Here is a 71,855-nt window from a genome sequence, read left to right as displayed (position 1 = left end):
TCCCCAGCACAGAGTCCTCTGTAGCTATCCCATCACGGCCCGTGACAAATAGAGTTTGTCTAATGATTCTAGTTTTCCAGCGTGATAGTTAAGGAGATTATTTAATGAGGCTGAAGCCAATGTTACTTAACATAACATTACAGCATTATTTAATAAAACAAATTTTAAAGCGATGCCGGGGAATTAGATGCATAACTCTCATTATTGTGATGGCTGTTGCATACCTAATTCCCCTGCTCGGCGCACTAAAATCACGGCCGCAGCGGCTCCTCCCCCTACGGAAACGAGCTTCCAAGCATCTGCGCAAAGCATGCCGGCCACAGGTATAAATAACCACGGTGTTGTTGCTTTGTGTATGCAGAAATTAGCCCTGACCCTGATAGAGGTAATGTCTGCATATAGATTCAATTTGACAATTAGTGGCATGTAAGGGTCATTACCAAGGAAATGAGGTAAACATCTAATTAGTTTTTATTGACTTTCACACCCTGAATGTAAATCTTGGGAATAGGTAGGACTCATCGCCCGCTAGGGTCTCCACACTGGCATTTATGTGCATTCAGTGGGATGGTTTATGTGTCCAGTGGCAACTGCTGAGTGCGCAGGCTCGCAGAGGATTCGCTATGTCTGGAACACAGGTGGTGAGTGATGCTCTAACAAGCCTCGGGCTGTGTGCTTTACGCTTTACTTCGGTGAGAAGAACTGAAGAATCTGGGGTTTAGAGATTGGGGGAAGTCTGGCTGGAGCAGAGGCAGCCTCCGATGTTCTCTCAGTGGCCATCCGAACACGTAAGGCTGGTCTTTAAAGGTACAAGTAAGCATGTCGGACCTTTTTCGGTTAAGCCTTGGCAGAGACCTAAGAAAACTTGGGTTGATCAAGAGTAAAGAGAACACATTAGCCTATATACAACGGAGAAGTCATCGACGTAAGTGAAGTGTGCCCACTCCGGGGCACCTGACACTCATCTTCTGCCTGTGGTAGGGAGTACCCCTGGGGCTGTTCAGCACGGCTCAGGACACTTCGAGCAGTCAGCGCCGATCTGAGACAGAATGGGTAAATGGCTTCACGGGAGACACACTCACATGAGCTGTTTCCAGAACATGTTAAGAGGATGCGTATCGGGCCAAGAAGGCATCGAAAGGAGGAAGAAGAGTTCGTTTTCCAAATCCCAATCCTCAAGTCTGGAAGGCGTTCCATACAGTGTAAAGAAAATCAACTCAGACTAAATAAAGGAAGTGTGACTTCATGCTGCTGGTATTAGGCACATGGAAATCATTAGTTGAAGCTTCCCAAATACATATGCTCAGAAGGGGCTCCAATACCATTACTTACATGAATACTTTACTCTGTGCGTGTCCCAGTGTGGCTGGCCCAGGGGATGCAGGAGCTCATTCAGGTGAGTAGGGAGAATGCCACCCACCTGCATTTACACATCAGCAGTCACAATTCCTGCTGGTTCCCAAAGGGACTTTCCTTAGACTGTGCAGTGTGGTGGCAGCTGGATCTGGGGTGAGTTGGACAAGATTTAAGTCTGTATCTTTGTGGTAGAAGGATCTTGGGTGTGTGTTCAGGACTTAGTTACACATAGTCATTCTGGAAGGCCATGAATGTTCAGTTCTTCTTTCTGTCTGTCAGCTTAGCACCTTGCCTTTAAGACTGCTGAGGCTCAGCTGTGGCACAAAAAAGGCAGAAAAGCACGGAGAAGCCTTCTTGAGTCTCTCAGCCACGGAGTCCAGCATGATGGTTTGGCTTAACCTCTTTAGAGATATCATGGCCAGCTCAGCAGGTGCTAAGGCGTTTCAGTAGCATGGGAGTTCCCTCAGCTAGAAGGTAGTGTGGCCAAGGAACATACATGAAGTCTCATGCATTGTAGCATGGAGTTCTAACAGGAAGTTAGGCAACTGTGGGGATGAGAGCTGGTATTGGTGCAGTCAGAGGGAGGGGGAGAGGGCAGTGTACACTCCGGATACTTCTGGGTCAAGCTGGGTGGATTTAATGACTCGACAGAGATAGGTGTCAGAGAAGGAAGGTGGTGTGTAAAGCTTGAGAGGCCAAGTGCTGGATTGGGAACCACTTTCCCCCTCTCAGACACTGGGATGAACGGAGTCACTCTAGAACAGGAAGCCAGAAGGAGCTTGTTACAGTGCCAGGGGAAGGTCGTACAGGAGTGAGATCCATCCTCCTCAAAAGAGGCCCAAACTCAGCCGGATGCAGGAGAGGGACTGTGGGATGCAGCCATCCAAGTCAGGGGAAGAATGGTGTAAACACGGCCAATGCGTTGGCTGACACTGGCTATGAAGCTGTCAGACGCCCAGGAGATCCCCTAACTGCACGGCGAGGGCAGGACCCAGAAGGCAACAGGGCAGATCATGTGACCACCAAGTTGGGAAGCGAGGGCAGGACCCAGAAGGCATCAGGGCAGATCATGTGACCACCATGTTGGGAATGCTGGGAACAGAGGAAGGGCAGTAGAAGGGCAGAGCTGTCTGGATGAGACTCCAGCAACCCAGGCTCTGAGCAATCAATGTCAGCATGGGGAGAAAGGTGAGAACTCATCAAAGAAGGGAATGGAAAGCCACGTGCATATCCACATTCAGCCTGCCAGCCAACTAACTTCACAACAACCAAATAAACAGGAGTTTGAACGCAGGCACATGAAAAACAAACTATTTTTTTAAGTGTAGAATTATCGGCCCCTGAAGGAGCGGGATGAAATGAGTCTTCCCAGCCCCAGTGCCACAGTGATCAGAACTGATTGAGGCAGGGACATCAATGAATGCTCACAGCACGGGCTGAAGGAGCCTGCTGGAGAGGTTGTCCGTACCACTGAGAAGTCCAGTGTCATGGTTACTTATTAATTACTGAGGGCAAAGGAGGATTTAATAAGCAGGGAGGCCGACAGACTCTCCAGTGTGGCGATCAAGCTTGAGAGACTGAACAAAGGACTTGGTGACTTCACAAACCCCAGCGGACCAGCGCAGTAAGGGGACATTGCCTCCTGAACACGATTCTCCACACACTTATGTGATCAGATCACATAAGTACAATTGAGGGGTCGTCTGCAAATTCATTACCCGGATGTAGCAGGAGATCAGTGCCTTAGCAGAAAATCTAGATGAAGTCTGGAGAGCTATTCCAGATTCAAGGGGATTAAAGGAATCTTGCAACCCAAAGAATTTCTGATCCTTAATTACCCTGGATTTTTTTCCTGGATTAAAAATTAAAGCAGATATAAAAAGAATTATTGAGACAATTGGAAAAAAATTGACTATGGAAATAATTTCAGATGATAAGATCAGGCGGTGTAACTGTCACCAGGGTAGGGGGCACAGTGCATGATACCGTGATGCAACGAGCAGGAGGAGGCTTGCTTGTTTTTGCCCCCTGCTTTTCATGTGTGTGTGTGTGTGTGTGTGTCTGTGCGCGTGTCTGTTTATGCATATATGTGTATATATATATGTGTGTGTGTTTGTATGTATGTGTATATATATGTATATGTGTGTGCATGAGTGTGTATGTATATGCATATATATGTATGTACATATGTGTGTACTGTGTATGTGTGTGTCTGTATGCATGCGTATATATGTATGTGCGTATTGTGTATGTGTGTCCGTATGTGTAAATACATATGTATGTGTTTATATATATGTATATGTATGTGTGTGTACGTGTGTATATGTGTATGTGTATATGTATATGTGTGTATGTATGTGTATGTGTATATAGGTGTATATGTGTGTGTATATATGGCTGTATGCATGTATGTATATGTATGTACATATAGTGTATATGTGTGTATGTATGTATGTGTGTTGTGTATGTAAGAGTGTGCATGTGTGTATGTATTGCATGTGTGTATTGTGTATGTATATGTATATATATGTGTGCATGCATATATATGTGTATGCCTATGTATACATATGTTTATGTACACATTGTATATATTTGTGTGTATATATGTGTGTACATATGTGTGTATATAGGCATGTGTAGGTGTGTATTTATATGTGTGTGTATTGTATATATGTGTGTATATATGTATACATGTGTTTATGTACATGTGTGTATGTATTTGTATGTATATGTGTGTACATATGTGTGTATGTGTTTATATATGTGTGTATATGTGTGTGTGTTTATATATGTGTGTGTATATGTATATATGTGTGTGTATGTGTGTGTGTGTGTGTGTGTGTGTGTGTGTGTGCACCTGAGGTTGATATCAGCGATCACTGCTGATTGCTTTTCCATCTTATTCATCACTTATGGTCTCTCAATCAAGGGGATCCCAGCCTCCTCCTTCTGAGGCCAGGATTGCAGCCAAGTAAGCACAGCTGTCCAGGATTATACAGGTTTCTGAGGGGGTGTGGCAAGGGATCCGAACTCTGTTCCTTGTGCTTATATAGCAAGTACTTTAACAAAGTAGCCACCCCACTCATGGTGTCTGCTTTTAAGGATATGATCATTGATTTGCTTAATAATAAAGTGACCAATATCTGTGAGTCTAACAGCTCAGTGAGGTGGTATGCAAAACTGTACAAGTGCGTGTGCATGTGTGTTACTGTGTGTGCATGAATATACATTTGTGTGTGTTCATGCACGTATATCCATGCATATGTGTTTGGTGTGCTTATGTGTGTACATGTGGGTGTATATATGTATTTACATGTGTGTGTGTGTGATTATGCATGTACATGTGTGTGGATGTGCACTGTACCTGTCTCCTTGGACACTCAGGGGTGTATTACACCCATCTTGCCACTAGTGTGTAGGTATAAGAGTTTAGAAGTAACAAGTTGGGGAAAGGGGAGATCTATCTGGAGGCTGTCAATGTCTTCCCAAAACACATGTGTGGGTGTGGATGTGAATCAGAGGCAGACACTCTGATGTGGGGACTGATCCTTCAGAAAGGAGAGCACAGGCTCATGAATATGCGTGCCAGAGATTCTTTTGGTAACCAAAACAAACAGAGCAGTCCAGAAACAAACTGACTATCCGTCCATCAAAGATTAAAATTTGGGACATTTATAATGTGGAATTTTATGCAGCTATAAGAAAGGATGCCTCTGGCAGAGTGATGGGTGAGATGTGACAAACTGTACCGAAATCTGCCCCAGATGCTGATGAGAAAAACACCCCTTTAAAATGCATGGCTCCCGGAGAGAAAGTGAGTTCTCCTTGAAGGACTGCAATGATGGCTGCTGGGAACCCAGCGCAGCAGCCGGGATAGGCAAGAGGGGGCTGGAGCTCAGTACATCTCAGTGATGGTAAACCCAGCCATTTCTGTCCTGAAACAGAAGCCCAAATACTGGCCACCTCTAGTGTTTACTGGTGACGTGCTGAGTCTCCCCTCAGGGCACGGCACAGTGCAGACACAGGTCCACTTAGATCTACAGGAGGTTCTGAGAGGGAAAACTTGCCCCGAAACCCATGACCCTAGACTTCTGTGCTGTGTGGGCTGAGCTTGCATGGCTGCCCACCAGCCTCACATGTGGTTTTGGGTGAAAAAAAAATCTGTGCCGGTTAGTCTTGTCAACTTGATAAGAATGGAGTTGCCTGGGAAGAGGAAAGCCTCAACTAAGGAGTTTCCTCCCTCAGACTGCCATCGGGCTTGCTTGTCTGGTGTTTTCTTGACTGATGATTGATGTGGGGGGTGTCCGGCCCCACTATGAGTGGCACCAACCCTGGATTGCTGGTCCTGGGTTTTACAAGAAAGCAAGCTGAGCAAGCCATGAGGGACAAGTCAGTACACATCCTTCCTCAGTGGTCTCTGCTTAGTTCCGGTCTCAGGTTCCTGCCCTTGCTTTACATGATGGTCTGTTACCTGGAAGTGCAAGGGGAAAACGCCTTCCTCCTCCAAGTTTGTCATGTCCAGTGTTGTGTCACAACATTAGAAAGCAGAGAGGCTCGCTTTTAGATAACGTTCCGAGTGGGCACAAAGGAAGCTAGTCACCATGAGCAGTGGGGAGCAAAGTGACAGCTGTGTGGTGATCTGGGTGTGCACTCACTCACCCTGGTTTCGTCTTCATTTCTGTGACAAAATATCCTGGAAAAGGGAACTGAGTGGAGAAAGGGCTCATCTGAGCTCACATTTTCAGCCCCTAAGTTCAGGGAAGCCACCACAGAGGCAGGGCCTTTAGGTAGAGCAGTCACACCCAGAATGAGTGAATGCTTGCTAGCACTCACCGACAGGGCCCAGGGCCCCAAACCTCAATGAACTCACACTTTCAAGTGTGAGATCTTCCCACATCAATGAACTCAAGTCACGACCTTAGGTCAACTTCATCTAGACCATCCCTGTGGTAGTTTGAGTACTAGATAGTTTTGTGTTCCTCTTTAAAACTTGAATAAATTTAAAATAAATTTTCTGAAACATAATGATGTCACTGGGAGACTGGTGTCTCCTTTTACGTTTTATAGTTGGGATGGCAAATCCTGTGGATTCACCGCAGAGCTCAGTACGAGACCAGCTTTTGCTTCCTCGTACCAGCATGTCTTCCTGAATACTTTGCTCAGCACCTCATGCATCACTAACTCCTCCAAGATGGCCAGAGTGGGTGCTTCTACTCCTGGCCCAGGGCCAGCACCCATCACTGTTCCCTCCGAGCTTTCTGGGTTGCTCCTTCAGGGGTGTGGAATGGCCAGTCCTCGGGCAAACCATTCTAGGTTGTAGCTCAGCACCAGCTACTCACTCCACAGCCTCTGTCTCAAAAGAAGGTTCTATTTGAAGCCCAGGGTGCACAAATACCTGGCCAAGAGCTTCGGAAACTGCAATACAGTCGGTTCACTCTGTTCCTTGAGCCGAATCCCATCATCTTCCTGGTTTCCTGACCTTCCCATGAATTCAAGACTTAGCTGTCAAGAGTTCTGTTGTTACCACAGAGTAATATTGAGATAGATGAGTGAAGCAAGGACCACGTTAGCCTGCTCATTAAAGAGGCCGCTAATAAAACTATGGCACAAGGCACTTCTAATTAGTTAATTAAAATCCCCATCTGAGATCGGGATGAGTTGTACAGAAATTTGGCCAATTAAACTTATTAATTGCTTCTTTAATTTGTTTGGTTGCTGTTGCTGCTAAACTAGAACATATGTTCTATAAAAATAAATAAATAAATAAATAAATAAATAAATAAATAAATAAATAATAAGCTGACTCCTCTGCTCTGCTGACCCCATGGTGTTGATGGTGCTGTTTCTGAACCCAGAGGCCTGTGAGGAGCTGAGGGAACCGGGGTTAGCATGAGCTGCACTTCCATTTTCACGGCTGATCACTGTGGTCTCCATCCTCAGCAGAGAAGATTGGAATTATCTAGAAATGACTAAGCCACCTGTCTGCTGTATTCACTCACTGACTGGAGCAGCCCACGGCCAGCTCCAGATATCAACACAGCTGGTCCCACTCCAGATATCAGCCCAGCCCCCACTCCAGATATCCACTCAGCCTCCACTCCAGATATCAGCCAAACCCCCCACTCCAGAGATCAGCACAGCCCCCACTCCATATCACCCAGCCTCCACTCCAGCCTGACATTGACACTGCATCCACTGGAGATAGCAGCACAGTCCCCACTCCAGGTATCAACATAGGGCATCCTTCATATCTGTTTTCTAGCATCTTTGAGGTTTGGTTCGCTACCCACTCACCTTGTACAGTTCATTTGGGGCTCTGATCCAACATTACGGTCAATTTTGAATGCTTTTATTACTCCAAGAAACTGCCTTCTCCTCAATTTCTGAAGCCCCAATGCCTAGTCCACAGCAGCCATAACTCTAGTTTCTATCTTTGTAAAAGATGAGTTTTACTTTTAAAGTGTGTGTGTGTGTGTGTGTGTGTGTGTGTTTGTGTGTGTGTGTGTGTGTCCCCGTGAACATGCATACACATCTGAGTGCCATGCCCACAGAGACCAGAAGAGGGTGTTGGTTGCCCTGGAGCTACAGTTACAGGAGGCTTTTAGCCTCTCACACGATGCTGGGAACTGGACTTGTGTCCTCTGCTAGATCAGCACATCATCCTAATAGCTTGGCTACCTCTCTGTTTCCCCCTTTTCTATTTCTATAGGCTGGCCTTTTCTGAAGATTTCATGCATGTGGTTACACAGTACATTGGCATAGTCCATGTGCATGCTGACAGACACCATTTACTCTTTATCAAGGTCTACCCTAGGCTATCATGTGACTTATTCTTTCACTTTCTTGCTCCTACTTTGGCCAGACAAGAGTAGCCCTGCTCTGAACACAAGACATTTAAATCATACTACTCTAAATGCTTTCATTTCCCTATCTGCATAAGGTATCTACCTATGAGTGGTGTGAACGGCTGGTTCATATGGTAAGTCTACGGATGACCATTTGAGGAGCCAAATGGGCTGTTCTCTGCATAGTGTGTTGTTTTAAATCCCCACCAGTATTGGGTGAGGGTCCCTGTCCCCACCGTCTTCTGCTCTGGGAGTACCTGGTGTCTCTCTGACAGGTCGATTGACATTTCTCTGGTGGCTGATGACACTGAGCGTCTTTTCATGGGCGGTTGCCCGTTTATGTGTCTTCTCTGGAGAGTCTGTCAATTCGTATCTTTTGCCGGTTTCTAAATTGAACCATTTGCCTTTTTATTATTGAATTATAATAGCTCTCTGTAGCACCTAGATGCAAGTTCTAACTTATACATGATTTCTCCCTTTTTTTTGTGGAACCTTTCCAATTTCCTGGTAGGCATTTGGGGCATAATTTGGGGGTGTTTTTGACGTGGGGGTTCACCTATATGTCCTTGTTATTTTTTTCTTGCATCAAATCTAACAAATCACTGCTTAGAGTAAGTTATGAAAATTTTAACTTTTTCCCCTCAGAGTTTTGCAGTTTCAACTTGTGTTTCTACTTTGAGTTAATTTTGTTATACATTGTATCCAATCCAGATGTATCGTTCTGCACAGGTGTCCAGCTGTCTTAGCTCAGTTTGCTGCAAAGCATGTGCTGTCCTTATTGAATTCTCTGGTGTGTCTGTCTGGGAGTGAGCTGGCTGTTGTGGAAAGGCTTGTGTCACTAGCAAATGGGTCTGATGCCAGAGCTGACTATCCTGATGACTGCAGCTCAGGAGGAGGTTGTGACAGGGGAACTTGTGAGTCTCTCATGCCTGTTTTCTTCCTGCCAGCTCATCTTGGGATGACTGTTAGTTATACTGAGCCCACTATAAAGCATGGGACACAGCCTACTTCTTGCCACACTGTGATGCTTGCTAAGGACACCCCTTCTCCCCTCTCCTTCCAATAAGACTTTCCTGGGCTCTGCTAAGCACAGTCAGCCTTTGAATTGTGTGTGTGCTTGTGCGCACATTTGCGTGCATACATGCATGCATGTGTGTGTGTGAGAGAGAGAGAGACAAAGAAACAGAGAGAGACAGAGAGACAGAGAGAGACACAAACGGAGAGAGGCAGAGTCAGAAAGTGACAGAGAGACAGAGGCAGAAAGGAGAGAAAGACAGAAAGGGAGGGAGAAAGAGAGAAGCAGTGACTGAGACAGAGAGACAGACAGAGAGACAGAGAGAGTGAGGCTGGGAAGGTCAGAAGACAGATTTGGAAGTGAGTTCTCATCCCTCACTCAGTTTCTGCTTTGTGCGTCCTGCCTGCTAGCTGGTCCATTACTTCCAGGTGGGTCACCTGTACGGAGGCCACGGGTTTGCACTGAGTCACCTCAAGGATGGTTCCTGGAATGAAGCCCAGGTTGTCAGGTTTGTCTGGCAAGTACTTTTACCTGTTGAGCACTCAGCTTTCCTGTCTCAGAAACAACAGTTCTTGTCAGCTCTGGCTACTTCAAAATTACACGTGCTTTACCATCAATTTCTGAAGAAAAAAAGAATTAGGGCTTGGTCATAGGTGTGCTAGAAACAGCGGTGTCCTAGCAGAGGTGAGTCTGGGAGTCTAGGACGGCAGGACCCTCTCATTGGGGTCTTCTTGGTTTCTCCGATCATGTTCTTTTTTGTACCCAGAATGTTTATAACACAACCATTTTGCTAAAAAATATTTTTGTGTCTTTTATTAGTCCAGTGCTATTAAGAATGGAGACATTTTCCCACTTTTATGTTGGTATGCTCATTGCCACTGCATAAAAATGCAATATATTTCCTGCGCCGAGTTTATATTTTGTATACTAGACAGAACCATTTATTATTTCTATGACTTTTGGTTTCTTAGCATTTGCATATCCAAATTATGCTATCCGCAAGAAGGGATGGTCTTAGCTCTTCCTCCCCAATCTGGAAGTCACGCATTTGATTTTATTGTTTGATTGCCTCGCTATCATCTTCCAGTGCATGGCGGTGGGAGGCAGAACAGAGGAGATGCCCTCAGTCCTGCACACGATTCCTGATGAGCCTCCATGGCTGGACAAGTCTTTGATGAAGCCAAAGTGTCTCCCAGTTCCCACTCCCTAACATCTCACACCATGGAAACCCAACCTTGGTGGAAGCTATTCCCGTGTTCACCGAGATGACTTTATAGGCATATGGTTTTCTCCCGACTGATTTTACGTGTTCCATTAGTTGAGTCTCAGAAATGAAACCAGCTGCGGAGTCCAGGGATGGTCTCAGCTGATCTCAGTGTATAGTTCCTTCCATGTAGCCCTCCATTGAGTTTGCTAGCTCTTGGTGGGGTCTTGTTCAAAAGTTTCAAAGCCCTTCCTGAGAGGGTTTCAGGTTGAGCTTTTTTGTTGTGCTGTGGTCAGGCGTTGGTGCCACCCACGCTGGTCTTAGGGTGAGCCAGAAAGTGTCACCTCTGCCATTTGAAGCTCTTTCCCCCACCCGTGTTCTCAGGTCACCTGTGGCTTTTCTCTGAGAGGATGCTCACATGAAAACTTGAGGTCCCTGAGGCTCTTCCTGGTCTTGCGCTCTAAAATCCAAAACTCTGGGCAGACAGCAGGCCTGGGAAGAAAACTAAACACCTGGTGACCTCCCTGGAGGCTGGCGAGGTGAGGATAGGCAGAAGGTGATCCATCCCGGGAAGAAAGAGTCACTGCTGGGTGCTGGGGAAATGGCCTCATCTTCTGTTTCATGGATGAGTCACTCAGCAGGTCAAGCCACAAGAATAGAGGGAACATGCTGGAGCCTGGACAGAGAGCATGCTGGGGCCCAGAGAGCATGCTGGGGTCCAGAGAGCATGCTGGGGCCCAGAGAGCATGCTGGGGTCCAGAGAGCATGCTGGGGTCCAGAGTGTAGAGGACCCAGCATTTGCTGCGACACTAGTTCTGGTCACAGGGTATAGTCTTTTCTGTATATCATTCCATTGAATTTATGTGGCTGCTGAAGTAGAGATGGCGTGAGGGGCCACTACCAAATTTCTGAGGTCACAGGACACAGCCAGAGCCAGAGCATGGGAGCAGAGAGGGGCTTAGACCACGGGGTGGGGGAGGCCCTTGTAAACAGCATGGGTGGGTTTTCTCAGCAGTGTGATGTCTCAGCTATGGGTGGCCTAGAGGCCCTCACCCTCATGGTGTCTTTGTACATATGTCGCTGTCACCACAGGACTGAGTAGACATTAGACAGGCGGAGACACGATTCCTCAAGTTGGAAGGGACAGAACCTGGGGATCTGGGATGTTGGCCAGGGTTCTCACCAACCATGCCTGTTTTGCAAATGCATGCCTCTGAAGGTGAGTGCCCGGAAAGTCAATGCCTGGGGAGGTGGTCTTCATCCACTGTTGCCACAAACACATGACCTCAAAGATGTCAGCTGCACAGGAAAATTAACTCACGGGTTCTGAGGGAGCGGCTCTGTCACCAAGTGCTTGCTGTGTAGACATCTGAATTCAACGCCTTAGAACTCTGGTAAAGATAAAGCAAAGCCAGGTGTGGTAGTGTGAACTTATAATCCTGACTCCAGGGAGGTTGAGAGAGGGTTCTAGGGGTTTCCTCCACAGCCAGGTCAGCCAGGATTGTGCAGTCCCAGGTCCAGTGAGGAACTTTTCTTTAAAAGAGAGGGCAGGGAAGGAAGCAACCAACAAAGATACCCAATGTTGATTTCTGCACTCTATACACGTGCACACACATGCTAATGCACCTGCCTATACATGTGCTCATACACATGAATAGGTGCACAACACACATGCACCCATGCACTCACATGTACACCCTGGTTTCCCATGGGACTGTGTATGGATTGGGGGGTGGTTTGATGGTCTCCTCTGGGCTCCGCCTGACCGTTTTTAAACTACTCTCCCAGGCTAAGCACTGGCACACCATCCCATCCACGACACCTTCCACTGCCCAAATCAAATGTGCGACCAAGCCCCAAACCTAGGAGCTCTAGTGAACCTGATGTTTATTAGAAGGAGCTGAAAAGCTGTGAGCAAGGGTACAGCTTGGGGAGTGGAAAATAAAGAAGGTAAATTAGTCTATGGAGGAAAGATTAAGGAAGAAATTGGGAGGAGAGAAAACAGGGGGGGATGGAGAGGGTGAGAGGGAAGGGGGAGGGAAGAGGGGGGGAAGGAGGGGAGGGGAAGGGAGGAGGGTAAGGATGGGCAGAGAGAGGGGAAGAGGGGGAGGGTAAGGATGGGCAGAGGAAGTGGGAGAGGGAGAGGGGGAGGGAGAAGGATACAGGAACATCTTCCAGCAACAATCTGTGGTAGCGGCCAAGGCTGCTGAGTGGCAGTGAGTTTGGTGGCTGCCATTGTTGTCTGGGCATCCACTCTGTAGACCCAACGGCAGTTTATAGCTGTCTGTTGGGATGAATGAAAACAACTGCTTGATCTCCGAGCGAGTATAATTTCTAAGAGCCCAGAAGGTATTATCAGTTAAACAGAATAAAGACGTAGTAAATTTCCAGCAGGAAACCGAAGGGAAAAAAAAAGCATACTTATCTTTCCTATGGAAAATAGATGCTAAGTTCTAAGTGGTGTTTTTGGAAGTGTCCATTGAGCAGCAAAGGCCTCTCCACTGCACCTCTCATGCGCGGTTGATGGACAACTGCCACGTTCCTGCGCTCAGAGGGGAGCTTTGCCACTCATGGGGTTGCCTACTCAGTATAAGGGAGTCTCGGTGTGTTGGTATGTGGCTGGAAACATTCACACGCATGTCCCATGGGTGCACAAAGGCTACGGCATGATGGGTATCATTGGATGTCAGGTGGCTCTGGGATCCACTGAGATGTGCCTCCGAGCGTGTCTAGTGAGAGTATTTCTAGAAGGAGGGAGAAGCTCTCCCCCACCCCTCAAGGAAGATTCGCTGCTTTGCCTGCCCACCTTTCCCCATTGCCAGTGAGCACATCTACTCTGTTGCTGCCATGACTGCCTCCCTTCAAATGGCATCAGACTTTCTAACATGGACTGAAGAATGAGTCTCCAGGACTCCTCCAGTCCTTCCATACCAGATAGAGACTTCTGATGCAACCAGTGTCATGGACTTAGCAGCTACCAGGTCAGACCTCTCTGGTGCACAGTCAGCCATTGACGGACTGATCAGTCCCAATCAGGAAAGCCAAGCTAATTAGTCCCCTCTTTCAGTTCTGTTCCTCTAGAGACTCTGAGTGGAGCACAGCTGTGGGAAGATCCTGTGTGGAATATTTCAGCGACGGCTCTCTGCCCCCTTTAGGCAGGCTCCTCATTGCATATCTGGACAGAGTTTGGATGTTGAAGAAGTAACAAGAGATCCTCTCCCTCTGATACATTCATTTTGTTCAGATATCGAATGCCATGACGCCCATCGATGAGCTCAGTGAAGTCTATCGGTGTTCACTTTGATGGCTCGGGGTTGGTGGGGGAGGGTTACTGGGGATCGTTTGATTACCTTGAACTTGATGGGGATTCTTTTTTTTTTTCCAGAGCTGGGGACCGAACCCAGGGCCTTGTGCTTGCTAGGCAAGCACTCTACCACTGAGTTAAATCCCCAACCCCTTGATGGAGATTCTTATACCACTTTCTGTGTGTCCACGGTGAGACTCGCAGGGCCGGCTGCTCCCCAGCACTCACACCTCCTCACTGGGATGGGAGGAGCCACCAACCTTCCCCTACTATGTAGATTTAGATTTCTGTAAAACCCAGCAAATTGTCTGTAGTCTTAGAACCTGGGGCCTACAAAACTCCTGCCTTTAGTGCTCCCAGATGCCTCTCACAGCTTCATGGGGGATTTCTTGTCATCCCTGGCACTTTGGACCTGTGGCTTCACTGGCTCACTCCAGTTCCAATCAGCATAATATCCACTCTTGGTGCAATTCCTAAAGCATTTAGAGAGAGTTCTGGGGGCAAGATGTTCCAGATCCATCTGCACTTCTCTCTCTTTGTCTCTCTCTTTCTGTCTCTGTCTCTGTCTCTCTGTCTCTCTCCCCTCTCTCTCCTCTCTCTCTCTCCTCTCTCTTTCTTTCTCTCTCTCTGTCTCTGCCTCTGTCTCTGTCTCTCTCTCTGTCTCTCTCTCTGCCTCTGTCTCTGTCTCTCTCTTCCCTCCTCTCTCTGTCTCCTTCTGTCTCTGTCTCTCTCCTCTCTGTCTCTCTCCTCTCTCTGTCTTTCTCCTCTCTCTCTGTCTCCCTCTGTCTCTCTCCTCTCTCTGTCTCTCTCTGTCTCTCTCCTCTATCTCTCTGTCTCTCTGTCTCTCTCCTCTCTCTGTCTCCCTCTGTCTCTCTCCTCTCTCTCTGTCTCTCTCCTCTCTCTCTCTGTCTCTCTCCTCTCTCTCTGTCTCTGTCTCTCTCTGTCTCTGTCTCTGTCTTTGTCTCTGTCTCTGTCTCTGTCTCTCTCCTCTCTCTGTCTCCCTCTGTCTCTCTCCTCTCTCTGTCTCTCTCTGTCTCTCTCCTCTATCTCTCTGTCTCTCTCTGTCTCTCCCTCTGTCTCTCTCCTCTCTCTGTCTCTGTCTCTGTCTCTGTCTCTGTCTCTGTCTCTCTCTCTCTCTCTCTCTCTCTCTGCAGATATCGGGCCAAGCTACGAGAATTCTCTAGGGCATTTTTATGCAGGAAGGATCCCAGGCTGTGGGGGAGCACTGAGCATCTTATCGGAGGCTCGGTGGGTCCTTCACTAGTGGAGAAGAAGAGATTTGCTGCTGAGATTTCACAATTGGACCGCTGCAGGACTGGGCCAATTAAACTCATATTATCCCTGCGTTAGGAAGGCAGTTTCTCTGTGACACTGGCCTAACTGTTTAACTGCATCTGTAAGCGTGATCCTTACACGTGCCCTTGAGCACACCTGGGGTCCCTGGCTGAGCTGGTCTGCTCCTTCCTCAGCTCATACACGCCTCCTCCTCCCCCAGGAAACCACTTCTTGCAAGGTCCTTAGTCAAGTCCCAGATATCAGGCAAGCAGGATGGACCAGTGTCATTTTCTGTGGTCTCAGAACGTAGAGCAGGCCACGGAGGCACTGATAACAATGGTGAATGAGGGTCCATCGGTCGTGTGAGCTAGACCTGGTGGCTTCTGAGTGGGCCTAGGGCAGCGAGGAGACCCAGCCCTGCCTATGTGCTCTAGGTTACCCCTCTTCCCTCAGTGCATCATTCTCTCTTCTCCAGTTGGCCTCTGTGCTGCAGTCTATTACCCAAGCTGGGAAGAGGGCTCAGTGCAAGGTGATTGATGAGGGTTCAGTACAAGGCAAGCAGTTCCTTTAAGGTAAGCTGGGGCCAATGGCTTGGATCCCCAAGCCAGCAGCATGGAGCTGCAGAGTCAGGATAGTCAGGAGGACTAACAGCGTGTCCCTATCAGGTCTCCCTGGTACACGGGTCCAGCTCCAGCCCCAGCCCCAGCCCCAGTGTGTGGCCCACTGCAGGCCAGGGTCTGCTTCCTGGGACCTACTCTTTAGCCATCTTGCAGGGATGACTTAGAAGCCAGAGTCCCAGAGGGAAGACTCAGAGGCCACTGTGATTTGGGTGTCACCCGTGGCCTGCATCCCTGGACGCGCTAAGAACAGTGGCCAATTTCCAGTGTCCCCTTGTGAGATCTAATTCTTCGAGAGGGTTCTGTGTGTTGACGCCAGGATTGCTCAGTGATGGGCACTGAGATAGGCCAGCATCTCTACTGTCAGCAGATGGGATCTCGCCAAACTATCAAGATGTTCTTGTCAGTTTTTTAATTTTTAAAATATTTAATTTTACAATGGAAACTTCTACTCTGCCTTAGCCACACAACAAGGAAGGCAAAAGAAAAAGAAAGAGGAAGGAAGGAAATCTCTCTTTCTCTCTCTTGAAACTGGAGCATTCCGTCTCCAAATCTAAAGAAGAGGCCTCACGAAGGCACAATGACGGCGGGAAGCGAACCGGCGATCGCCTCGCCAGCCTGTGGATGTTACGGCGGTTCAATACCACAGCTGCACAGACCGGGAAAATAAGACGGTCGTCAGGAACAATTACCCGTCAAGCAGCTTGATTCTGGAGGATTTACTCAGAAAAGAGTCAATCATGAAGAAAACAGCTGCTTCGAGTGGGGCTTGTTGGGGAGTTGGCCTCTGGAATCGCTTCTGTTGCTAGGAGAGGATTCGAGCACAGCATGCCAGGGGATATGCGTGTGCTGGACACAGTGGCTGTTGCTGGACCTTGCCATTTGCACACAGGCCATGTGTCTGGGAAGGGCCTCAGAACTGTCTCACGAGGGCCAGTCCTCAGCCCATCCTACTGGATCATCCTCTCTGGCTGATGCAGGAAGATTCATGCTCCACAGGTGACCACTTCCATTTTTAGAGCTCTTGTCTTGGGTACCAGAGTCCTGATTCGATGGTCCTGAAAGGAATAGGTTCTCAGTCACAGCTCAGACAAGGCTCTCTCTCTCTCTCTCTCTCTCTCTCTCTCTCTCTCTCTCTCTCTCTCTGTCTGTGTGTGTGTTTGAATGTGTGTGTGCGAGAGAGAGAGCACTATAGAGAGACAGACACAGAGAGAAAGACACAGACATACACACACACAGACAGGGATGGAGAGAGTCAGAGAGACAGACAGAGGTGTGATGTAGTATGTGTGTTTTAGGTGTGAATGTGTATGTGTGTGAGTATATGTTATGTGTGTGAGTATGTGTTATGTGTGTGAGGTGTATGTCTGAGTATGTATGTATGTGTGCATGTGTGTGAGTGTGTATATGTGTGAGTGTGTGTATGTGTGAATGTGTATGTATATGTGTGTGTATGTGTGAGCGTGTGTATGTATATGTGTGTGTGTATGTGTGTATGTGTGTGAATGTTTGTATGTGTGTGTGTGTGTGCATGCGCGCATGCTATGCTTTATGTATGTGTCTGTGTGTATGTTCAAGCATATGCATGTGTAGAGGCCAGAGGTTGTTACCCTATATTTTTGAGACAGATGCTTTTACAGAACTTGGAGCACACTCATCTAGTCCTGAGTCCAAGGTTCTCTTGTTTCTCTCTGCCTCCCAAATGCTGGAATAAACACATGATTCCACATTCAACTTCTTAGTGCTTTCTAGGGATTGAACTTAGTTTCTCCTGCTTTAAGAACTGCTTGTCCTGAGGTAACACATTCAGCTGCAGGTTGCAGTATCTCCTTCAGCCTACTGGGCCTCGAGGATCATTACATCACCGTCGTTGTCATCGTCGTCGTCGTCATCATCATTCATCATCACCACCAGCACCAGCACCACCACCACCACCGCCACCGCCATCTAGATTCAGTTTGGAGGAAGAGAACCCACCGTGTGTCGACCAGTGTCCTCCAATTCCCACGTCCATCCTAGCTGCATCCCACTTCCCTCCGGGAGACTTGCGTTTAATTCTACTCGATGGCTGTTTCCTAAAATTTCCTTGCTTGATAAATTACATGTTTCTTTGGGTTGCACACTTGCCAAATCTCCATATTAATTGGCAATGGTTCCTCCTCAGGCCACAGGGTAATGCTATCTGTTTAGAATTTATCACCATTGTCTCAACAGAGTGTTATCATTGTCTCAAGCTCTGTGTTTTGCCTCGAGCATAAAGAAGCTAAACAATGGATTCCAAAATGCTGGTGAAAAGCATCTCTACAACGTACTGTAGGAGATGTGCCCTCCTGGGGTGTCCTGGCATGTTTGCTTTTCTTCTCACCGAACGTGAGGGGATACGTTTATTGTCTGAAGAGTCCTTTGACTGGAAGTGGATAAAAGCCAACATACCCATCCCATTCTCTGTATCTTGTCTCATTCTTGTGACAGACCCAGGTTTAGGACACAGAGCCCAGGAGCCAGGTAGATCCAGGGTTCTTGGCTATGAGAAGACAAGGAGGAACATGGAGGACTTGAGTCTGTGGAAGAGGCAGCCCTTTGAGGTCCACTGGGAGCAGAAGAAAGTGGATCCCCTTCCTACTGCTTGATTGCATAACTCGACTTTCCAAAAACGGTCGCCTTGTGGCAGAAAGGATTCTGGAAGTGCCAAGGTCCGGGGAAAGCTGGGCTGACTTGGAAGCCTTCCAAAGAGGCAATTATCAGGTCACTATGGAAACACATCCTCAGCTCTGCTCAGAACAGTGTGGAATGGCAGTTTGAGGGGAGGCTGATGTACGTGCTATCCAAATCAGAGTTGTGTGGCTTCATGGCACTGTGGTCTGAGGAGGACCCTGGGATCCTGTAATATGATGTAAGGTCACAGCAGATTCAGGGAGGCTGGGGGCCGTCCTACGCTCCCGATTGTGGCTATGCTAAGACTAGCTCAAGTCCCAACTCCCCTGCTATGACTGCAGCCTGGATCGTGAGCTGAAGTAAACCCTTCCTACCCCAAGCTGCTCTTGTCAGGGTGTTCACCATGGCAAGAGGATGAAACTAGGACCATGGAACACAGTTCAGAGCCAAGTTTCATTGCGGAGGTATGCTCTACGGGCACTCAGCGTGAAGACCCTGTACTGTGGGTATTCTCTCCCCCAGCTCTGAGGTGTTCTTTCTTTGCTCTGGGACTTCAGTTCTTGTGTGTGTGTGTGTGTGTGTGTGTGTGTGTGTGTGTGTTTGTGTGTGTGTGTTCAGTTGGTGTGTGTGTGTGTGTGTGTGTGTGTGTGTGTGTGTATGTATGTTTGTGTGTGTTTCAGTTGTCTGTAGCCTGTTTGACTCTTTATTTGTGGAAATGGAGAGACACAGTCCAGGAGCCTACTGCTGAGGCAGAACCTAACTCTGTCTGTCTCAGCCTACAGCTGCTCCATTACAGTAAGTGTGCTCTTACTTGGCTATCTGACTGGCCCATCTTCTAATTCATGGTACGGCAGCTGCCAAAGCTCTGAGCACCCAAGAGCCCTCTCTTTTAGTCTGCATAGATGAGTTCTCAGGAAACCTTCAAGCTGCCCTCGGACTGGCAAAGGCATCCCAGCGTTTGGGCTCCTTGTTTCCACTTGACTTCCTGTTCCCACCTCTGCAGAATGGACCCAGTCACAGTGTGTGGTCATGAATATCCCTTTCCCTGTACCTGGCACCCATTCAGCCTCCGTCCTTTTGTTGAGCTTTGCAGTTACTCCTTACAGATAATGACTGATTGAATAACTCAGTGGGAGCCTTAAGAACAAGATTCCCAGCTTCCTTCCTGTAGGCCCCTACTGTCATCATAAATGCGCTCTCAAAGCTCTTCTTCTTCACAGTTCTGGGCAGAGCTCTTCTTAGCCAGGTCCTGCTTCCCACAGGTCAAGCCTTTGCTGGCCTCAATGCATCAAGACCTTCGCCTGTGGAGACCCATGATGTTTTCCCACAGACTCTGTAACATTTGCTCAAACATGGTCTTTTAAGTAAGGACTCATCTCTGAGACAGATTCAGGATGGTGCCACTCAGAAAGGCTCTCTCCACTTGACCGTCTTTAAATTTTGTAAGGGTCTGGCTGGGAGATCAATAAGTGCTCTGAAATATTCTTAATCTCAAGAAAGTATCTTACGTAGGACACGTGTGAAGGGTAAAACAATACGGTTATTTTAATACTTACGATAGACTTTGAGGGTCACCTGACCACATTTTTTTCTACTTTATAAAGACAGCAGTGACAGTGTGTGTGTGTGTGTGTGTGTGTGTGTGTGTGTGTGTGTGTGTGTGTGTAGCTTGCCTCCATAAGATCACCAGGAAGGTGGACACAGCCTTCATTGACATATGATCTGACAGACAGGTGCTCAGGACAGGGGAACAAACAGACCACCAAGTCAAATCTTGGGTGGATGACAGAGCTCTTGCCCAGGCTACATCTGAGACAGACTCAAAGGTTACAATGTGAACATTTTTAGCATTTTAATTTAGTATTTTAGTATACTATTTTAGTATTTTTTGTCTTTTTTGTAGCTTAAGATTTGGATCTATATCCATTTGCATGCCGTGCCAGAATTAAATCAATAAGATACATTATTTTTTTCTTTTTACTTTTTGTTTTGAAAAGTTAGTCAGGCTGGCCTTGAACTTTCTGTAGTCCAGTTTGGCTTTTAACTTGCCCTCTTCCTGCCTTAGTCTCCCAGGTGGCGGGGATCACAGGTCTGTGTCCCCAAGCTCTGCTAGTTTTTAAATGCATAAAAGTAACAAACACAGAGAAAAACGTCTGAAAACTCCAATAAAAATCAAGCCTTGGTTGCACCTTCTGAAGACAATCATGGCCGAGGGTCGATGTGAACACTACTATTACACTGGTATCTTCCCTGGCACGGGTGCAGGCCCGCTCGCCTGATAAATGACAAAGTACCAGTGTGTCATTAGCATTTTCCAGATACACATTTGAAAGTTACTTTTTTTCTTACTCTTTCTCCCTTAGCTTGATTCAACCACCCCCTCATCACGTGCATATTTCAAAAACACCGTGTTTTACATGATAAATATATATACTTTTTTTGTCAATTAAAAATAATTAACTGTTGATTAAGATGTAATTAATTAGCAAAAAAATATGTCCTTGATACTTCAAAACACAACCCCTTCAGACTAAAATAGTATGAGTGCTCATACCAGGGCGGGGAGGTAAAAGGGGGAACCATTTTGAAAATCAGTCTAGGAGTTTTGTTAGAAATCTCTTTTTGCTCTAGAACTTGGAGGAGAGACCCTATTGCTGATGACACCATGCACACTGGTCACGGGACGTGGAGAAGTCAAGTTGGTACCGAGCCAGAAGCTTCCTCCGTACTGACTGAAGGAGGCTGCCAAGGGAGAGTTCACCAACACCCTTACCCAGGTGTGAATCTGTGAGCTGTAATAACAATTACTGTGGCAAGACACACTATGGAAGCTACAGTGGCACGGATGCCACAGGAAGTAACCAGCCACTTTCCAGTTGGATTTAAGGCCTACTCCTCAGGGAGAAATGCATGCATGGTAATATATATCTGGACAAGAATCTCTCTGGGGAGTTCATAGGGGCCCTGCTAACACTATTTCAGTAAGTGGACCTGGTATAAAACTGCCTTCTAAATTCATGGTATATCCATACAAGGAAAACTTACTCAGCCATAAAAAGGGTGAGCAATTCATGCACACGGTGTGGTTGGGTCTCAGCGTAAACAAGCCAAATCCATCACACGAAACTGAGAAAGCTGAGCTGACTCCATGACAGGCTCCAAATGGGCAGGTCAGGTGACCAGGCCTGAATTTCTGCTTCCAAGAACAGAGCAAGTCCAGGCCTCAGAAACTGCCTGGCCTGAGACAAGGACAATGGATCAGCGGCAGTTTCCAGACTTCCCCAGTAACCGTTTCCAGCCCCACAGACCCTCAAAGTGGTTCTGGAATGTCCCCCAGAGACATTAAGATTAAGACATTAAGAGAGATTAAGATAGAGGTCAGTCACTCTGCCTGGAATTCCCCCAATGTATTTTAAATCGGGCCTGCAAGCTCACATCGGGGGGGGGGTCTCTCCATCTTTGTAGATGGTAGACCCCAGCATGCTGGACTTCTGCAGAATAAAAACCCTCCTTTATGTTTATGTACCATTCGAGTCCAGGGCATCATTCTTTGGCGGATTATGGACCATTGCAAAACCTTGTTTGTGTAAAACTAGAAAGTGGTGATCCACGGAGATAGTTTCTTAGGGAGTGAGTGTCATTTGGAATCCGGGGGTTGCGGGGGAGACAGTCTATACAAGTAGAGACCACCAGTCTCATCTGCACCTTAAATACTTGCAGCGGACGGTGTAACCCTTGCATAGATGAAGCTGACTTCGACGACAACCTGGGCACCTGCCGGCCATTTAGATTACCCTCTTGTGCTGGCCGCACAAAGTACGTCCTTCCACAGATGCCCTTGAGTTAAATGGAACAGCCTTGGTAAGTGTTCCGGTTGTTTCCAGTTCTCCACTACCCGTGGTGGTTGCCATATGCGTGCGCGTGATTTCGCTCCTTCTTTTTTGTCAGCATTTCTGTAAATGGACTTTCTAGAAATGGAATTGTTGGGTCAATGGTATGCACAGTTTAATTTCCAAACGATGCTGTCCAACTGCTCTGCAAAATTAAAAAAAAAAAAAAAAAGCCAAACTCAACAGATAACCTCAAAGTGTCGTCCTGATGGCCTCTCATTGGCAGGGAGCGAGAACTCATTTCCCCTTGTGGCGCTGCCGCAAGATAACAAGGTGGGTGCCATGCTATTTCTGCTCTGGTAATGGGATGGCTGGCCCTGTCCACCTAAGGTCAGTGGTGTGGCTATGGTCAGCTGCTACATACACAGGCTTCTCTTTCTGAGGGGATTCTTGAGTAGAAGTATGGAGGGTCTCATGTATGCAAAAGGAGCCCGGTTTGTCAAGAGGCGAGTAGAAGTGACCACTGTGAGGTTTCTGTTTGATGACATCTGTACTCTGGTTCTCTAGCTGCGTCTGTTTTCTGCCCCACCACAGCATGCCTAGCACAGACACACTAAGTCAGAGGTGATGTCAGTGGGAATCTGCAGCTGTTCATACCGAGGGGAGGGGGCTCTGCCTCCTTCACCCTGTCTGGCAGATGTGAACTCTTGGCTAGAGGCTGTTTTGTCTATGTCGTGTGGGATTCTGCTGGCTGCACTTGATCTTTGATTCAAAGTACCGAGATGCGAATTTGTGTAGCAGCTGTTCTCCAAGCCCTGGTAAATGCCCATGTTCGAATCACAGCTCAGCCAGGCAGCCAGCCAGCCAGCCAGCCAGCCAGCGGCAGGTCCTCCCCACACACAGCTGGACTGACTGCTTTTCTCTCTCTCTCTCCTGCAGGAACTCCACCCAAAGACAAAATTAGGTGGCTCTCTGGGAAGATTTCAATCCCAGAGTTATCTTCCTTCCACAGTCAATGAAACTTCTTTCCTTTTGCTGTTCAGGGCAGAGGCCGGTCACCCTTCAACCTTGAAGGTGGCATGGCTGGGTTTTGAGGTATCTGTCCCACAGAGCACGGTGTTGGAATCTGATCTTAGTTGAACATCCTCTTCTTGTCAGGACATGCAAGGCTGGTGGGAGAGGCTTGAATGTGAAATGCAGGGTCTGTAAGAAAGACCTTCTTTCTTTGTCTCAGTTCGGTTTCACTCCAAGCAAAGCATGCTTCTCACGTATCTCAAGTGCTAGGCTTTCTCATTTTCCTCTCAGGTTCACCTCAATGGAGACAGGCAGCAGGCTTGCTTTCCATGATACCGTGAGGTTAGGAGCACAGGTTTTAAATCCATCACATCAGGTTTTAAGATAAGCATTTTTTTAACCCGTGCAAAGACCCCTGGGAGGAAAACAGCCCACAGCTTCCAGACATAATACTGGTTCTGCCTTTTCCTTGGCTCAAGTCGCTAGAGGATGGGGCTATCTCCTGCCCCTGGAGATGCAGGTGGTGAGAAAGCCAGTTGTGTGTGGCCTGGCTGCCTCTTAACAGGGCAGAGCTGGGCTTATCCAGATGCACCTGTGTAGCACAGCATGGCCGGCGTGACAATTCTGGCGGTGACACAGTGTTACAGGCATGGGGTGCTGAAAGTCGAACACAGTGAGTGAACATGGCCCAGACTATGTCTTTCTTTATTCTACACTTGTAGGGCAGGGCCCCACTGTGGGACACAGCCACCTCGAAGGACAGGGTCTGCTCTATAGGACAGGCTCTATAGGACAGGGGCAACTCTACAGGATGGAAGCCACCTGCCCTGCAGGACGTGGGCGATTCTACAGGACAAATGATACCTGCAGGAGGCAGACAGCTACGGGAGGTGGGTGCCATTAAAGCTGTTCCCATAGCCCGTGATGGACACCTTGCACATCCCACCCCCAAGGGTCTCTTGGATCTCCACCATTGCTTCTGAGAATGTGAACACAGCAAACACAGACCCTAAGCTTCCCTGCTCCTGAAGTCACCCCTGTGATGCAGCTGGACTACTGGCTTCAAAAGGGAGCACAGCTTTTGCTTTGGAGCCGGTGGGTCATCTCTCCAGGTATACATCGGAGCTCAGACTAGCGAGTGATTCTGGTCGTCCCATGGTCCAAGACCAGATCATAGAACTCACAGAGGTCTGTGGCAGAAGCACGGAGGGCAGGGATCAGAAGACAAGGGAATGAAAGTGACTACAGGGATGGTTTTGTTCCTGGTGTCTTAGGGAAAGCCTGTTTTTATGCTCAACGGAACTTTCACATTATGGCGCAGACTAAGTAAAGTATGAGCTGATCTCTACTGACTATTCATTCCTTACACAGAAGCAGACCTAGAGCTGCTACATTGTAGCTAAACGTACCCGGGCTGCAGTGTCAGTCAAAAGAGACAAATGCCACTGTAATTTCCCAACAGGAATGACAAACGTCAATCAAATAACAACACAACAGGTATACTCTATCAATGGGGGCATGTGTCCCCATGAATGAGAGCACGTGACCCTATGAGGTTTTCAAGGGTTCAGACAACACATGCCAATGTCCTGAGGTGTGAGGGACTGGTGAGCATGAAGGTATGGTAGTAACAGAGTGCTGAAGATATGGTGGTGTCACAGCCTGAGGGACAGCAGGGGTCTCAGCAGCTAACCTGGGTTGTTTGGGCCTTAAGGGTGGGAGGATGATTAAACTACTGAGGGCTCAAAGCCAGGGAGGGGTATGGTCATGTGACCCATCATGCTTCTCTTGGGGACATGAGTGTCATTGGCAGACCTGGGCATGAGTGGCGTGTGTGTGTGTGTGTGTCTGTGTGTGTGTGTCTGTGTGTGTGTGTCTGTGTGTGTGTGTCTGTGTGTGATGTAGTGTTGTGTGTGGTATGTGTATTTGTGGTATGTGGTGTGTGTGTGTGTGTGTGTGAGAGATGTAGTATGTGTATTTGTGGTGTGTGGTGTATGTGTGGTGTGTATGTATTTGTGGTGTGTATGTGCTCTGTGTGTGTATGGGTGGTGTGTATGTATGTATGGTGTGTGTGTCTGTGTGTGTAGTATGGTGTATGTATTTGTGGTATGTGGTGTGTGTGTGATATGGTATGTGTGTGTGTGATGTATGTGTATTTGTGGTGTGTGGTATATGTGTGTATATTTGTGTGTGTAGTGTATGTGTGATGTGTGTGGGTATGGGTGGTGTATATGTATTTGTGGTGTGTGTGTGGTATGTGAGTGTGTGTGTGCTCTGTGTGTGCATGGGTAGTATGTATTATGGTTTGTGTGTGTATATGGGTGGTGTGTATGTATGTATTGTGTGTGTGTGTATGGGTGGTGTATATGTATGGTATGTGTATGGGTGGTATGAGTTTGTATGTGTGTGTGTATGGTGTGTATATATGTGGTGTGCGTGTGGTGTGAGTATGTGTGATGTGTGTGTGTATGGGTGGTACATAGGTATGTTGTGTACTTATGGTGTGTGTGTGTGTTGTATATGTGGTGTGTATGTATGGTGTGTGTGTGTGTATGTATGGTGTGTGTGTGTGGGTGTATGTGTGTGTGTGTGCATGGTGTGTGGGTGTGTGTGGTATGTGTTAATTCTGCACTGAGAGCTATCATAACGTCCCCTAGAAAGTGATTATGGGTCCCAAGACAGCTTTCTAGTCAATAGAGGAGTAAAGAGCAAACTAAAAATGACCATTGTGTGTTTTCCTGGGGAAGCAGATGAAAAAACACTCGTTTATCTCAGATAGGATGCTGGTCATCAAAGAAGTGACCCCACGAAGTCCCGCTGCTGAATCAGTGGGTTTGCCTGGGCTACAGTTTGGACATTTCTATCATACAAATAGATATTCAATGTCCTCAACACTGCCCCCGCCCCGCCCCACCCCACAGACACTTCCCAACTGTAATATACAATACTGTGTTGCAACAAGCATACATCCAGGCAGGGCGAGGACTTCACACTCTGTCATGTGACGTGTGTGTGTATCCTTTATCCAAGAGGGGCAAAGTGGGCGGTGGGTGAAGCTCCACTGCTCCTATTTTTACCCCTCTGCTGGGAGTGCACCCAGGGCCTTGCACATTCTAGCCAAGTACTCCATCACAGAGCCACACCCTCTGAACGACGCTGTCTCTTCTTCTGATCCTAGATCTACAAATTCGACCTCCTCTGGCCCGAACCCTACCCTGTCCGCATGCAGCTCGTTTACCTTCACAGACAAGGCACCGAAGGCGGCAACAGCTTGTCTATTCTTAGAGAGCAAGTGATGGATAGTTCTGGCACGAGAGGAAGCAGGGAAGGAGGGCTCCAAATGGTGGGGCCTGTGGATTTCAGAGCTGGGTGTCGAAATGCAAGCAAGGATGGAGACAAATGAGAGGAAATGTTTGCAGTCCCCTGACAAATAGCAACCCCAATGAATTTTTCATGCATGCTGGATGAAGAAGGTGGCTTGGCAGCTTTCAAAATATTTCTTCCCTCGCAGAAGTGGCTAACATATGATCAACATCCCGCACGAGGCGGGCGTCCCCTTCTGAGTGTCTGCAAGCAGATGGTGCGTCTTTGTGCAGAGTGGGAGAGGGTGTTAGGGAGTTTGGGGAATGGCCTGGCAGCATTAGACTCAGTGAGCTGGTCACCCCGGGAGGCTGGGCTGACCAGAAGAACATGAGTCAGAGTGAAAGGTGATTCCTCCGAACATAGGAAGGAAGCAATAACTCACTGCAGAGATTTTTGTCGCTGTAACACGTTAAGTCCCCAGATTCTGATCCAAGAAACTTGCAGAGGAGCTTGGAGCAGTTAACTCTCATTCTAGATGAATGAGGTCACCAGCTGGAGAGCCAGGCCCAAGCCTCATCCTGCAGTCAGCAGGAGGACGCCTCAAGTATTTGCAGATGAGACAGACCAAAAGAGAGAGTGAGCCTGCTGGGTGGGCTCTTGGCTGGATCTGTGAGTGTGAGCCATGAGCACCGTGGAGCTTGTGGCTCTTTGCAGTCCAGACTCGTGGATAGGCCGGATGGATTTAATGTGGACGACCAGCTGGCTGAAGAGACAGTGTCAGTCACAAGAAGCCTGGCTCTGCTTTCTACAGGAGAGTGCATACCAGGGATCCCACAGAATTCTGTCTCTCCTGACAGAACCCTGTCTCTCCCGGTTTCCACTTTGCCCACCCCATGACAGAAGCAGGCTGGCTTGGGCGGCGAGAGTCCCTCAGAGATGCCCCGAGCTCTGCTTATGTGCTTCCACTGGTGAGCTCATGAACGGTACCTAACATGTCTCTGAGAACATTGGAACAGCTTCTCAGCCACCACTGGCATCCTGAAAGACACACCAGTGCGCAGAGGCATCACGGAAGAGGTGATGTCACAGCCCTGTGGCACTATTGGTTCTTCCTAGAAAATGATGAGTCCTGTGGACATTTGCAAGCATCTTGCGAACTGGTAACTTCACACCACCGTCCCTGAGAGTGGAAACTGTAATTCTAGGGACAAAATCTCACCTTTCAAAAATACATATTTATCTTATTTCCTATGTGTGTGTGTATGTGTGTGTGTGTGTGTGTGTGTGTGTGTGTGTGTGGTTTGTGGGTGTATGTAGTATGTGTGTGGCGTGTATGTGTATGTGGTATATGTGTGTGTATGTGAGCGGTGTGTGTATAAAGTGTGTGTATGTTTGTATGTGTGTGGCATGGTATATGTGGTGTGTGGTATATGTGTTATGTATGTGTATGTAGTATGTGTGTGGCATGCATATGTGTGTGGTGTGTGTGTGTATGTGAGCAGTGTGTGTATATAGTATGTGTGTGTGTGTGTGTGTGTGTGGCGTGGTATATGTGGTGTGTGGTATATGTGTTATGTATGTGTATGTAGTATGTGTGTGGCATGCGTATGTGTGTATATGTGGTATGTATGTGTGTGTTGTGTGTGGGTGGTGTGTATGTGTGTGGTATGTATGTAGTATGTGTGCTGTGTGCTGTGTGTGCATGTGTGTGGTGTGATCCTCTATACTAGAGTTACAGATGGCTGAGCCACCATGTGGGCCCTGGAACCTGAACCTAGGTCCTCTGCAAGAGCAGTGAATACTGTTCACTGCTGAGCCATTCCAGTGGTGGCTGTTCTTTATCGTGAACTTGACTGGATCTGGGGTCAACCAAGAGACATGGCTCTGGGCTGGCCTGGAAGGGTATTTCCAGGGAGGATTAACTGAGGAGAAAAGCTCTTCCCAGGGAGGGGGCTGAATCTTCCCTTAGAGGCCCAGATTTTAAAGGATCTGAGGGAAGCCAGTGAGGCTTGCAGGCCCACCCTTACTTCTTATTGATGTGTTTCCTTCCCATTGTTGTTGCTCCTTCAACCTTCCAGCATGGATCTCAGACCAACAGCTCTCAAGGAATTCTCCAGTCTGTTACCACCAGAGCTGTTCAATCTCACGGGATGGGAAACTACTGGGTTCTCAGCCTCTCTACCCAGCCCCACTGGGTAGGCCGAGCTCGTAAGTTCCCTTTATAGCATGCATCGGTCCAACAGATCTACCCCATAGAGATGCTGCCCCACAGTAGGCAAGCTTAGGGGAAGATGATGGGAGCCTGGAGACTGGCATGGCGTGCATCTACTTCACCCTTGGGAGACCCACACACGGGCTGCTTACCAGGCTGACTCTTCTCTGCACATGCCTAGCTAGCATTCTTCCTTGACAGGATCTGTTCCCTCCGTGGAGCAGGGATGAGCAGTCCTCTCCATTTTCTGTTTCCTTAACCCTTGGTTGATGCCGTCCCGCTGCTGTTCAGTCCCTACCATTGTCCTGTCCATGAGGGCATAACCGGATTCTGATGGATCCTGGGAGAGCAGGGCCACTTGTACTAAACAAAAATGACAAACCATGGTGCTCCTTTCAAGTTCCATTTGTCAGGTTCCTCGTGGGAATATTTTGAAGACAGGCATGATCATCTTAAATTCATAAAGTGTAGGGAAGAAAAGCCTGTGTAGCTAACACCTAGGAGTACCTGAATCCAACCTCCTTACGTCATCTGTGTGCCGGGCATTGGAGTAGTATGCTTAGATCACAGCCAACACGCCCCGGGTTCTCAGAACAACACATCATAAGGCGTGTTGTGTTGATTACACATCAATAACCCAAGGTATGATATCCAGATGGGTTCTAAAGCTGACTCTGTCTAGGGTTCCCCTTAGGAATCCAGAAGGCTTTACAGGGTTAGGACTAGGGATTCGTGTTAGCATCAGGTCTACTTGTCTCGGAGATGGGAGTCTGGGCTGAATGAATCGGAGTCCTTCTCGCCCTATCAGCCAAGGCACTAGAGATGCCTTCTAACTGTTCTCGCTGTGTCCTTCTGGGAGCACTCTTGGGGCAGTGTCATGGCATGTCCAGAGAGAAAGCCAGCTGATCGCCATGACCTTGATCCACTCAAGGTCACCGGCTCCCCATTCAGCCGCTTTACCAGCCTTACATTTGGATAGCACGGTTTAAACGCAGGTGCCAGAGTGGACTGAAAAGTATTACAGCGTCTCAACTGCGTGGTTTCAATCTTCCACCACTGATTTAAATTTTAAAATGTTTCTATTATAATATCTGAAGAATGGTTTCATCTTAAAGTTGCCCCTTAATAACCCACCCCTTGAAAGACACAGTCAGACTTCAATAATAACAGGAGCATGTTAGAAGTAGAGAGATAAAGAGTTCTTCTAACACCTCTTTCCCCATTCAAGTTAGGTGACGATTTTGTTTACTTGGTTCGGGTAAAATTCCAGGTTCATTGTGAGCCCCACAGAAGAGAAATTGATTTTCTCCCTTACAGCTGGGAGCACGGCGGCTCTTACAATTGCTATACCGTCTTTACAATGAGATAGAAAGAAGGCCGCTGGTTCATACAAACTGATCAGAACCAAGGCAGCCTGTACTTTCCAGCCTCCAGACAAGCTTCCTGGTGTCCACCTGGCCTGTTAGGGAGGAAGGATGATGTCAACTCTGATGTCTTCTCCAAAGGCTCCCACAGCCGAGCAGCGCTGGGTTAGACATGATGAGTTGGTAAGGGAAGAAAACATGGCAGAGTACGGAGCACAGAATGAATGTCTTTCTCCCTCACTCCTTGGAGGCAGAGCAAAGTCTGTTGTGTGGGATGGTCGCCGCTGGGTCCTTCAGTCTTTATTGTCAATGAAAAGCAATAATCCTTTTATTCATTTTGGTTTGTATTAGGCATTCTACTTGTTATATATATCAAATACACACACATACACACATTCACACACAAACACACACATATACACACATACACACATACATACACATACACACATACATGCACATATACACACAGACACATACACATATACATACATACACACATATACATACATACACACATACACACATTCACACACAAACACACACAGACACACATACACACATGCACACACATACACACATACATACACATACACACATACATGCACATATACACACAGACACATACACACATATACATACATACACACACATACACACATATACATACATACACACATACACACACACACACACACACACACACACATTCTTGTGGGATTCTCAACAGTGGGAGTTTGGGTGTCTCTGACCCTTTCTCCTGTTCTTGGGATCCTTTTTTTTTCTGCCAGGTTGCTTTGTTCAGCTCTGATCTGAGACTTTGTGCCTTAGTCCTGTCAGATCCTGTTACCTCATGTTTGGTTGATAGCCCTGGGATTCCTGTTCTTTTCTGAAGGGAAATGGAGGAAGAGTGGATCTGGGGGAGAAGGAAAGTAAGGGGGAAGGGACTGGGAGTGATGGGGAAAGGGGAAACTGCAGTTGGATAGAAGTGTATGAGAGAAGAATAAATAAGAAAATATTTTGAAAAATTCCTCATCAAAGCATCTTACGGGAGGAGGAGTTTATTTCAGCACACAGTTTTGGATGGACAGTCAGTCCATTGTGGTAGGGAACTCATGGAGGCAGGAAGCAGCTGGCCACACAGCATCCAGTCAGGAAGCAGCAAGAGATGCAGGCTGGTGCTGAGCTCACAGTCTGTTTTCTTTACTCTGGGACCCCAGCAATAAGATGCTGTGCCCATATCCCAGGTGGCTCTTCCCTCCTCAGTCAGCCCCATCTGGAAGCTCCCTCACAGGCAACACCCAGGAGTGAGTCTCCTAGGTGATTCCTGATGCAGTCAAGCTGACAGTGGAGATCCACTGTGCCATGGCCACCAGAGATCCTTGTCCAACGTTGCCTTGTCCCCTGCTGTCTCCTGTGAGCCTGAGGTTGTCCCCCACAGCCGCTGCTCGGTGGCTCAGTTATGTGGAGCACCTGTTGTGGATGTGTCGGATTTTACGTGTCTACATTCTTAAACAGCTTTTGTGGATGGTTCAGGACACAAGTGCGGGGCTCATCTTGTGATGCATCGCTCACCCTGCACCATTTGCTGGAAGCCTGATCTGACTGGATGCCTGGCTCTCCTCTCTCACCCCCCCCAATTCCTCTCTGCCTGTTCTGCCGGCCTTCATGCACACTGAGCTGCACCCCGTGTGCTTGGAAACAAATGGGTTTGGTGTGCACTCTTTATTTACTCGATGGGGCTGTGCTCTGTGCTTGACGCTAATATTACTTGACTTATCATTCAATCAATAATCCCGGTGAACAATTGGTTTCTCCCACACATGTCCTCAATTTCCTTGCTTTAATTCCTGGAGTGGTTCTTATTAACTTCCCAATCCAGTGAGCTTGCAGTTTTACTGCTATTGGAGAGTGTCCACTGTGAGTGCTAACAGCAGCTCGAGGTTGGAAATTTCCAGACTGTTAGCCTCTGGCTCGTCCTAATTCTTGAGTGGAAGCTGTTTCACCCATGTACCCCAGCACAGTTGTATTTTAAACCTGTACAGATCTTATTGCGTTTTAAAATAATGTGGTCACACGTATCCCTAAACATACAGTCATTCTATACAGAATATGGAGGAATCTAGGAAAGCATTCTGATCAACTGCCCATTGAGATGTGCATTTGAAATAGAAACGTCGAATGTGAGCGCTCTGTCTTCTAGCAGTTCTTTTTTTTTTTTTTTTTTTGCCTATGAGAGCTGTGCTCTCGGAATTAGATATTAACAGCAGTACACTGGAAATTGACATGAGCGATGTTTGCACACAGCGTTCTCGGGTTTCCCGATGCCGGCAAGGAGCCGGCTCCATGAAAATCGATGATTTTATTAATATATACGGGACCCAGACCTCATCCTGCTCAGAGGCTTTTTAATGAGGTCGGTGCTTGAAAACATGGGGTTCCAAAGAAAAGTTGAATAAATGACATGTCAGTTCTGTTAAATCATACTCGGTTATGTAGTTTTGCCTCTTCCTCTAGCAAAGCCACATAGCCTGAGCCCCTTGCATACTCTGGGATGCTGTTGACATTGGCTCCGTCTATCCCTGCCCAATACTGCAAGAATGGGGCTCAAACATTCAGACCACTTGTGCCAGCCCAGTCCAGGCAGCCTATCCGCATTTCCGCATTCTGCGACATGACAGTGCTCAATTTTCAGCGCCTTGGAGAGAGCTGATTAGAGGGAACGAGTGATCTTAGAACACCCTGGGCAGAGGATGGCACTCATTCTACAGAAGGCATCAAGCTTCCATATGATCTGGGCCTTGTGGCTCTGAAGAGATAACTCAAGCTGGCCCTTGAGTTTGATCCAGTGGCTTCTGCCATTCCTGGATCTTGGGCTAGGGAGGTGGATCTACCAGTAGAGCGCTTGCCTCACAAACCTGAGGACCTGGGTTCGTATCTCCAGCACCTGTGTGAAAACTGGGTGATCCTAGCATCAGAGAAGTGGGCGTGGGGGATCCCTGGGGCTCGCCAGCTAGCTAGTTTTGCTAGAATTTGGTGAACCGCAGGGTCAGTCTCAAAAAAGATGCTGAAGGATAAAGATGACTGATGCTGCATAGTGCATGCACACATTTTCACACACACACACACACACACACACACACACACACACACACACACACCACCCGCTCACAAATAAACACGAATAAATAAATCAATAAACGCCTGCTTGAAAGGCTCAATTTCCTGTTTATCTCTTCAAACCCTGTTCTTTAGCATCTAGCCCTAATTGGCATAATTTATTCTTTTAAGAGGACGGAGACACATCTAGCTTTTGGGAAATCCAAAGTTGATCGTCTCTCTGTTTCTAATTGGCGATTTCGGAGGCAAGGCATGCCACATCCTGCTCATAAATTCAACAAGGTGAGAAATAAAGAGCTTTGATTTAGTGCCTTCCCTAAAACCGCAGCTGCCTCTCAGGAGCAATTCATCTTCGGCAAGGAAGCCGTGGTACAGTGCGAGGGAGCCCCTCAGGGCTGAGATCTTGACCTTTGGAGGCACCGAGTGTCAAGATTTCCTGCCACAGTATCCCTCCAAAGTATCAGGCAAATTGCAACTATTTGTGATCCCTTGGGACCGCTCATGGGGAGAATTTGTGGGATGCAGGTGTGGCAGACTTAGGGGGTCAGGCATATGGAAGTGATGCCCCAGGCAGATGTTCCTGTGTTCCTCATCCCTTCCTAGAAGAGTTTCGGTCTAGGGAGAGAGCACCTCACTTTCCTGAGGCAGATCTCAACAGCTACATTTTCCTAGCTGGTTCTTTTCTCCGACCATGCCACAGTGTTCACACTGAGGTGGGAACTAGTCTGGGTGCTGGCATCCTGTGTACACTTAGCATTGTCTTGAGAAGGCAGCTCTGTGGTAGTTTGGGTGCTGCTTTTGCCTTTCTGGTTCATTCCTGTCCCAGTATGGGGATGGAATGCTCAAGAAGTAGGGCTTCCAGCATCCTAACAGGAGTAACGCAGTCAGAGTGGGAGATTCTCAAGCACGGCTACCACTCATGCTTGGCCTCTTCCCTGCAATAGGTCTTCTGCTTCTCTACTGTACTGTGGTGCATCCAGAGATCTGTACCCTTGCCACAGGATACAGAGAACTTTCAGCCACATCAGTCTCCCTCCACAACCCATTTGTGAGCGCTCTCTCTCTCTCTCTCTCTCTCTCTCTCTCTCTCTCTCTCCCTCTCTCTTTCTCTCAGTCTCTCTGCCTCTCTCTCTCTCTCTCTGTGTCCTGGGTTCATGTGTCTGCTTGAGTCCTTATCTGTATGTGCATGTGTGTACATGATTTTTTCTGTATATGTGTGGCTACATGCAAGTGTTTATGCATACACGCACATATGTGTGTACCTGTCTATGCTTGAGGACACTTCTGTGTGTATATCTACATGTTTGAGTGTATGTCGGTATGTGCACAGCTTTACATGTGTACACCTGTGCATATATACATATGTGTGCACTTGTACCTGTATTTCTGCATGCTCTCTGACCTTGTGTGTATATTTTATCTGCATACATTAATGTCATATGTGCTTGGTTGCATCTGCCTGCATGCCAGCGTATGCATATATGTGTTAATGTGTGTGTAGGCCTGAATGTATACCTTTGTATGCAAATATGTACATATGTTCATGTCTGGGTACACATACATCTGTTTGTACATGCTAATACACATATGCTTGTGTGATACACATCCATGAGCTTTGTGTGCATCTGCCTGTAAGTCTACATGTGTGGGCTCGCAGTGTAAACACAGCCCTTTCTGTGTACTCACGTGTGTGTGTAGATCCATGAGCTTGCGTGCTAACCTGTGCTGCCATATTTGAGTGTGTGTGTATGTGTGTGCCTGTTTACATGTGCACATGTTTCCCTGTGTGCACACATGTACTGAACAGTTGAGTGTATGAAAGCACAGGCACACGTGATTTATCTGTATGTCTCTGAGGATGGCAGCATGGTGTGTGGGAGAGCTTTTCCTTTTGGGCATCTATAGTAGCTGTATTTGCTGCGGCTCACGTGGATTACTTTTACAATAAAAGTAAAGAACCAGAAATCCTGGCCCTCCCAGGCCTGAGCCTGCATTTACCCCATGGCCTGTAGGAAAAGGGCAGCCTTTTCCACACTGCACACAAGGAAGGTGAGGAGCTGGGTTTATCAGATCTACTGAGCCTGGAGCCTCTGAGCAGGCTGCTGTTGGCTCCCTGGAGAAGCTGTGGGGGTTTCCTGCACTCCCTCGGGAAACAGCCAGTTTGGTGATCAGCAGATTGGGATGTTGAGGTTTCGAAACACCCCTTTCTGTTGTTTGTAACAAGAGGGTGAGAGTTGATGTCTGCAGAGTGGAGGCAGCCACTGCTGCTAATGCCTTTCCAGTGGGAAAAGACACCATTGTCATTGTGCGGTCACGAGGCAAATGCTCTGTCCTAGTGCAGAAACCGGAAGCAAATGGGTCCACTGCAAGGAAACTAGGCACGGCATGCACTCGGAGTCTCACACTGTGCACTGCACTCACCCTCAGCTTCCTGGTCTCCCTGTGGGTACAGACACCCTTCTTCCCTGGGAACAGAGGGAGAGGGACACCTGGCCACAGCTTACTGAGATGAGCAGGTAGTACTAAAGCCAGGTGGCCTGCTTTCTTTGAAGTCGCCAGAGCAGGTGTCTGGGCTTCCTAGAGGCACAGGCTTCTCTGGTGTCACACCCAGAGCTGAGGCTCTGAGGTGGTAGCTGGGAAAGGGTTTGGTGACAATGAGAGGTCAAGAGAAAGACTTGGCTTCCTTAGAGGGACAGGTTAGGCTTCAAGACAGACACCAAGAAGAGGACCTAAAGCCTGGAGGACACTTCTTTCCCAGGGAACCTGATCTGCCAGCTGCAGACCAGGCGGACGCTACACCCTGTCCTCCAGAGAGATCTGGCTATGAATACCCAGTATCCAAAGCCCGCTGGACCTCATGGGGGATGTCATGAAGTTGAAACAGATTCCAGGGAAAACAGATTCCGTAAATCACCCCTCCTTGATCCCTGTCAGTGTGGGGCTAGAGAGACCGCTCAGTGGCTAAGAGAACTTGCTGCTTTTGCAGAGATCCTGAGTTCAGTGCCCAGCACCCACATGGTGGCTCACAATCGTCTGCAATGACACCATGTTCTGGCCCCCTTAGGCACTACACACAGGAGGTGCACAGACAGACATACAGCAAACACTCCAACATAGCATAAATCTTTACAATGGCACAGAGAAATGTTGGTCTCTGCAATCTGGGGTGCAATTAAACTTTCCACTGGGGCCAATCATTCAAATGTCACTGGAACGGGGGACCCCCCTCTTCCTATCACAGGACCTGCAGGTGGCCCTGCTAAAGGGATGGGCCTTTCGGACAATGTGGGGCCGGCAGTTTGCATGCTGTTTCGCTTGCTGTGGCAGATGTGATTTTCACCTGGTATCATGATTTATCCCAGTGAGAATTGTCTTCAATATTGTTCTTGAGAGCCCATGAAGCAATATTAGAGTGTTCTGTCTTCATCTTCCTGGTGCGCTGGCTGCCTCAATAACTCCTTGGCGTCTGAGAGGGCCATGGGATCAGCCCGCTCGCTCTTTGCCATTCACAGAGCTCCATGCTGGCTATGGCACTTCCACCACAGGCCCTCCGGTGTGTAGGTCCCGTAACAGACGACTGACTCTGTAGGTAGCTGGCTCTGTTTTCTGCTTTTGACTGACCCACGGTTACTAGAATGGGGTCTGTGTGTGAGTTTCTTTGAATTCGACCCTCACTGTAAAGATGCTGTGGTGGCCTTGAACCTCTTTGGGAGACAAACATGGAGGAGATTGGAGGTTCAAATCAAGAGACAATAAGGGCTCTGGGAAGTTCTTTGGCTGCTCAAAAACTGACCCGTCTTAATTGTTCTTCCTGTTGCTGTGGTAAAAATACACTGACAAAAGCAACTTAGAGGATGAAGGGTTTATTCTGGCTCACAGTTTGGGGGTGCAGTCCATCATGGCGGGAAGCAAGGTGGCAGGAGTCTAAATCAGCCAGTCACTGTCTTCTGAGACCAGAGTGATGAGTTCTGATGCCCAGCTTGCTTTCTCTATGTACAGCATCCATGATCCCAGCCAGCAAATGGGCACCACTCACAGCCTAGGGAATGGTGCCACCCGCAGTGGACAGATCTTCCCATCTCTTTTAATGAAAACAAGATTATCCCCGAAGGCATACCCAGAGGCTCGTCTTCCAGGTGATTTTTAAATCGTATCTAGTTTTTTTGAGACCAATCATCCTCAGTGATCTAACCCCAGTGTAACCTGGGAGATGAGGACCCCAGTGCAATCCGAAAGATGATGTGATGGGCAGACTGATGGATGGAGAGGATTCCAGGGGGGCTGCAAAAAGGAATAAGAACAACAGTCATGTATCAGGAAGATAGCCCCAATTTTGTTTGCAGAGAGCACCAAACTGCTGATTCTTCATGTCTCGGGGCTTTTTGTGTACTCAGGTCTGTCTAGGTGACCTCTTTGCATGTGGGCTTGCTTCTGACAATGGGGAGGTTGAGTTCACTGTGGTATTAATGGAAGCCATTGTCTTCTTTCTCTGATTTCCTCTCGTTTCCCGGCCAAACGGCTGTGAAGGAGGGGCGACCCTCATGGTTTATATTTTCCAGGATGCATGGCAGAGGGCCAGGTATCCTCCCCACCACCTCCCTTCACTTTCTCTTTCTTTACAACTCAACACATTTAAAGCAAAGTGGTGCTGTCTGCTCAGAACTGCAGGTGTGCTCTCTGCTCCTCAGGCTCAGGGGACATTGCTGGAGAGCTGAGATCAGCTGCAGGAACTGCCGAATCCATCCAGGCCTCAGGAGTATCGTAACTCTGATGCTGTAGCACCTGCCTGGCCCGGTTCAGGGACAATACGCATCCGCCAAAACCTTTGTTTTGTGGAAGAGGAAGATGTCTTTCCTCTCTGAATTCTACAGCAGATGTCAGTCAGAGAAGTGGAAGGGCACCTCATGTTCCTTCGTAAAGGAGGCTGTGCAGTGTTTGTCTTTGCTACAGAGACAACGGCTGTGTTGGCCACTTGGGGGTCTTATTTCTCCCAACCCAACCAATCCAGGAAACATGCAATCAGGCTCAACTACAAGCCATCAGAGCCCTTCCAGGCTGATGTTTGTGAACCAGACACATGGAGAGAATTTGCCAGCATTTTGGGATATGCCAGCATTTTGGTATACTGGGCAGGAATAGGGTGGCCCATCGCTGGGGTGGTTTCTGGGGGAGTCGACTGGAGAAGAGCCACATGCTTCTTGTAGCTATGACTCTGAGATGCAGCCCCGGGGTTACCTCTTGGGTCCCTGGGTGCCCCAGGTTCTGTGGTGGCTTCTTTTACCACCATCCTAAGAATCGTATGTGCACGTGAGCTCGAGCAGAGGCTGGCTGCTTGCGAGCGGGCGAAACTGAACTCTAGCGCTTCTCATTAAATGCCTGACAGGAGTAACAAGCCTCACAGAATTCTAGCGAGGCGAAGAGCACTGAGCTAAAACCTTCATGGGGGTTGGCTCAGGAGTCTGTGAATATATGCTTTTGTGTGTGTGAGTGTGAGTGTGTGTGTATCTCTCTCTGTGTGTATATGCCTTTGTGTCTGTGTGTCTTTGTGTGTGTGTCTGTGTGTGTCTGTGTATATGTCTGTGTGTGTCTGTGTGTGTCTGTGTGTGTCTTTGTGTGTGTGAGTGTGTCTGTGTGTGTGTCTGTGTATATGTCTCTGTGTGTGTCTGTGTATATGCCTCTGTGTCTGTGTGTGTGTGTCGGTGTATATGTCTCTGTGTGTGTCTGTGTCTTTGTGTGTGTGTATCTCTGTGTGTGTCTGTGTATATGCCTTTGTGTGTATGTGTGTGTCTTTGTGTGTGTGAGTGTGTCTGTGTGTGTGTCTGTATATGTTTCTGTGTGTGTCTGTGTGTGTGTGTGTGCGCATCTCTGTGTGTGTCTGTGTATATGTCTCTGTGTGTGTCTGTGTATGTGTCTGTGTATATGTCTCTGTGTGTGTTTGTGTGTGTCTTTGTGTGTGTGTATCTCTGTGTGTGTCTGTGTATATGCCTTTGTGTGTGTGAGTGTGAGTGTGTGTGAGTGTGTGTGAGTGTGTGTGTGTCTGTGTATATGCCTTTGTGTGTGTGAGTGTGAGTGTGTCTGTGTCTATGTCTCTGTGTGTGTCTGTCTGTGTGTCTTTGTGTGTGTGTGTGTGTGTGTGTGTGTGTGTGTGTGTGTGTGTGTGAGCGGGGTAAGAGGGTTAGGAGGAGGGGAATGGAGAGGGAGAGAGGAGGGGGAGAGGGGAGGGAGAGAGCCATCAGAGATCATCTAATGTGGTCCTTATTGAAAAGGGCTGAGTGGTATGTGGACTGGCCAAAGCCGGCCCCTGCAATGGCAAAGTGGAAGACAGGAAGACAGGGTAAAATGAGGAAATGCCAGAAGCAGCTGAGCAGTGTGTGGGTGGGCTGGAAGCTGGATAAGCAGCGGTCAGCATTTGTTAGGAAGAAGCCAGCCAGGTGGTAGGTGGGGCATTGGGGGCTGTGCTGCTGGGGGCTGACCACAGCCGCCAGCACCTTTTCTGACCTGAGCACAGTGCGGCAGACTGCACCCTGTCTTTCTCTGTCTGGGACAGATGTTTAATGTACAGGCTTGGCCTCCGGTTCAGTCTGAAGTGTCAGGGCAGAGGACAGTGGGAGGAAGTGGAGCCCTTTCTTTGGCTGTTTGAGTTTCTGACTATGAACCTGGAGGGTTCTCAGTCCCCAGGTTCATACTGTATCCTGTGGACACCGAGCTTGGTGATCGTTGGCCATGTTGGAGAAGGTCCACAGGTATGTTCCCTGTCTATCTACATTTGGGGACACAAAAAGGTAGCGACTGGACTGCTCACGATTAAGTTTGTACTTCAGGACTCGTTACTCACCAGCATGCCACGAGAAATCAAATTTGGGGGTAGGGTGAGGTTATGTCCTTTTCTCCATCTCTTCAATCCCAGCAGGACCAGGCATGGCTTGGAGCTGGAAACAGGTTGCATGTCAGTAGTGGCAGCTATGTATGCTGTCTGGTAACAACGTTGGCTTCCTAGACTTTCTCCTGGGCCTGCAAAGAGCATTCTGGGAAAAATGTTTCAGCCCCACACACCAGGAGAGCCTGGCACCGCTACCTCTCACGGTCCTTGGTGGCTGTGACTTAGAGCAGGCCAATTAACGATCAATCATTAACGATCCCGAGTGATGCCTATAACCCTTGGAGCAAAGAACCTACTGAGAGTTTAATCTAGCGGTGGACTGAAAAGTCTCTGTTAAAAACATAAATACTAAGTTTTCCCTCCCAGCCCCTCTCCCAGAATGATGACTCGGAGACTAATTATTTTTTTAATAAATGCCTAGGCCGTGAGCTTCGGCTCATTCCTTGACTGGCTCGCTTGCTGGTTTACACCTGTCTCAGTGTTCCCAGCGAATCTCCTCTTCTTTCTATTCTGGGTTCCTCTATGTGGCTGGTTACCTCTGCTCGGCTCCCACGCTCCTGATCTTCTCTCTGTTCCCAAGCGAGTCTTTGCGCCCCTCACTATTTCCCAGAATCCTCCCTCTTCCTGCCAATGTCCCACCCCCTACTTCCTGCCTTCACTCATTGGGTATTTGCTTTTTTATTGACAGGTGATGCTTCTAAGAGATTCTCTCTACAGTCTCCACAGGGCCTGGGATCCTCCTGTTACTGTTGGTTTAGTATGAGTTGGAGGCAGATGCAGCCAGTGGGTCTCACAAATGATGGTTGGAAGAGGGAGGGAGGGAGGGATGGACCCAGGAGGGTAAGGCAAGGCCATGCTGTGCTCAGTGGCATCGGAGGACCACAGTTATCCTCTGAGGTGTTAGCTTGAATTTGTTGAAAGATGGTTTCCAATGGGTTCCTCCTGCCTGTTTGTTTACTATTGTTTTGAGTGAGCTCTGGGATGGTTCAGTCCATCTGTGGCCGGGGCTGGACTACAGTGTGTCTGTGGTCCATTGTGACTGGACTGCTTTGTGTATGTTTAGGTGGGGTACGCTTTCTGAGGGAGATGGGGATTTAAGTGGAAAGCTCTCTACAGGAGACTGACTCAAATAAAAAGCCCGGGCCCTCTAGGGAATAGAAGCCCATTGCTCCTGTCCAACGCTGACTCTTTCTGATCTCTGAACTAGGTCTATGCTATCCTGGGTCTCTAGCTGTTAGCACATCCTACAGGCCTTGGCATAAGCTGTCTTCCTGAAGTGTGCAAGATGTCTTTCCTTCTCCGTGAGGCAGTGAAGAACCAAGCTCCCTAGGTAGGGAATCCCACAAAGGCCTTGTGGAGATTCCACTCCTAGAGCAGGAGGAGACTGAATGTCTGAGTGGTTTGCAGGGGCTTGTGGGAACTGTGTCTTTGTGATCTTCACTGTTGAGTGTTTACACCTGGGGTTGGGGATTTAGCTCAGTGGTAGAGTGCTTGCCTAGCAAGCACAAGGCCCTGGGTTCGGTCCCCAGCTCCAGAAAAAGAAAAAAAAAAGAAAAAGAAAAAGAGTGTTTACACCCTTTCCCGGGAAGCTACAACCCTGGCAGGGGCTATGTGACAAATCTACACAAGCTCAGTCTTCAGACTTTGCAGGGGCTGAGAGCCCCGCCCTTTAGGCTAGGGCCTGTTAAGACCACCTGCCTCATGGGCGTGTCTCATACGCAGCTGTGAGGAAAAGACCACTCGTGAACTTCTAGATCTCCTCCCCTCCATTCCTTTCCCTTCATGTTCAAAGCATCTCAAGGAAGCCTTTGGTGTCCTGAGCACTTCTGAGTCCTGGTGTTCTGCCCTCCCCAGTGGCTTCCTTTGGCTCACCTGAGAGGTCTTTAGGGCAAAAGACATGCATCTATTCTCAAAGGCTCGAAAAACTTCAAACACCAATCCCAAAGACCAAGCCTATCCTTTCAGGGGATGATGGTCTTGCCTTGACCACCAGACTCTGGAGAAGGGGTACGTGAGCCCATTCACGAGTGTCAGCGGAAACTCACTAATGATTTTTAAAAAGGGCTCTGTTCTTTCTAGGGTGACCTCCACAAAAACTCATTGCCGAGGAATCCGGTGGGACTGTGCTTGGTGAGGGTAGCAGACCGCCTCCACGCACAGAAAACCGCCGACGGAGAAAACCTCACTTCTCGTTTAGACACTTCGGGTTTAGATTTTTTTTAATTATAAGAAGCCATATTATTCCATAATGAAGCTTAAACACAGGTTAATATGGTTGGTAATTAGCATATAATAGAAATTTGTAGGGAGATGAATGCCCTCAACCTTCTTAGAAACAGCATGCACCTTCGGCAGGATACCTGCTTCCTCAGTAATTACATTTGTAGTGGGTTTTGTCTGCTAAATCAGAATTTCCCCGTGAAGACTGTATAGACTCCCTTTAAGCCAAATCCCTGCTGCATGACTACAGAGTCTGAAGAATATGAGTCCAAATTAGTGACAATTTCCTGCAGTTAAAGTGATTTTTTTAGGCACCCACTTGGCCGGTCTTGCTGGCTATGTTCTGGGAGGGGCATCATGGCAGACAGCTAGCGTGGGGTTCTGGGAAAGCTGGTTCCTTTTTGCTGAATCAACAGTTCGATGGAGGTGAAGAACTTTGAAAGCAGCAATGTTCATCTTCCCTTAGGCCCCTAATATCCTGTTCTGTGTCTACCCAGGAAAAACAACACGCGATTTTGCCTTTTGATTTATAATTCATGGGCTCTGTGCACCAGGCTGTTCACGATCATGGTGGCTGGCGTTGCCTGTTGTAAAGACAGGTTTGAGCAAAGCCGGTATTTTGATGTTGACAGTGCTTGCTTGACATAATTTGAATATTATTTTCCTTGAAACTAAGGGGGTAAAGAAAGCTTATTCCTTGAAACAAAGTTCTGGGGTACGAAGAGACTTGCCACATTCAGCATTCATGACCCGTTCATCTTCCGTTGTTTAAGAAATATTAAAAATATTTTCAGTGGCAAGATACCATCCAAGCAGTCTGCAAGATAAATTAGGAGCAATGCTATCTCGCCTTTGATTTATGACATAGAAAATGTAAACACATCGCCCTGCCTACAACCTCATGAGTGAGAAATGCCAAGCGTGGCTCGTTGGCACGATTCTGGGCTAAAAACTGTCTTAGTGTGGGTTTTATGGTCAAGGTTCTGGGAACTTCTCCTGAGGAATGTTAGGGACCTCGGTCCCCTCTGCGGGCAGAGGTGAGAGGGCACCTATGTGATTGGCAGCCAGTGGGTCAGAGAGTTGGGATTCTGGACTGAGCGGTTTGTTGGGCAAATGATTGGCTCCTAAAGGCTGACGATCAGACCGTCTCCAAAGCTCAGCTATGATTTGCTCCATGTCATGGGTTTGGCTGTCACACTATTCATAGAAATTAGGCTTCGGTGGTGTCCCCTCTCCAGTCTTGTGTGTTTCCCCCAGCAGTCATATTGCTCCATCAGCAGCTGACATGTCTATAAACAACGATCTAAAAACAATCAACAAACAAGCAACCAGCAGTCCAGGATCCATACTCCACCTCCATCCTTGATCATATAATCTTCCACCTCCCCGGAAGCCACCAGCCACCGAGACCCAGACTTGCTCAGTGTTCCTACGGAAGTACCAACAGGCTGCACACAGCCACAGCCCGTTCCCGAGCCTTTCGGGATACGATGAGACAGAAAAGGAGTGATGTTAAGAAGGGATAGGGAGGGGCTGGAGAGATGTCATAGTGGTTAGGAGTGCCTGTTGCTCTTGGAGAGGACCGAAGTTTGGTTCCTGGGACCTACATGGTGGCTCATGACCATCCACCAGTCCAGTTCCAAGCATTCAACGCCCCCTTCTTACCTCTGTAGCCATCAGGAGTGCATGTGTACATACATACATACATACATACATACATACATACATACATACATACAACATACGCACATACATACACACATACATAATACATACATGCATACATACATACATGCAAGAAAACACTCATATAAGTAAAATAAACACATCATTGCAAGGGGAGCAGGCTTTTGGGAAGTGCTCAGAGGGTAGAGCACTCCCTGTGCAAGCCCCAGGACTTCAGTTTGAATCATTAGACTCCACCATTCATTTGCTGCTCCCAGCATCCTGTCTAAGGTGTGCTGCTTGAGGCATTTCTAGCTGCAGTGAGAGAAGCCTATCCTAATTTCTGGCTGGGAAGGAAAGTCTGCAGCGCTCCTCCAGCCATCCACTGTCCTTAAAGACAGGCCTGCCTCCTCTCGTGGTATCCTTCCTAACCAGGTTCCTCCCTCTGCACCGGCCATTGAGAGGCACTGAGCACTGGGTCTTAGGTCTGTGTGTCCCACTCAGGGCTGAGCCTGCCAGGTAAGTATTTGTCAAATGAGATGCTGCTGGGAGATTTGAGGAGGTGGAGGGCGTTGGACGATGAGTGTTTCAGGGACCATTGAACCGGATATGGCAAAAGGGTGACTCGTGGCCTCTTGGCTGTTGGGAATCTTCCATTGGTGACTGGTTCCATGGATAAGGCCCGGATGGAGGTCGGGCAGTTAGTTCTAGTTCTGCTCTAAACCCTTTTAGAAGACTGCCAGGCCACGCCCCCTGCAGCCCTAGCTCCATCAATTCTCTAGCTTTATTTTAGCCATCTTGAAATGTCATGCAACTCCAAACTTGGACAACCTCAGACAGGATTCTGGAAGGCATCGCGAAGGCGTCCCCCACTGCTGGAATTCTAGTCTTTGTAACTCTCACTGCTGTGGCATCGTACCCGACAAAAGAAACGTGAGGAAGAAAAGATTGACTCTCAGTCTGAGGGGAGACAGTCCCTAGTGGGGAAGACATGGGACTGGACTGCGTGGTCACGGTCAGGAAGACGGAGAGCTAAAGACTTCTCAGAGGCCACTCTTCTTTATTCAGCAGAAGCATGGGGGATGCTGCTGCCCACATTCAGAGTAGATCTTCCCTCCTCAGAATGACCCTTACAGAGACACACCCCCGTGTGTCTGTAAACCCCATCAATCTGAGAAACAAGATTAATGAACAGGGGACGCTTCAAAGGGCAGATCCAACCCAGTCTGCACAGCCACCCTGGAGACTCGAGCTCCCAAGCACTGGCATAGCTTAGCACTGTCCCTGCAGATGAAGACTCTGGAGATGGGTCTTCCCCATAGTCTCCTCCAATCCCCCAAAGCTGGAGACAAGGATTATGAGGAGGAGACGCACCGTCTGTAAGCATCTCTCAGAAGATCCTGTCGTCCATCACACCAAGTGAGGTTGCATCCAGCTCTCCATCCCACCTGTTGCTCAGGCAACAACCTCCTATGCATAGCCATATTCTGCAGGCATATTTTGTTCCAGGAGCAGAGGACCCTTGACTAGCCTAGTGCTTCAACTTCACAATGCCTGCAGAGCTCTTCTGGGGCCACTAGATCCTGCCCCACCCAAGGCTCTAATTGATCCTGCAAAAATCTTGGCTTTAGTGTGTCCATTAACGGCTTGCTACCGTAATGTAATGATCAGAGTGCCCAGAAAGTACTTGCTAATAGTAAAAGTGTGGTGGGTGAGCATGCCTGGGGTGACTTCCAGGCTGGCCTGGGCTGGTCTCTGCTCGGATTTCTGATCCCTTTCTCAGCTGCCTGTGGAGGTTGCTGTGATATTTTCGCCTGGGAAATCTACTTGTATCCACCCCAGATGATGACAGCAACAACAGAATAAAGACATGATTCCACCTGAGTCTAGACTGGTGAACCCCTCAATTTATTGGGGGTCACATTCAGGGGCATGAGTGACTCAGGCAGGTGCATCACCCCAAAGCTACCCTGTGCCGGTGACAAGTCACAAAAGTAGCATGATGTGACTGAAGCCCTGGTACAGCATCCAGCTCTCCCGCTCTAGTACCTTCCATGAGCATGTGCAGGATTAGAGAGTGGCTTGACCCTCAGCCCAGGGCCTGATGACCCCACTCCTGTGGAGCAATGTTAATGGCCCTGGTCCTGTGAGGGTCTCATCTTCTGAAGGTCTTGCACTGGCGCTCTGATTTCAAGGTGACAATGGCCACATTGTGCCCACAATCCAGAGTTTCCTCCAACTTCTGTAAAAGACCAGCGGCAGCAAAGAGAGCCCGGAGCACCCATAGAAACGGCATCCAGCCAGCCCGCGAGCCTTCGAAAACAAACCAAGAAAGATAAATAACGACGTGTAGCTGCTAAAGTAATAAAGAAAACTTTGACATTTTAGAGCCAATCTGGTATCAGAAATAGATTTTTATCTTTATTTTTCATTTGCCCTTCCATCCATAGATCTCAATCCAGTAAAGCAAATAAACGGGCTGGTGTTACTAGCTATATATTTTACACACGGCAGAGGCATCACAGAAAAGCCTTTTCTTCCGTGTCGGTAAATAAAAGTGCTATTTCCAACATAATCAAAGAAATAAGAAATACAGTTGCCAACGAGGCAGCCAACTGCTGCTCTGAGCATCCTCTCAGGAAAGGAAGGATCCATGGCAGGGCAGACTCGTGTTTACTCTTCCTGTGGAGGGACAGGACGTTACGGGACAGGCCCGGCTCCCACTCTGCCACTGCATACTGAAGTTGACCAGCCCTGGAGTTTGGCTTGCGGCAAGCCATGATGGCCAGTGTCTAGGGGAGAAGGTATAAACTGACTAGGGGAAGAAGAGCTGGGGGAGGTGGAGGGGGACCGAGGCAGGCTTGAGTAGGAGAGACCTCCTGCCTACTGAGGTGGTCAGGTTGGATGACTGTAGCAAAGGCAGCATCCCCAGCATCCCCAGCATCCCCAGCATCCCCAGCATCCCCAGCATCCCCAGCACACACTGGACAGCAAGTCTCTGCAGTGCTGGCCTCTAGGTCACCCTTGTGGCTGTTCAGGACAGGCTGGACCCCATTCCCAGCACCTTCCCAAGCTAGTCTCTCTGTACAGCCAAAAAGGACACTGCAGTGTATTACATTAACTGGCCCTCTGCAGTTCCATTTAGAATCGTCCAATCCCCAGGGGCCCGATCCCTGAAGGTGACTGAATCTCATCACCTGTTGGAGGCAGAGGCACAACTATGACTAAGTCTTGGGAAGATATCAGCTTGAGCTTGCACTGGAGAGATCACAGGGTGCCCTGTTGGGGGATTCCCTTTGCCTTTTCTGGAAGGTTCATTGGCTTCTCTTTGAGGGCTGGAATGCAGCCTCTTTGCACGGAGGGTTCGGAGTAGCAGATGATAGATTCTGAGAAGGTGCTGACAACAGAGAACCATGCGGCCCACAGTGAAGCAGATCGTTCACTTGCAGATGACTTGATTCTTGCCCAAGTGATGGACCACTGAGGGGCTGAAAGCCAAGGCTTGGCTGTCCCCAGCTGTCTCCTCCCTGCTCCTTGTTTGGTCTGGGCACCACTAGTCCTGCTGAGTAGATGGAACGGAGACCTCTCTGGAGCTCTGCAAAGTCTCAGTATGTTTTGCAGAAGTAAAAGATGGCGTAATTTATCACGGCTAACATACGCTTTGTTCAATGACAGGGTAATTAGACATTCTTTCTGCAGACACATTAAATATATACTTATGCATTAAGGCTCCGTGTCTCGGATCAGCTCTGTTGATTTATTCCTTATGCTTGGATCTTTGCCTTGTTGATGGCCATATAAAACTAAACTTCCCTGCCAAGGAACGGAAGTGACGGGAGCGAGGGGTGTCTTCCATATGTTACCTGAGTCGAGCTGGGGGGATGGGCCAGGAGAGGGAGAAACTGGAATACGCTTGAGTGAGTATGCACCCTCGACAGCCAGCTGGGGCTTCCTTCTCCCCCCCCCACCCTCACCTAGCATTAATTATGCAGTGGCAAAAATAATTTTGCATACATAATGCTGACCTCTCTCACTAGAGGGCAACAAAACCCCAGCTTAAGGAGCCTCCACCTTCCAGTTTCCAGTGACAGGAAGCGTTTAATAAGGAGTCACGTGGATTTCATAATGAGCTCCCTATTAATTTTACATAAGTGGAAAGTTACTTCGGGAAACCAGGCTGAGATCCCGCAGATGCACATTCGGCCTCCTCAACAGGTGAGGGGGAGCAGCTGCCTGCCGGTCCTCACGGCTAACTTCCACTCGAGGTGCATTTCTTCTTGTAGTTATACCTGAATCCCCTGGAGCTGCATTTGCCTGTTCCACAGATACCCAACCTGGGTGCTTCATCCTCCCTCTTGGTCATGACCCTCAAGCTGTGGATGAAGCATGCACCCTGTCCTGCTCATGTGTCTGACTGGTCTACCTCAGCCTTGGATGCAGCTGCAACCATCCTTTTTCTTGACTGATCTGAAGTCGCTTCCAGGGAGTTGGACCTTAATCTTAAGGAGTGGAGTCCATTTTGGTCTCTGTCCCCAAATATGAAGGCAGAAGACAAGGGACTTCAGTGCCAAGTGTGTGTTCACTGCTTTTAAACTTCCACATAATACCTTCAGAAAAGGAATGCCTGGCTGTTCTGCTCCAGCTTCTAAGTAGAAAGCACTGGCCAGACTGCTGAGGAGGGAAGAACTTTAAAGACCTAGGAACTCAGGCTGGAGAGGTGGCTCAGTGGTCAGAGCGATGGCTACTATTGTAGAGGACCTAGGATTGGCTCCCTGCACCTACATGATGGCTCATAACCATCTATAACCCCAGTTTCAAGGAATCTGATGTTCTCTTCTGACAACCGTGGCACTACACAGACCTGGTGGACATGCATACATAATTCCTAAATACATAATGTAAATCTTAATAGATTTTAAAAAGAAGACCTAGAAACAGAGAGGCTCTGACTGGGGAAGTCACCTGAACTTGTCTTTTGTTACTGAATTAATTTAAAATATTGTTAGAGAAACAAAGCAAAACTTCAGGCTCCCAGGCCTTGTACCAGTTGTTACCTGTGTGGAGAACACTTGGGATCTCTTCTGTGAGAAGTCTTTCCTGCCCAGAAGAGCAACAAACATCATATTGTCCTCCACAGGGGAAGCAAGCCGAGCTACTGACATCCTCAACCATGGCCTTTTTATCGGAATGAGTGTTTTAAAACTGGTGTTTAGCTCTGTCAACTGGCAGGAGCATGGCCAGGTAGGGGACAGGAGTGGGTAGAGACCTACAAATGTATTTTTAAAATTATTGTTGATGTTAACAGCATCGTTGTCATCATCATAGTAATCATTGTCATTGTCATCATCATTATCACCATCATCATCGTAGTCATCATTGTCAAAGCCATCATCCTTGTCATCATCATCCTCATCCTCATCTTCTTCATCATCATCATCCTATTCATTGTCTTATAGCCATCATCATCATTGTCATCATCATAGTCATTATTGTCAACACCATCATCGTAATCATCATCATAATTGTCAATGTCATTGGTGTCATCATCATCATAGTCATTGTCAATGTCACTGTTGTCATCATCATCACCATCACTTATTGTTATTGACAGTTCTTTGGGAGAAATGGCCAGAGAGCTGCAAAGAAGTGCCAGCTATTGCCCAAATGACTTAGTTACTTTTCGGTCACTGTGATAAAACACCATGGCCTAAAGGAACCTATAGAGGCAGAGTTTATTTGGGTTTATGGTTGCAGAGGTGTAAGAGTCCATCATGGTGGAGAAACATGGCAGCAGGAGCCAAAGCAAAGAGCTCATGTCTCAACTGAGAATATGAAGTGGACAGAGTGAAGGAGAAGGGCTTAAGGTCTTTCATCTCACTCTCAGTGACATAGTTCCTCCAGCCAGGTGGCACCACCTAAACCTCCCTGAACAGTACCACCAACTGGGGATCAAGAATTCATATGCCTGAGACCATGGGGGCCATTTCTCATGCATGCCACAGCATCATGTGACACGGTATGAACTTGGAAAATGCTCCTGATGGCCTCTTGATGTTTTGGCCTTGCCATTCTCACTGGGAAATCATGCCTGGGCACAGACCCACATATGAGCAACACTTGCTTGGTATCTTAACCTTCCAATCCTTGAGCACAGATCTGCTTGTCCAGTGCCCAGGTCCTTAACAATTCCCTTCAAAGCGTAACTCATCCTATGAAGACAGAACTAAATTAAAAGCACTCCAGAGAGGAAACAGATTGCAGCTATAGATTAGCAGCGCAGCCTAATCCTTCACAGGCATTAAATATTTAACGTAATTGCACCACAGGTGCCAGGAAGATGTCAGCATTGTTTAATTAGACTTAATTAAACATAAGGAAAAGTCAAATGCGTATTCGGGTCGAGTTTTTTTTTAATTGATTACAAAACCTTCCATTCGGAGGTCCCTTGTGTGGCCAGGCGACACTCACCCTGTGTTAGCTAGAGAGCAAGCCTCACAGGGTGTAGAGGGACCAAGGAAGAAGGTGCTTATTTTGTCTGCAGGTGGGGGATTGTATCTGTGGATATGGCAAAAGGCATGTGTTTGAAATGAAGAGATTGCATGGGCAGTTGCCTCCTTTCAGCCTTCAGAAAGCAGGCATCTGTCTCCTGCCTGGTTTTGGTTTCACTATTGATCGGACCTCTTTTATTGGGTTGGAGACATTGAACGTTCCACCACATATGCTTATACAGTTATGTGCAAAGACACGTATGCACACGTGTAAAGAAGCGTGTGCAAACTCTGCTTTTCTATGCTTGGAAGATAACAAGGAACATGTCAACTCCTGTCTGTGCCATCAGCCTGTAGCCCTGGCTACAAAGGCTTTCCATGTCACATAACTGTAGACTTGTCTTTTAGGGCTGGGGAGTAGATTAGCCAGTAGAATGCTTGCCTAGCATGCACAACGCCCTGGGTCCATCGCTGCTTTATCACACAATCATTGGCCAAGTCACACTGGCAAAAATCAACCTTATCTTGTAAGGCAGTGGTTCTCAACTTTCCTAACACCGTGGCCCTTTAATACAGCTCCTTACGTTTTAGTGGCCCCAACCATAAATGTATTTCATTGCCACTTCAATTTTGCTATTGTTATGAATCGTAATGTAAATATCTGATATGTGGCCCCCACTCCTCACAGGTTGAGGATCACTGTTGTAAAGTAACACTTTCTCAGGACTCCAGGATTGGGACATGCTGGAGTCCTGGAGTGCTGGAGGTTATGTCTGCACTCCCCTGTGCACTTGTGTGGGTGCACGTACACACCAACACAGACGAAGGCACAACACAGGTGATGAAGGACGAGGCGAGGATCCCTAGGCCAGTTCTCTCCCGATTGTTCATCTCTTCTTTCCCCATGTTCTGCTCCATTTGAAATTCATACTTTTATCTTAAGCTGTCAATACACACTATGAACACGTTTAGAAGCAGCCCTTTCGTCTTCTACAGGAGCTCAACCAGGCTGGAAATTAATGCATCATTCATCTTTGACAAATGGGCTAGTTCTTTAAACCTTATAAATTACCAAAAGTCAAAACACTTTCTGACTTACAGTCTTACTATTTTTTTCCTCTGCCTTGGCAATATAGTATGTTATTTGCAGAAATTGAGTTTTTTTTTTTCTTCTTCACTCAAAGGCAAAAGAGCTAATTTTTGGAAAAATTGAACTTTCCCTACCAGAGACTCACAATGTGGTTCCTGGGGCATTGCCCGGCTGGAAGCAGATGCTGAAAGACTGGCATAAAGTTGGTGCCGGTGTATGGATCTCACTGCTATGGGTTGAATGTGGCTTAAAGTTCGTGTGCTGGTGTGCTGGCTTGATGCCAGCTAGAACCATCAGTGAGGAGGAAGCTGGAATTGAGAAAAATGCCTCCATAAGGCCAGGCTGCAGGTAAGGCATTTTGTTAATTAGTGATCAACGGACGAAGGCCAAGCCTAGTTTGAAGGGTGCTATCCCTGGGCTGGTGGTCCTGGGTTCTGTAAGAAAGCAGGGTAAGAGGAGCAAGCCAGTAAGTAGCATTCCTCTGTGGCCCCTGCATTAGCTCTTGCCTCTAGGTTCCTGTCCTCTTTGAATTCCTGTCCCGAATTCCTTTCATGATGAACTACAATGTGGAAATGTAAGCCAACTCACCCCACCCCCACCCCACCCCTAACTTGCTTTTGGTCATGGTGTGTCATCGCAGCAATAGTGACCCTAACTAAGATGGCTGGGAATGTAATCCTGAGTGCTGCTGAGGGGTAGAATCTTATGACGTTGTTGGGTGCTCTCCCCTCTGTGTGGATCACTGTCTCTTCTGTGGGAGTAGGCGCCTCATTTCATAGTGTGTGTTAGCATTTGAGCTTGGCTCCTCGAGCTCTTTTCCTCGTGCTCCCACGACTCTGCCATACTCTGATGTAAGGAAGCAGCCTTGCTCAGATGTGGCTCTTTGATCTTGGACTTCCCAGACCCCAGACTGTTAGCCAAGCACACCCCTCTACAGTTACAGTTTGCCACTCCGTGATGTTTGTCATAGAAGCATTGCCAGGACTGTGAGAGTAAGTACAGAGCTCACTAGAATGTTTTGTTGATGTAGAGAAAGAGACAGACGTATACCTGTGTGTTGGGGTTCAAGATAGGTTTTGGAAATGCATGGCACTTCTCTCAAGTTGTCCGGAGAGCCTTCTAGACCCCAAGGAACCATCAACCTTCTGGGCTGATAATAGGCATGGGTGACTCATGTGACTCGGCCTAGGCTGATTTTCCTCATTTTCACAGAACAGATAAGAACTCTTCTTGCCTGATGGTGCGACTGAAATGAAGGGGAAGATACACAGTTACAGTTGGACTCCCACAGGAGTAGCCCCAGAGCTTGTGCAATTGGGCAGCCATCTGAACTCCCTTCATCCCAGAGCTGGGAGAATGTGAGGACCCCACCATAAGACTGGGAGAGACATACGGGAGACTCAGTCAGAGAATGGTCTTCCCTTGTGGGACACAAGGGACAGCTACAGGAAGAGTCAGGCTCATGCACGGGGAGAGTGGTCACATCAACCGTGAGGTTTCAGTGCGTGGTGGGAGCGGTCACATCAACCGTGAGGTTTCAGTGCGTGGTGAGAGCGGTCACACCAACCGTGAAGTCAGTGCACAGGGAGAGTGGCCATCATCGAGAGAGCTCAGTGGTGCACCAGTTCTTTACTTACAGACGATACCAGTGCAAACCACAGCTCTTCAGCTATTAGGTAATTCACTATAATATTCCAAACACCAGATATTAAGGCATGAACTAATGTGGTTTTTCCTGAGTGCACCAGGGCATCCTACTCCCTTAGTATACCTTCCGGTCTTGGCTCATTTTCTTCCCTTTGCCTTGGTTCTGTGATCACAGCCAGTAAAGTTCAAGGAGGCTTAGTGCAGCCAGGCATCAGGGTCTGTATTGAACCGGATCTCTTACTGTCAAGTATTGCTGTTCACAGGTTAAAATATGACCAAACCTGACCTCATTGGGACTCTCCATCTTCTCCTTCCTGCTGGAATATCGCCAGGAGCTAGTCACTCTTATACTCTTTTATTTCTTACTATGCAGATTTCTGCTAAGAGCTACTATGTTTTCTAGTTTTCTTTTGGCAACTTTGTAAGACTTTGCTTGTGTGCACCTGGGCATACACATTTGCAGTGTGCATGCAATGTGACCCGGTTTGCAACCAGAAGGGGCCTCTCTTCAAATATTGGAGGGCTTGCTAATGCATGGGTGGTTACCACCTCCAAAGGGATGATCTGCAGTACTCAGGGCCAGGCCTTGGGTACATGCCCAGCATTTCCTGTTTGCCTTGTCCTCGTGGTACCCAGAGTTAAGTCTGTCAATTCTGCCTCCACTGGCAACCACACCAGCAATAGCTCTCATGGCTGAGAAAATCACCTTGGATCCTGAAGGAAGCTTCAGTCGGGTCTTCTCGGGTTTCACAGTCATGGGAGATGACTCTGGGAGAGTTCCTGGAAGTTCCAGTTTGCCCCTCTTCCCTCTCCTCCAGACAACACACCTTAGCACCCTCAGGTGTGGTGCCCATGTGCAAAACATTGCTGCTACTGAGTGGGCCTTTGTGCTGCAGTACAGATTGCCTGGGGTGGATTCCCTCTGCATGATGAACAGCTCCCTCTGTTTCTTAGATGGGTAGGAATCATGGAAGGCCACCTTCTCAGCGCTGTGGCCAGAGTCAATGAGTGATGTTCTTTACAATGCGTCTAATGTGGCCGTGCTGCTCAGTGAAGTCCACAGCACGCAGGCAAGCAGGCACCCTCATGCTTGCTTGCAGAACACACAACCCTGGGTGCCTTTCCTCTGACTTCAGATCACATGGTCCTAAGTGTGGCTGAAAGACTCCATTTTAGTTTTGAGACAAGGTCTTTCGCTGACCTGGACCTAGTGGTAGAGGTAGATTGGCTGGCTAGTGAACGTTAGAAATCTGCAGATATTCACCACTGGGCCGGCTTTCACACGAGTGCTTCAGATCCTTATGTGTGCGTGTCGGAAACTTCAACAATTGGGCCGTCTCGCAGCTCCGGTGTGTGACTTTTTATCCCTTACATCCATCAGTCTGGGCTTTTAGGCTTAACTCGTAAACCTGATATTATTGAATCTCTCCTATATTTGCTTGTTGCCAACATAATGTGAGTTATAGAAAAATAAAGTCCGCTTCCTTGTGTGTGTGAGTTGGGATGATGGGATGCACACACCCCTCCCTCACTCAGCAATGGCTGCCTTTTCCTGGGTATCTCCCACAAAGACTCTCAGACCTGGCGTTTTGTACATGAAATCCCTGGCTCTAATGGGCACTCACACAATCTGCATGTCCCCCACTTCATGGCCATTTAGCTTGTGTAGGGTTGAGTCAGCGTTGGGGGGTTGTATCTGGCTGAGTTTGCTGTTGGGTTACATTGCACGGGCTGTCCTCATGTCTTACCCCTGACTGCACAATGAATGGCCTCACAGTCAGAGCCTCTCTAACAAATGAGTCCTTCTTTGTCCCATGTGGTGCCCTGTCGAGGATCCCCAGCTTTCACCATCATCTTCCTATTAATACTGCATAGACCCCTACTCAGTTTACCACAGAATGTTCTCTAATTTAAGAGAACCCCTACAACTTCAGACACCTCAGAAGCCAAACTTGCCCATGTCAGAGAATCTACCAAGAGAGCATTGCTCTCCATATCAGCCATGTACCCTCTGTACCTGGAAGACACGACCCCTACCATTCATTCTTTCTCAGAGGACCTGGCCTTTCTCTCTCCCCTCTGCCCACCTCCCTCATCACTGGCCCAGGCCACTTCCCTCAAAGAAACCCTTAACACCAGTGGCGTGTCCCCCGATTTCCAGCCCATGTAAGTTTCCTGGGAGCCACTCGCTTATTGTTAACCCCTTTGCAGTCTCTCCTGTTCCCCAGGTGCATCTGCCACAACTTGGCAACTAATCATAACGCTCAGAACAGGCAGGCAAGTTCACAGAGGTGCAGAAACTGTAGCACTGACCCCAGTTGCAGATCACAGGGCCAGGTCTTAGGAGAAAGAGAGAGTCTGCACGAGGCAGATGAGCTGCCGAAGGCACAAGGTACTAGGATTCTCACCAGTCTCTTTCCTGAACGAAAGCCTCACGGGCGTGCACTTTCATGCCCAGTGCGCGAATGGAACTTCTCGGATTAAATTCTTAGTGTCATAGAGACATCATCCTGGACCAACCAGGTAAGGCCACAATTGTAGTAACAGATCTCCTAGAAGAAGGCGGTGGGTCCCAAAGACATGGGTAGAAGATATATTCATGGAAACAAACCTGTGGAGACAAGGAAGGACACACCAGCCAAAAATTGCAAGAAGTCCGTGACACTGAGACATAGGCACAGGGATACATTCATGAGCTCACGCAGAGTCAGTTCTTGGCTTTAGTGTCTGGGTGCCAGCTTCAGATTTGTGGCTTCCAACTCTAGAAGCAAGTGAGTTGTTGGCTCTAAGGTGCTAAGTCTGACGTACCTTGTTATGGCAGAAGGCAGGGAATGGGTACAATTGTAGTCCCATGGTTTTATTCTCAGAAAGCCTCACCTTTCGCATGGAGGAAAACAGAGAGGAAGTCAAGAGCAAACAACACGTGAGGATTCTGTACCTGCTGAGCTCTAAATGTATCTTCAAAAATGTATTGGAATTGTAACTTCATCACTATTATTACAGGTGAGAACATTAGGGGCTGGAGCGAGGGCTTAGTCATTAAAGAGCTTGCAGAGAAAACATGAAGACCCAAGTTCAATTCCTAGCACCCCCTAAATCGCCATGTACAGAGGCATGAACTTTTAACCCAGGCCTGGAGAAGTGGAGACAGGAGGATTCTTGGGCTTGCTGGTCTAGCCTAATTAGTGAGCTCCAGGTTTAGTCAGAGACCATGCCTCAGAAATTAAACTAGTGGTCATGTAAGGAAGATGGCTGACAGTGACCTCTGGCCTGCATATGCCATACTTACAGGTGTGCACATGTGTGTGCACACATGCACACAGACAGTCAGGAAGACAGACAGACGACAGACAGACAGACAGACAGAGAGAGGTGGGGTGGGGGTTGGGGGGAGATCTTTATTGAGAGGACCCTTAGAAAAGGGGTGGAGGGCTTGTCAGCTTTTGCACTCTGCGTGTAAATACCCTCTTTCCCCTGGAGTTGGTCTTCTCTTGTTAAAAACTGTTTTATGGTATTTGTGTGTGTGTGTGTGTGTGTGTGTGTGTGTGTGTGTGTACACATATGTGTGTCTGTATACACATGTATGTGTGGCATGCCACACTGCACATAGGGAATTCAGAAGACAACTTGTAGGACTTGGTTCTCTCTTTCTGCTGTATGGGTCCTGAGGATGAGGTGTCCAAGGGCTGGGAAGCTTTCCATTTACCTGAGGAGCCATCTCACAGCTCATGCAGTCTTCTTAAATCTCGAATCACCACCCCTTCTCCTGTGAGAAATCTCATACCACTTCCAAATAGATAAACTAGGCATACAAAGGAAGATTTACTGATAATAAATGATAAGGAAATTTATTTTAAGACACCTCTTTAGCATACACACAAGGTTATCATTTATTAAAGATGAAAGTGCATTTGCATTCCAATGAGATGGAAATGTTTCTCCATTTTTACCTAGAGGTTGAATCTTGCCTGAATATTTGATCCTGCAGGACATAGATTATGTTCACTTTAAAAAAGTAATTTATTGATATTTTGGTTTTATAATCATCAATTCTGAGAAGGCCGCTCTACATAAATACGTAGGAGAAAAATGGCAGAAGTGTTTAGAGCCATTTCGGAGATTGTTGGAAATGCTGTCTTAATCCCAACCCCAAATTTGTTTAATGTTCTTTTTTTTTAAAGGAAACTCAAGTTATTAACTCAAATAGCAATTTAAAAAATCAAATATTCTAACGAGATGATACGCAGAGTTGGTACTTACTTCCTGAGGATAAAATATTAAATGTCTTCGTTTTCTGTAATTAAACGACTGTGTTGCTATAGGAGCAGAAACCCTCATATGTGCCGTTCATGATAAGTGGCAATCTGGAGCCTGGGCCAGCTTTGAAGGCGATGTCTGCTGGTGTTCGGTGGTGTGACAGCAAATGCACAGCCAAGTGTGCTGTCCTGTCTTCAGACTGGAAGCCATCGTGGAGTCACAGGACAGGGCCTCCGATTTGCTAACGTTCTAAACGATCTCGCATTGTTGCACATCCAGAGGTATTTCGCTGTTGACAGTCCTTCCACAGCCCTCACATCCAGTTACGTGACACAGGCTGAGAGTGGACCCCTGGGAAGAAGCTGGGCTGTAGAGGAAGAGGCACCTCAGCAGACCTGACCTTGCTGGAGCCTGGATCCATCCCCGCATTTGGTTGCAGCGGGATGAGCAGGCTAAGTTGGTGCCTGCCTGCAAGTGTTCATCTCCCGGCCGGCCATGAAAAAGAGGCGGCCATCTTCTCCCACTTTCCTCAGAGCTGTAGAGCTGTATTAGAGTCAGATAGGAAACACTTTGAATTCACTTAAAGACTCTTGTTATTGAGATTTATTACCTAAAGATTCTCCGTCTTGTTATTGAGAAATGTTATAGCTGTGCTCTCGTGAGCCAGTTTCTCGTAGTTGGACCCTAAGATGTGCTTTAAGATCTGCCTCTTGGCTGGATCCTAAGAGTTGCCTTAAGCCCTTTTCCATGATTAGTTTTTGCTGATGTCGACCTCGTTGTGAAAATGAAAGTTGCAACAAGTATGGGGAAGCCTCTGGGCGCACTTTCGAATCTAAAGTTCTGCTTTGGAGTTGGCGATGTTCAGATATAAGGATCCCAGAGCCCCATCTTAAACACCTCAGTGACCCAAAACACAACTGGAATGTTTTTCTTGCACGTGTGAGTGCACATGTGTGCACATGTGTGCACATGGGTGTGAGTGTGGGTGTGGGAACACTCATACCTGTGTGCCTGTGCCTCTGAGCACTAGCGGACAGCCTTGATACCGCTCCTCAGTTGCCATCCACTTGTTTTTGAGACAGGATCTCTCATTGGCTTGTCACTCATGCTGGGATCTGCCTAGTTCCACCACCCCATATGGAACTTATGCCATGACAGGGATTTTTAAGTATTCTGTGGATAGAACTCAGGTTCCCAGGTTTGTACAGAGAGCTTTGTGGACCGAGCCTTCTCCCCAGTCCTGGAGCATGAGTTTTCATGTTCATGATGTCCAAGGGTTTTGACTATGTGGTGCCATCCGTAATCACCCAAAGATCTGTGTACAGCATAGTGAAAGACTGAATAACTGCTCCTTTGTTCCTGCTCATTATGTGACTCCATTCATCCACCGTGAGGGACAGAGCTTGGTGTGGACAGATGATTCATGTAGGGATCTGATTTCACAGGTAGTTCCCTCCCTGGCAGAAATCATGCACAGACCTAGAGTTACAGAATTCAAATCACTACCTCATTTCTTCCTGAATTTTAGACTCAGTCACAATTTTGAATGTGATTTATTCAAGGGCTTGAAAACTCATTTTTGAAATAAATCACTTTGCATTTTCTGGAAAGTAGAGATGTTGGCCACAATTGTGTACCATCATTTAAACACAGGAATAAGGAGTTTGTTTTTAAGGACGCTGCTGTTGGAAAGACTCACTGTGAAGAATCACTAGCCTGAGTGTGGCCGTCACCAGCATCACGCCTGTTCTAGGAACCTTCATTCTGGCCCCAGGTGATTCAAACAGTGAGGTGTGGAGGGTGGAGGCTGCTTCCTGGTCCCACCCTGCCCTGAGCCCCAGAATCCTTCGCCAGACTTCCTGCCCTCTGTTGTTCTGCAGGGTTGCTCTGCCACCCTACTTGGTACCTGGTCTCTCTAAATGTGTCTGACACAATCTTTCTTCATGGAATTAAAAATATTTTGTGCTTCTCTAAGTCATCCAAGGTCTTACTCCTGAAATAACATGAGTGTGAAGTATTTTCTTTCATTTGAGATCTTGGTAGTTAATGATGCCAAAAAAAACCAACGGCATGTGCCCATTTTTTTAAATTAATGTTTGCTTTGCATTTATCTCTGTCTGTCCATCTGTCTGTCCATCCATCCATCCATCCATCCATCCATCCATCCATCCATCCATCTACTCATCCACCTATCCATTCAACCATCTATCCATCCATCCATCCATCCATCCATCCATCCATCCATTCATCCATCCATCCATCAATCCATTCATCCACCTATCCATCCATCCATCCATCCATCCATCCATCCATCCATCCATCCACTCACTCACTTATCCATTCAACCATCTATCCATCTATCCATCTATCCATCCATCCATCCACCCATCCACCCATCCATCCACCCATCCATCTTGTGCATGCTTATGTATGTGGGTATGAATATATACCCTTGGGCTCATGTGGTGTGTATGTAGGACAGAGGACAACTTGCAGGAATCACCAGTTCTGCCTCCGACAACCATGGAACTCAGGTCATCTGCCTTGGCGGCAACTGCTTTCATAACCAACCCTGTTTATTCTCTCCTGGTCTATAAAAGCAATGTGGCCAAGAGGACCTCAGTTTCCAGGCTCAGGAGACTGCAGACATCTCCCAGCCTCAGTTCTGTGTCTGTTGGATGTTAAACACCCTGTGCCTGTTCTGGAGTCAGTCATCGAGCTCAGGCAAGGAGTGCTGAGTCCATGGCCTCATCAGAAAATCTAGGGTTCAGAGCCAGCATGGCTCTGATAGGAGGATGCATTCGAACAGAAGCTCGGATACTCTGACACTTCCTTTTCCCAGCGAGAGGCAGCTGATCAACGTGTGAACTAACGTGCAAATCCTTTTAGGATTAAATTAAGTGAGATCGTGTACCTGAGACCTTTGGCTTGATGCCTAAGCTCTGGGTGAATGACAGCTATCACGACTGTTATCTGTTCGCACCCCAAACTCAGAACGAGTTATTTTTACAACATTTTCAAGATAAGGAAGCTGATTTGACATTCATTTTTATAGCAGGCTCAGGAAATTTCTCTCCAAGCCCCCCACTTAAGGAGGATCTTCACACTCTGAAATCTCATCTTGCCTAGTGTCTTCTTCAAGATCTGGCAATGGATTCCACTACTTGCAAGGTGCAGGCTGAGTGCTCTGGTGCAGGCAGGAATGCGATCACCAAAGCCCCGCTTCTGGCTGCCCTGTGGACCTCATCAGGTCCGATCCTTTCCCTACACAGCTCCGTCTCTCACCCCAAGGCCGGCATCCTCAGCTGCTCTTTCCAATATGTTTGTAACGGCCTCCAGCTGTCTGCCTGGAACCTGGCAGGGACCACCTCCTTCTTGCTGAATGCTTGGGTTGGGATGTTTTGGGGATGAGTGTTGGTTGACTGAGAACAGGAACGAGACTCAGATGCAAGGGGAGGGACAGAGCCCAGATCTTGGTGAATTGTCCTGGGAGGATCACTTTACCTGGACTTTTTTTTTTTTTTTTACAACCAATCAACTGTTGATCTATAAAAATCAAATGGAACCATCCTGAAAAGTGTGCCTAGCTTTCAGCCCAGACATGTTCTTCAGGGTAGAGACGTTCTGTAGCCAGAACAGGATTAACCATCAAGGATCATTTCTTGATGTGCCCATGATCTGTGGTCTCTTTTGTCTGGGTTTCAGATGAGCCTGGCCCCAGCTATGGAGGAATCCAGAGCATCTTTGCCTAGTCGTGAGCTCAAGTATTTTCAATTCAAAAAAGTTTAGCTTGTCAGGGAACACATCAGCCTGTTTGGACTGTTTAAAGGGTACCCTGGAGTATTCACCTCCAACAAGAGACATTTGATCCCTGAGGGTCTGGAGATTGGAAGGTCAAGACTAAGGTGCTGGAAGGCAAACCCTGGCTTATGCAGCCACTGTGTCCAGTCTTCACTGAGCAGAAAGACAGGTCTCTGTCTGTCTCTGCCTGTCTGTCTCTGTCTCTCTCTGTCTCTGCCTGTCTGTCTGTCTCTGTCTCTCTGTCTGTCTCTGTCTCTCTGTCTCTGCCTGTCTGTCTGTCTCTGTCTCTCTGTCTGTCTCTGTCTCTCTGTCTGTCCCTGTCTCTCTTTCTCTCTGTCTCTGCCTGTCTGTCTGTCTCTGTCTCTCTGTCTGTCTCTGTCTCTCTGTCTGTCTCTGTCTCTCTTTCTCTCTGTCTCTGTCTCTGTCTCTCTTTCTCTCTGTCTCTGCCTGTCTGTCTGTCTCTGCCTGTCTGTCTGTCTCTGTCTCTCTGTCTGTCCCTGTCTCTCTTTCTCTCTGTCTCTGCCTGTCTGTCTGTCTCTCTCTCTGTCTCTCTGTCTCTCTGTCTCTGTCTCTCTTTCTCTCTGTCTCTGCCTGTCTGTCTGTCTCTTTCTCTCTATGTCTCTCTGTCTCTGTCTCTCTTTCTCTCTGTCTCTGTCTCTCTGTCTGTCTCTGTCTCTCTGTCTCTGTCTCTCTGTCTGTCTCTGTCTCTCTATGTCTCTCTGTCTGTCTCTGTCTCTCTTTCTCTCTGTCTCTGCCTGTCTGTCTGTCTCTGTCTCTGTCTCTCTGTCTGTCTCTGTCTCTCTGTCTGTCCCTGTCTCTCTTTCTCTCTGTCTCTGCCTGTCTGTCTGTCTCTGTCTCTCTGTCTCTCTGTCTCTGTCTCTCTTTCTCTCTGTCTCTGCCTGTCTGTCTGTCTCTTTCTCTCTATGTCTCTCTGTCTCTGTCTCTCTTTCTCTCTGTCTCTGTCTCTCTGTCTGTCTCTGTCTCTCTGTCTCTGTCTCTCTGTCTGTCTCTGTCTCTCTATGTCTCTCTGTCTGTCTCTGTCTCTCTGTTTCTGTCTCTCTGTCTGTCTCTGTCTCTCTATGTCTCTCTGTCTGTCTCTGTCTCTCTTTCTCTCTGTCTCTGCCTGTCTGTCTGTCTGTCTCTTTCTCTCTATGTCTCTCTGTCTCTGTCTCTCTTTCTGTCTCTGCCTGTCTGTCTGTCTCTGTCTCTGTCTATGTCTCTCTGTCTCTGTCTCTCTTTCTCTCTGTCTCTGCCTGTCTGTCTGTCTCTGTCTCTCTATGTCTCTCTGTCTGTCTCTGTCTCTCTTTCTCTCTGTCTCTCTGTCTATGTCTCTTTGTCTGTCTCTGTCTCTCTTTTTCTCTGTCTCTGTCTGACTCTGTCTCTCTTTCTCTTTGTCTCTGTCTCTTTGTCTTTCTCTGTTTCTCTGTCTCTGTCTCTCCCTGTCTCTTTCTCGATCTCTCTGTGTGTGTCTGTCTGTCTCTCTCTTTTAACCCTTTAAAGTAAACAGCACAGTGGCAGTTGGTCCACTCACAATGCTGTACAACCACCTGTGTGCAGTTATAGAACGTTTTTGTCCATCCAAAAGCAGACCCCGCACAGATTGCACAGTGCCTCTCTCACTGGTCCCTCAGTGTACAGAAGATTCATGCCTTCTTCCCTCCCTGGAGATGCATGGAGGAGCCATGACCATGGGTGTCTGGCCTCATCACTTAGCATGATGCTTCCAAGGTTAGCCCTCTTTGCAGTGTGTGCCAGGGTATTGTTCTTTCTCACCTGCTCATTCTGTGCTGTGCACATAGGGCACATAGAGCAATCTGTCAACTCCATCTATTGATGGGCGATATGTGAGCTCCATTTGGTCCCCTAGGTATCACCACTGTGAGCATGTGTTAATAAGTATTAGTGGTAGTAGCTGCTTTCTTTTGAAAGTATTTATTTTATTTTATGTGTGTGTGTGTCTGTGTGTGTGCACACACACATTTGAGTGCAGGTGTCCAAAAAGACCACATAGGGTTGCCAAATCCTCTGGAGCTAGAATGGTTGTGAGGTACCCATCGTGGAGACCAAACTCAAGTCCTCTGCAAGATTGGACTTTCCTCTAGCAACCTGATGCCCGTAATCAACAGGAGTAGCCTAAAGAGGTCTATGCCCACTTTCCCCTCGAATCTTCTTTTCTCCTATCAAGTGTTATTAAGTGTTGGGGAGTTGCAAGGGATCAGGCTGGAATGAGTGTTGAAAGGGTGGTAGAAATAAGAACCCAATAAAAGATGTACACCAACATTCATGTTTGCAAGATCAACATTCTACAGACTGAGCCATCTCTAAGCCCTGCTCTGGGGTGCACTTTTCAGAAATTCTCCATTGTTTCTGTAACAAAAACAGCTGATTTGTGAGCAGAGCACTTGAGACGAGAGGGCTGGACCTCATTTCCAATGTTCCCAAGCAGGTGTTCTGGCCACGTGCGGCCAGTCTCCTGCCCACGCACCCTATCAACCCCAAGAACACTTCCTCCCTGCTATGAAACTGGGTCTCCAGCTCAGCTTTCTTGTTTAATAAAAAAGGATTTTCCCAGTGGTCAACTCTGTGGCTGTGCTCTCATTGGAGACAGAGAATGGGAAAACATTTTTTTTTTGTATGAGTAGAACTACCCAGGCAGGCTTCAAAATAGTCCTCTGGTTCTGTGTCACCAGACTTTCAAAGAATCAGGTTTTCAACCTGTCGATTCATGTAAAATAAACCAACTGTGGGGAGTGTTTCCTAGGTGATGTGGCTTCGTTCATTCCACTTCACATGTGGTCCCATTCTTCCAGGGCAGGATGGCTAGGATCCTGGGGGGGGGGGAACTTGCAGTGATAAGCAGAGTATCTTGATTTGGGGAAGATTCTTCCTTCTGCCTGGAGGCCTTTGGGGTCTAACCTGGCTCTGTCACCCGTAGCATTTAAAAGTTCATTTCCACCTCATGTCTGATGCTGTTAGTCGGTCCCCAGAGCAGAGGCTGGTTAGATCGTAGCCTCAGGGGGGAAGCTGCCCCTATTACTGCTTATTGGACACAGTAGCAAACAGGACCCACAGACTTTCATCAGAGAAGTTTCCTTTTTACAGTAGATGGCAGTTAATACAGATACCGTCGTGGTGTCTCTCTGCAGCAAGTACGGTGGTGTGGAGTGCCCAACTCTAAAAGTGATGTCTACATCACACCCCTCCCCACAACCCTCAAGGATCATCTTCAAAGAGGGAACACAAGGATGTTAGGAGCTGGTGGTAAAGACGTCTACCTCGAAACTGTAGTTGCATAAGGAACTCACAGTAGCTGGACTGTATGCACAAAAGCTAAGGCAGGGGCTGTGTGCATAAGACTGGAGACTGGAATTTTGTGTGCAAGACCTAATACTGGAGCTGTATGCACAAGACCCAAGGGTGGGGTTGTGTGCACAAGACCTGAGGCTGGGGCTGTGTGCACAAGACCTAATAGTGGGGGCATGTGCTCAAGACCTGAGGCAGAGGCTGTATGCACAAGACCCAAGGGTGGGGTTGTGTGTACAAGACCTGAGGCTGGGGCTGTGTGCACAAGGCCCGAGGCTGGGGCTGTGTGCACAAGTCCTGAGGCTGGGGCTGTGTGCACAAGTCCTGAGGCTGGGGCTGTGTGCACAAGTCCTGAGGCTGGGGCTGTGTGCACAAGGCCTGCGGCAGGGGCTGTATGCACAAGACCTGAGGCTGGGGCTGTGTGCACAAAACCCAAGGGTGGGCCTGTGTGCACAAGACCCGAGGCTGGGGCTGTGTGCACAAGACCCGAGGCTGGGGCTGTGTGCACAAGACCCGAGGCTGGGGCTGTGTGCACAAGACCCGAGGCTGGGGCTGTGTGTACAAGACCCGAGGCTGGGGCTGTGTGCACAAGTCCTGAGGCTGGGGCTGTGTGCACAAGGCCTGAGGCTGGGGCTGTGTGCACAAGACCTGAGGCTGGGGCTGTGTGCACAAGACCTGAGGCAGGGGCTGTGTGCACAAGGCCTGAGGCTGGGACTGTATGCTTAAGATATGTACAAGTTCAAGCCACAAAACACCAGCATGGGACAAGGAGGAAACGTGAAGTCCTCACAAATCTAAAGAACTAAGAATCAGTGGGTGCTGGGGAAGACAGAGTCAGTAGATGCGTATGGCACACACAGGCAAGACTGGATCCAATCACAACTAAAATATTTTAAAGTGCTTAAAAACTGAAGTAAAGCTTCTGTGTTTGCAGCCTTTCCTACCCATGCACGTTAACTTTAATTTCCGGTTCTCCAACTGAGCCGGGCTTGCAAACAGGGACTTCCCACCTCTAAAATGCTCCTTCCCAGACATCATTCAATGTGGCTCCATACCCAGGCAGTGAGACAATCGGCAGCCATGATCACCAACGTCTGCAATGCCTGTGTTTGAGACTGCACAATGGGGAAGACAGCCGATTTTCAGAGCTGCAGCCCCAGTGTAAGCAATTCAAGTGCATGGGGCAGGCCACGCGGCTCAGAAGTGAGCAGTCTTGCCACAGGGAAATGTTGGTTCAATTCAGAGACTGTCTACAGGGGTGGGGCTCACACCGTTAGAAGTATGCCTTTACTGAGAGCCCAAACTCTGAGGGAGTTGGGGGAAGGCTGGGCTACCACAAATTACAGTATCTGGAAACAGTAATTAGCAGAAGGTAGAGAAACACACTCAGGCTAGAGATGTCTCAGTCAGTCAGGTGCTGGCTCTGCAAGCCGGAGGACCCAAGTCCCACCATAGAACCCACAAGCAAAATAAAGGATGATGCCAAGCTCTGGGGCAGAGTCGGGGAACCTTGGGGATCCCAGGTTCAGAGACAGCCTGTCTCAAAACAAACAGGCAATGAGGAAGACAGCTAACCTTGACCTCTAGTCTGCATACCCGAGTGCACATAGATGTGTATATACTTGTGTGTGCTCATGCACACACACACACACACACAGATACACACACCCACACAAACACACACAGATACACACAGGCATATACACAGATACACACACACACACACACAAACACACACAGATACACACAGGCATATACACAGATACACACACAGATACACACAGGCATATACACAGATACACACACACAGATACACACACATACACACAAACAGATACACACAGGCATATACACTGACATACACATACACACACAGAAACACACAGAGAGACAGATGCATAGACAGACAAACTGACAGACACATTCGCACACATGCACACACACACACACACACACACACACACACACACACACACACACACCATGAAAGGCTGTCACTTAACACTCCATGAGCTAGAACAAGGTAAGGAGAACATTATTTGATCTACAGTGTTGGGGCTGAGTGTCCAGACCAAACCAGAACTGCAATCTTCCTTTAAATTAGGATTGCCACACAACACATAGGAAACCTATAAAATTCGATTTTTCAGAAAAACAAGAAGCGATTTTAGCATGTTGCCAATGCTACACAGAAATTATTTATATTAAAAGTTGTTTATTTTTCCAATTTTGCTGGGTTCCTGGTACTTTTATTTTTTAAATCGGGCCACCAAATGGCCAAGAGTTGTGAAGTCGATGTGCAATTCACACTATCTTAATGTTGATAGCCGCAAATAAAATGTCGCCTCCCCAGTGTATGTTAGAATAACAGTGTACAAGAGTGTACAGAATTAACATGTTTAAAAGCTGCGGTTTGGCACTACTGGGGCCAGTGTGTGTCATAATCATAAATTAATGGTGGCAGCGTAAATTGGCATAACTCCTTGGAAGATTAGTTTGATGGTTTGTAAGGACAGTGTTGGCAACTCAGAGGAGCTATTCGGTCAGGGAAGAGGTGAGGGGGCTCCAGGTGGGGAGTGGGTCAGCGTCTGGTCCCAGCACTGGCTGGAGGACTGGTCAGTACATGCTTGTCCTCTGGCCCAAGCTCATGCTGTTCCCACTGCACAGAGTGGAAGCCTGAGTCTTCTCAGTGGTCATGGAGCCCCACATTGCCCTGAGCCCAGCCTTTCCCCACTCCATCCCTACACTTTCCCTTTTCTAGACCCCTCCCCCCACTGGCCTCCTGACTGTTCTCCGAACACACCAGCGCCTTCTGTGTCCACCAAGCCTTCCCCCACTGTCCACACTGCATGGAGCCAGCCGCGCTGTCATGTGACCCTCCTAATGAGTCCACCAGCTATGCACCCCCGACCTTCTTACAGTCTTCTGTGTTTCTGCCCCATCTCTGTTTGCTCAGGAAGCTGTAATAAAGTTCAAGGCTGGTGTTTGAACTCTAGACCCAAGGATCTTCCTATTAAGGTGCGTTTAGCCCTATAAAACAAACCAAAACCAAGGCAAACAAAAGCAAACAAGAACCCCTCGGGCCTTGCGTGTCTATTTTCCTTGTTCAGTTCATTTTTAGGCAGTCACCTGTGGTGAGGCTTTCTGGGTGTCTATGCAAAGAACCACAGGCAACAGAGGAAAACTGAGACCCAAGAAATGCTCTTCTCCAGGGAAGAGCATGCCAATTGATTGTCCAAAGCAAATGGTCATCCCTGAAACATGCATGCAAGGAACATGATACAAACTGAGAAAATTATACTTATGTATTTAGAAATGTTTGTATATGTACACACACACAGAGAGAGAGAGAAAGAGAGAAAGAGAGAGAGAGAGAGAGAGAGCAAGAACAAATAAAAATAGAGGCTATACATTTGAAAGAGAGCAAGGAGAGGTACATTTGTGCATTTGAAGGGAGAAAAGAAAAGGAGGGAAAATGATGCAGTTGTATTATTATAATATTAAAAAATAAAGGGAAATAATTTAAAAACAGTAAACATTTTATAGTAAATGAAGGGGCAGAACCCTAGCTGAGTAGAACTATCTATCCTTACAAATCAGAGCTATAAGGGACCCCACAATACTGTTAATTGTCAAGTTGACAGAATCCAGAGAGTCTAGGAGAGCAGTTTCTGGGCATGTGCAGTGGGGATGATAGGCATGTGAGATGGGGATGATGTCAACTGTGTGTATGGAGGTGTGAGATAGCTGGGATCCTGTACAGTGCAGAATGAGTGAGCTGGGTCTGCCCTCATTGTCCTCTCACTGAGGACACAATGGGATCATTAGCTTCAAGCTCCTGCTGCCTTGACTTGCCCCACTGATTGACAACCTGTGGGACTGTGAACTAAAACCCTTCTTAGGTTGTGTTTGTAAGGACATTTTGTTACAGCAACAAGACAATAACCAAGACAATGACTATGGCAAAGACACACACACACACACAGACACACATACACACACACACACACGCTCACACACACAATATCACATAGTTCACATGTGCATACGTGTACTCACGCTCACAATGCACACACACATGCAAATGCACATATGTGTGTACACACACACACACATGCACATATGCACACACACTCACAACATGCATCCACACAGTGTAGGCACCCATGCACATGCTCAAACATGTGTACATGGTACACAAGTTGGCATTGCTGTCATAATTTTATTTTAATCAAAAGTTAAAAGGTAACTTCTTGACACAAGTACAATTGGGTACAGGTTGGGACTGTCTTATGCAGATGGCTGTCAATCACACGCTGAGCACGCCCATGTGACCAGGAGCATGTGCTGCTTGGGTCACTGGCACTTGGGGCTGGGTCCTGGCTGGATCAGAGGAGCAGGCAAGCATCAAGTGATGTTTCCTTAGTTGCCTTGCACTGCTACACTAGCGGGCCATTTTCAGATCCCAATGAACCTGACCTTCCTATGTCACTATGGGGCACTCTGAGGGTTAAAAAGTGCCACAAGAAACCAAATGGCCTTCTTCACCTTTAAAAATGCCTTTGATTTAAAGCAAGCACCGGACATACTTCTACTCAGACTCCCATGTAACCTTACTGTGAGCCTGCCCTTGTCAGCCGGGCAGCTTCTTCTGCTCTCAGGGTTCCAGGTTCCTAGGCATTCATGGTGGTGGGTGTCCCACAGGATGGAGGGAACAGAGCCTTTCCAAGGAGAGGCAGGCAAACACTGAACCAGAGGCAAAAACTCTGTGGAGTGTGCTGGATGGCTACGGCCCTTCTCCATCCATGGGTGTCTAGAGACCAACTTCACTGAGAAATTACGCCTGCCTCTCTCTCACTTCTGATTTGATTCCTGACTCCTTTGCCCGAGGTGGAAGGGACAGAAGGGGCACCTGAGCCCCAGACTTTGCATGAACTCTCCGAAGCCACCTGCAACACCCTCTCAAGCTAACCCTAAGGCCAGAAACCCAAGAGCTCCCAGCCAGAGCTGAGTGAGGTGCCTCCTCCCACCTGAGTTCTCCGTTGTTGTCTTGTAGCATGGGGATGGCTGGTTAATTTGCCCCTGAACACGTTTGTGGTCCAGGTCTAGCATTTACTATAACTGGATTAAAAGAAATCAGTGTGAGGAAACTGCGTTTGAAATCTCTCATGGCTGCAGCCCTGTGTTACACCTTCAACAATACAGTGTGGCTGCATCGATAATAGGATTCACTGTGAGTTCCAGCACCCATCACTACACAGAAAGCACTAATCCTGGGCCAGAATGTCCCACGAGCAACAAAAGAAGCCCTAAGCTCTTTTCGGAGCTGGGTGATAAAACATGGAAGGTGTCCATGCAAGACTCTCAGGCACAGCAAAGATCTCAGAGAGAAAGGAGCCACGCAGGGCTCCTCGTTGGCATAAGGGGTCAGCTCGACAGACATTTGCCTCCTCTTCCTGTACAGGGCCATGTGGTGCAGCATGCAGGGACCTGCTCACACTCAGGGCGAGGAGGAGAGGTGGGGCATGGTGGAGAGAATTTTTTTTCTTTTCTTTTTTTCGGAGCTGGGGACTGAACCCAGGGCCTTGTGCTTGCTAGGCAAGTGCTCTACTGCTGAGCTAAATCCCCAACCCCGGTGGAGAGAATTTAAACAGAGAATGTGCTATCCGTGGAGCAATTTAGGAAATTTTCGCTAGGTGGATTCCAATTGATGGGTTAGCAGTTAACTCACAGGACAGTCCAAACGTATGTCGTCTCCTGATACTGCTGTGCAAAGGGGGCTAAAGAAAGGTCACTGAGATCTTTGTGCAAAGGGGGCTAAAGACAGGTCACTGAGATCTGAACGTCAAAACTCAAGTTCAGTTAGAGAGGTGGGGAAGGGAAAGAGGAAGACGGAAAGGGGAAGGGGGAGAGGAAGGAGAAGAAAAGGAGGAAGAAAGGAAGGGGAGATGGGGAGACAAGAGGGAGAGGAGGAAAGGAGGAAGGAGAAGAGGGACAGGGGAGAGGGAAAGGGGAAGGGGAAAAGGGAGAGAGATCCAGAAGGGGGAGGGGCAGCGGGAAGGGGAGAAGGGAGAAAGGAAGAGAGAGAGAGAGAGAGAGAGAGAGAGAATGAATGAGAATGAAAATGAAGGAAAAGAGGAAAGGAGGAAAGGATAGAGGGGAAGTAACAAAAGAATAAATATTAGACACAAGAAGACCAAAGAGGTCCCATTCATGATGGAGATTGACTGCTGCTGGCCAGGTGCCTTTGCATAGCTTTGTCCTTATGAAGATGTGCTAAGATGCAGGCAGGACACATGGATAAAAAAAACCCACCACTGGTGTGGTTTGAGTGATAATGACCCCTACCAGCTCACATGTTTGCACACTTGGTCCACAGTTGGCAGAACTGTTTGGGAAGGACTAGGAGGCGTGTTCTTGTTGGAGAGGGTGTGTCACTGAGAATGTTTGCAGTTAGCTCTCAGCTCTCCCTGCCTCCTGCTTGCTCATGGGTTGAGGTACGCGCTCTCAGGTGTTGCTTCGGCACCATGGCTTCCTGGCAGTTGCCATGATGGTAAAGTTTTATCCTTTGGAACCATTGGCCTCCAATTAAATACTTGCTTTTAGAAGTTGTCTCGGTCATGGTGTCTTATCACAACAATAAAAGGGTAGCTAAGACAACTGTTAACTATTGTTCAGAAATGCACCATTAATGCCACCAAATGTACTATGACAGTCCTTGGATGTGGGGTTCTTAGAATTCGCCCTGAGTCATGATGTTGAATGATGTCAGGTTCGGTCTCCTCAGTCCTGGAGGTTACATACATTTGCTCAGGATCACTGTGCAGAGGGAGAAAGCTGCCAAGAGTGTATGGCACACTAGCTCATGGGTCAGCATCCTACGGCATTGCCTTGGTGCTTGGCTCAGTATCCATCCCCTTCCACTTAGGACACGGTCTCAGGGATGATCGAGGATTCCTCTTTACTGTCCCCATCTCAGTAATTATACATGGTATTGTTCTTTAACACTTTCACACACACAAAAAAGCTAAGAATAAGATACTCATTTTGAATAAGAAATTATCAAGCATTTCTAACACAGGCCAAAAAGCACAAAGAATGCTAGCAAAAGTCCTATTTTCATGACAAGATTCTAAAACAACCAAGTCATGACTAATCTATGTCCCAAAACCTGGCTGCATGGGTCCAACACCTGGATCCCTGGGCCCAACACCTGGCTCCGTGGGCCCAACACTTGGCTCTGTGGGCCTAACACCTGGATCCCTGGGCCCAACACTTGGCTCTGTGGGCCTAACACCTGGCTCCGTGGGCCCAACACCTGGCTCCGTGGGCCCAACACTTGGCTCTGTGGGCCTAACACCTGGCTCTGTGGGCCCAACACTTGGCTCTG

General features: G+C 47.9%; 1 long non-coding RNA gene and 1 pseudogene across 2 annotated transcripts; both read right to left on the bottom strand.

The window, feature by feature from the left end:
- Nucleotides 1–16,011: 16,011 nt before the first annotated feature.
- LOC147995865 (uncharacterized) lies at nucleotides 16,012–40,613 on the bottom strand. Of its 2 annotated transcripts, none has more exons than XR_015684104.1 (3): nucleotides 40,531–40,610; nucleotides 39,950–40,043; nucleotides 16,012–16,674 (listed from the first exon to the last, which is right to left on the bottom strand). It is a non-coding gene; the product is annotated as an uncharacterized LOC147995865 (long non-coding RNA). The 2 variants fall into 2 exon arrangements; XR_015684103.1 differs by lacking the exon at nucleotides 16,012–16,674 and adding an exon at nucleotides 36,962–37,395 and having other exon boundaries at nucleotides 40,531–40,613.
- A 12,846-nt stretch (nucleotides 40,614–53,459) lies between these two features.
- On the bottom strand, nucleotides 53,460–54,192 carry Rpl8-ps3 (ribosomal protein L8, pseudogene 3; annotated as a pseudogene).
- Nucleotides 54,193–71,855: the final 17,663 nt, after the last annotated feature.

This window comes from Rattus norvegicus, chromosome 3 (genome assembly GCF_021556685.1).
Source record: "Rattus norvegicus strain SHRSP/BbbUtx chromosome 3, alternate assembly SHRSP_T2T, whole genome shotgun sequence".
Lineage (NCBI taxonomy): Eukaryota > Metazoa > Chordata > Mammalia > Rodentia > Muridae > Rattus > Rattus norvegicus.
The sequence above is the reverse complement of the archived record's forward strand: the minus strand, read 5'-3'. Positions and strand labels throughout refer to the sequence as shown.